The sequence below is a fragment of the Glycine soja genome, chromosome 11 (assembly GCF_004193775.1).
Source record: "Glycine soja cultivar W05 chromosome 11, ASM419377v2, whole genome shotgun sequence".
Classification (NCBI taxonomy): domain Eukaryota; kingdom Viridiplantae; phylum Streptophyta; class Magnoliopsida; order Fabales; family Fabaceae; genus Glycine; species Glycine soja.
The window spans coordinates 52,014,362-52,085,410 of NC_041012.1; the positions used below are offsets into that span (position 1 = coordinate 52,014,362).

Consider the following 71,049-nt stretch of genomic DNA (forward strand, 5'->3'; position numbering starts at 1 on the left):
ATATTTATAGTATTTTTTATCCCTTCAAAGTTCCTATCGTATTATTCATTGACTTTCTAATAATAGTAGACTAATTATTGAAAACAATAGTTTGAAAAGTAGTTAAGTCGGTTAATTTCAATTAATAATATTATAGATTTAATTTTGTTTCAGAAATACCCATAGAATTAAATAATTTAAGTGGTAGTTATATTTTATGACATTACTCATAAGATAATTTTCTCAACTAATGAATTAAAAGTATAAAATAAAATTATTAATTAATGCATTTAAAAATGATTATTGTTTTTATATTTAGGAAAAAAAAACGTTTTCGTTTGTTTCTTATATATAAGTTTGGATTTAATATTTCACTATAAATAGATTATGAAAACATTTTCAGATCATTGATAATTAATGTTTTAGATCAGGTAAAAATTAAAGACAACATGAAATAATTATTCACATTTCTAAAATGGAAAGATTAAAATTGTTTTTATTGTGAATATATAAGAATTGTTATAAGAAATTTTGTAAGACTAAATTGTTAAAAACATAGAAGGACTACTAAATTTTATAAAAATATTTTAAAATTTAAAAAACTACTAATTTTGCAACAATTTTTTATTTTTGTTTTCACACGTTATCTAACTTTTAACCTTTTATTTCTTTCTTTCGAGTTCACATGTTCTTCATTTCTCTAGACTTTTTTTTTGCCAATTGATTTCCAATTTTTCTGTATTCTCTTACACATTTTCTAAAAACATTAACTTGTTATAAAAAATTGTTAAAAATGTAAAAGGATTATTAATTTAGAAAAATATTTTCATACATATTTCTTATTTTATTTTAAATATTCATAAAATTGTATAAGAAATTTATTTTTTAAAAATTTGAAAAAACTAACTTATGAAAAATTTAAATATTTTGTAATTATTAAATGTGAAATGATAAAGTAATTCAATTATTTTATAACTACATTGAAAATAAAATAATAATTTTATAATCTTTATAGTTTATGAACAATATTTAGAGTAATTCAAAATGTAAAAATTAATTAAATTAAATGCACAAAATTGAAATAAAATATTAATTTTTATGGAAATACAGCATCAATTATTGTCCCGTCTTTGACCATTAGTTTTCCATTTTACAAGTCTCAAATATTAAATTACTAGATTTTAAACCATGGGATGCACCAGTTTGTTTAAAATATATATGTATATACATATAAATAAAATTATTAATTTTTAAAATATTTAATAAATTAAAAATATAATTACATTAAAATTGGGGAAGATGATTAATTATATTTTATTTAAGTAAATCGTATCTTAAAAATTCAAGGCTATTGAAATTTATTACGATTTGTTTTTTTTCAAATAATAATAGCAATACATTACCTATATGAAAAATATAATTTATATATATATATATATATAATAAATAGGAATGAATAATATATAATTATCCAAATTTGAATGTTATTTTTTCTATTGTTGACATTAGGTTAACATGTACTTAATTTTTGTATGTTTATAAATAATTATTTTAATATATTTTCTGTTAAAATTTAAATTATTTTAAACTTTCTTGTAAAAAAAAATTTCATCATGTCTACTACTAATGTCTTTTAGTTTGTTGTTATTAAAAATATTATTATTATTATTATTATTATGTTTTAATTAAAAAATTAATGGAATTATTTAACTATATTAAATTATTTTAAGTGTAATTATATATATATATATATATATATATATATATATATAAGAGAATCAATGAATGAGGATAAAGTTGTAACCATAATAGGTTTTTATAAACAAAAAATATTATAAGGTGAAGATATAAAGTATAGATTACATTATTTTTTTTTTTAATGAATATTATATATTAACATGTATTATTTTTTTTTACTCTTGTTGGTTCAACTATTTTTTTAAGACAAGATTATATTATTAATAATAAAACTAGTAAATAACATAATTTATGTCAATAAGCAAGCTAAAATTACAAGTACAAAATCAAAATCCTATTATATAAAATATACAACTCAATACTGGTGGTACAAAACTCTTTAGATACATATCAAATATTTCTATCTTCTCTTAAGATAATAAGAGGAATAATATATTATGACATTGATATTTTAAGAGGAATAATATAGGATGACATTGGTATTTTAATCCACCTTTCATGCAATAACAACAATAGTATCAACTTATAATACAACTCTTGAAAGATTGTCTCTTATGTCATTCTCCCTTATTATGTTTTTGGCTATCTACTAACAATTTTCATGGCTTGTTCCCCATTGACTATTATCTGACATAATAACAACTTTATCTCTGTTATGTTAAAAGATACAAAAACCTGCATTTGTTTGCTAGTCACTTTCATTTCTTTGTTCAACTATGAAATCAGACATAATATTATGACGTAGTTATAATATCAAATATTAATAGAAGATTGAATTACTTATTTGATTTCGTCCGTATAATTTCACGATTTTTATCTTTTTTTATTATTATAAAAAAGAGAATTTAGATATAAATTATAAGGACTAAAAAAATAGGTTTTAAACCTATAAAATTAAAAAAGAATTAAAATGTAAATTAGGGACTAAAAAAATCACTTTTAGGAACTAAAAATGTAAGAATCATTAAATTATAGGGATCAAATGAGTATTTTAACCTTAATAGAAATTAAAAATAAACAAAACTAAAATGTTAATCAAAAGAGAAATAGCAAGAAATCGTGATAAGAAATAAAAATGAAATCCAAAACCAACCAAATGAAAATAAAAGAGACTAAAATACTTACTCTTTTAGCACTTAGTTCAAGTTTATACAGAGAAGACAATCTACCAATTTAATGTCCAATGATATAAATAATAATATAATTACTATTTATATAAAATTAATAGATATAAATAGTATTAAATGTAGAAAAACTAAAAATCATACTACTGGTATCTGTAACTATTTTTTGTAATCAAATTACAGTTTATAAACGACAACCGTTACTTATAAATATAAGACATGAATTATAAGCTATTAATTGGAGAAATAAACTGAGAAAAATTAAAAGCAGTTATAAACAGATTTCTCCAAATTAAAAGACCATGGGTAGTGATAAATAAATGATAAAAAACTAAAAGACTAGTTGTAAGTTATAATAAGCTTTTAATTAAAAACAATTTTGAAAATAATCTTTATATATATGTAAAGTGATTATATATAGGGATAATGTTTTTTTATTTTAAGACATTATAAATTTATTTGACTATAATATATTTTTATTTTATTATTTTTTAATTATTCTATTTAACAAATATATAAAGAAACATAGTCATATTTAATTTCATTAAAAATTAATTATGAAGGATATAATTTAATATTTTTTAATTTAAATTTATTCAATTATCCAATGTTAAATTAAATATTAATTTTAATATTAAGTAGTAACATTTTATTTATTATATAATTTTTTTTACATTAATATTTTAGTATAGAAATTAAAAAAATATATTATTATGCATGTGTATATATATATATATATTTGTATAATCCATATTTAAAATTAATTGCCTTCATATATTATAAATAATAATAATAATGATAATTATTATTATTACTTTTATTATTATTATTTAAAAAATATAGCATGAAACCAACGGGAGTTGTAAGATTATAAAAAAATGTAATTGTTCTAAAATGTTTAAGTATTTTTTTTTTAAATTACATTGAAGCAAATCAATGTTTGTTGTTAAACTAATAAAAAAAATCTAATGATTCTAAAATTCTCAAGTGTTTAAATCAATGACTATAGAAAAATTAATAAAATAAATCTAATAGTTATAAAATGTTTAAAATATTTTTTATTTTTAAATTGATACTATATTATTTATTTAGTATTTTTTTTCTCTATTTCAATTTAATAAATATAAAAGATAATAATTATAATAATAGCAAATCATTTAAAAAAAATTAATAATCTTTCATTATTTTTATACCATATTAAATCATATCAACAATTGTTATGAAATTAAAGTTTTGATCTGACTGCTAAAAATATTAAAGTGAAGATTACTTAATTAAATAAAATCAATAATGATTGTTAAATTAAGTTTTGATTCCACGATTCTATAAATTTCAAGTAAAATTTACGTATTGATAGATATAAGACAACTAGAAAAGTTTCTCTTATAACATCTTTTGGCCCAAATCATTTTGTCTGCACAAATTGACATTATATGGTCCGTCTATCCAAGATCGATTACCCTTTGGAGTGATTATAATTTATAATGCTAAACCATCATACACAATAATTATCAGACTCCCAATACATACTTAGGCTAACATTTGAATATTGACTAGTGAGTAGTGTGACTAGGCAATAAACAAAGATTTTTTGACCCAACTAGAATCTAAAGATTTAGATGGTACAACCCTTATAACAGAGACGGAAAAATTGGTACATATAAATGTGAGCAACATCAATTAGCAGTTTAACACAGCGCGTAATACATAAAAATGGGTAACCACACAGCACATCCACTGTGGGAGTTCAGAGGCAGGCATAATACATGGTGCTGGCTCCTGGCTAGCCAACTATTATGACTCAAATTGGATTACCTTTTAACTCGTAAAGAGCTTCTTAATTAAGATAAATATTTAATTCATAACTTCAAAAAATAAATTTATAAAGAATTTAAAAGAGAAAGTTAATAAATAAAAATCAAGATGTGTAAATGAATTTTAACTGCGGTAGGTATTTATAAAAAATAAAAATAGCAATATCCAAAATGACTCTAAAAATAACCAAACCTAGAGGAACAGAACCTCTTTATTTAAGCTTCATTTGTTTACAGTTAGAATAAGTATTTTCCAAGAATTGATCTAACCTGATCTACGTACCACCATATAACTTGCTACTAATTGGAAGATTAAAATGCTAGGGATCAGGAAAACAAAATTATATATGATAGTACAAATGAAAAATGACCAAAAGAAGGCTTAATTCTGCTGCTGTCTTCACCGGACCTTACAAGCTCAGACAGCTTGAATTGCGTTGTCCTTGCCATTGTTTAAATCCGAAGTACCAACTGGAGCATTTGCATGGAATGCTGACTGCCTTGAGGGCTCTCCTAACAACTTTAAGGAAAGAGGGGAAGGCTCTCTATCACGTACCTTTGCTTCCCCAATGCTTAGATGAGACATTCCCACAAGTTCGTCAACATTAACAGGTTCCTTGGGAATGACTGGGATTGGCTTGTGGATCTGATGGTGGGATGTCTCTCCTCCCTTAACTTCTTCAAACGGGGGAGCCACAGTTGATGGCCACATGGGAAATGGAACAGGTAAATATGCAGGAAAGAATCCATGAGGAGCCATTGGTGTCAGTCCGATTGATCCCATCATAGTTTCATTGGTCTGTTGCGCATTTTCTTGAGAAGTAGTCTCCATGGGTTCAAATTCTGATTTGAGGGAGAGATTTAATGAAGGCTGTGATTTTCCATTGCAAGGTTGTGAGTTCTGGGAAGGTGGAAGCAACACTTGTTCTTCTGGCACAGAAGGTTGATCTGAAGACTGACATATAATCGAAAAAACAGTTAGCTAGAGAGAAAAGCTGAGAAAAAATACTGCGTTTACACAAGAACTCGTAGTCAATGTCCAGCTACAACAAGAATGATCCCATTTGCTTTCATTAGCAAATACAGATTTCTCTAAATGTGTCACAGTAATAGAAAAGTTTATCTAAAGCAACAACAACCAGTGTCAAAAAGACCAACACAGTCAAGGTGTCATCCTGTCATGATACTCAAGCAAAACAAACCAAAAAGGACATGACATGTAGTCAAAAAGGAACTTGAAGTGGGATGTAAATAACAAAAAACTTTTAAATTGCTTATAGATTGGTGCTGATGTACAAGCAAGGATGACACCAATTTCCTTTTTTATATTATTAGACAACATGTAGAAATAAGGATGTGAGCATGATTGCCCAATTAGATATGATGAATGAAGACCAACCATATCTGGAACCATGTCAAAAAGACTGGAACGTCTCTTTCTCCTGGTAGCATGACTCTGCCGGATAAAATACTTCTGGGCATGACTTGCTACTTGAGTAGGGGTCCTTGATACAACAAAATTGCGTGCTATCCCACGCCAGTCTCCTTTGCCTAGCTTCTGGAGACCAATTAAGAACAGCCGATGTTCTTCTTCAGTCCATGGAACACCTAAAAACAAACAAAAGTACGTACTGAATAAAGTAATCCAACCATCAGAGACAAAAGGGTTCTAGGTGTGCTTAATGAATCGGCTGTTCTCGAGAAAATGCAATAACCCAATAAATGCAACATAGAGTTGAGAAGCTGTGACATAAAAAGAGGCAAGTAGCAAGGTAGCAACAATTCTAGGTTGGTTAATAGGTATGACTTAATGGGATTAGAACTGGATATCCTTGTTGCAAGAGTCAAAGATTAAGATTTCATGTAACTGAAAATTTCCCTAGAAATGGTACCAAGTTAAACAAACTATGTTTTACAGAGTACAGAATATCAAAACTAATACACACGGCTCAGCCAAAAATTGCTATGCACCACCACCTTAGGATATATAGCAAATAATCAACAAATTGATGGCTTCAAATTGGGCAGAAAAATCTCAATAAATATTTGTCAACAAATTCCATCACTAGAAAACACATTGTCGAGAAATTCAATGCTTTACAACAATGACCATGAAAGAAATGATGCAGTCTTGTAGGTGAAACATGAAATTAAAAATTTCAAAAGAAAAATTATAAAAATAATGAACATTCATCATTTGATTGTAAGTTTGCTTTGAAAATATCTCAGGCCTTGCCCTGTATGATTTTTTTAGTAAACTAATAACGCATTAAGTATCACCCCTTTCAGAAGGGGATAATGACCATTAACCAAAAGTCATGATTATGTCTAACTTAAAAGACAAACATAATAACTAATTACAGCACCAACTCGGTGTTCAAGTTTCAGGCTGTTCATGATTAATACACACTACATAGTAACTAATTTTTTGCCACATATACAAAAAACATGAACAAGTATGCAACAGCGATACACACAATAGTACTTAAACTGGTTTTAGAACAAAACGGCAATTTGACTCAAGCATCAAACTCTTGAGTCTAGTTTCAATGGATTCCACATGACAGAAGAAAGGCCGGAAATTTTCAAATAAACATGTTTACTTCTTTGTTTTATAATTACTTGCCACTTAATGGGTGCCCCTAAATTAAATGAATGGTGTGAAGGAGTATACTAGTCAATGGAAGAAATCATTATTATGAAATGATTTAAAAATCCAAGTCCATGTATGTAAACATTCCCTTGCTGGGCACTATAAATTGAACCTGCTGTGAGCTCCCAGCCGTCTCAAAATATATCATGCATGCATAAAATAAATGGTTCAAATTCATCCAAATTACCCCATCCATGAAGCACAACATTAAATAATACCAAAAAGAGCAAAGTATGGTAAATGAATGCAAGAAACAAACAGAAGGCGAGGAAGAAAAACAAAACTAACACAGGAAACATAATGTCATGTCATGTGTAGCTAACCAAAAAAGAAAATCCCAATACCGAAGTTGAGACATACTGTATGACATGATTTAATAAAAAAATTTAAAAAAAAAGGTTAAGAAAAGGAGAAATGAAAAGAATGAGAACCTTTTTTTCTATCACCGCGGCGGTTAGCGAAGGTGGAGACATGGGCGGGGTCATCGGACAAGTAACCTTGGGGAGGGTCGGAGCATGGGGAGCTTGGATTGGGGGATGAGGGGGCGGCGGCGAGGTTGGAAGAAGAAGGAGATGAATGGAATTGGTGATGTGCGGCGGCGGAGGAGAGGTTTAGGTTGCCCATGCTGGCGCTCTTCTTAATGATTGATCCATCCGTCAGCCTGACCCCGAAAAGCTTCACACCTCCGCCCCCACGCGAAGGGCATGTCCGGGAATTGTGGCCGTTGTTGCTGCAGTGGGAGCAACGCCGAGTCATGGAATTATGGGTTCAAGAGAAAGAAGGATAGAGTGCATCACACACTTCACAGCCTTCGATTGGATGGGATTTCAGAATATCCTCCTCCAGCTTAAATCTCCGATTCTAATTTAACGGCTTTTATTTAATGCTTAGCGGAACGCGTTCTATCGCTTCTTTCGTTGCCTTTTCTTCCAATCTCTTCCAATCTATGCCACTTACTTTCCTTTTTTTATGCATTCATCTCAAATTAATTCATTCTTTTCTTTTTCTATAATTATTTCTATTTTTGCCTTTATATACTATTTATTTATTAAAAATAATAAATAGATATTTTCTATTCATTGTTGCTTTGAAAAAAAAAATACCTTACTCCATCAATTAATAAAAATTCATTGATAAATATATAATTTTTAACGTAATTATTAGAAAAATTAATAAATTTATCATGAATGATAATTTGTGATTGTACAATTTAAATGATAAGTAAAAAAATAATTACTTGGTTCGATTGTTTATAAAAAAAAAATCTCAAATTTAGTTTTAAGATTCTTTCATAAGTCCATAAATTCTCTTTTAGATTACAATTGTTCTTGATTATAAAAAATAATAATTTTATTGAAACGGCATGAGTGGACGGTGTTGTTCTGATGGCACAAACAAGTCCAAAGAGATGGTTTAGAGGGTGGGTAACGGATGGATCAATCAGAAAGAAAAGTGCAGGCATGGAGCCAATGCTTACTTTTCTTTCTTTCTTTTTTCAATTTTATTGTCAGCAATCACTATTTGGTGAAGAGTTTGTATTCTTTTATTTTCCAATATTATATGCATAGCGTTAAGAGTTTGCTTATACAAGACGCATTTATTTGGAACAGAACAATAACGAATAAGATATATATAACTAATAAGAAACAAGTTTTTAGAGATAAGAAAAACTTAAAATCTAAAATTAGAAGTTACTTTCTTGTGTTTTTGTGTTTTAGGTAATTGTTTTTAATTCTCCATAAATAATTGTTTAAAATAGCATTAAATATATGCATCAATTAGCGTCATGTTATTTTCAAATTTCTCGAATTCAAATTTTAAATAAGTAATTGTGTTAAATAATTGCAAAGTGTGAGTAGTTGATAGTGATCTAACTCAAAGGTGATTATTTCAAGAGAATGATACATATGAGCTAATAAAAAAAGATTTTAAATATAAATAACAAAGGCAACATGAATATTTGCAACTTTTTTATTATAGAAATTATTCATTTGTATAATTTTAAGGAAAAAAAATCTTAAAGTAAGTCTTTGTTGAACATCTCCAAACATAAGTATATTTTATATAATTAATTATAATAATAATTGATAATTAAAATTTTGATTTTTCACAACTAATCTAAACACTATTTAAACAATTTTTGCTATATATTTACACTATTTTGTTCATTCATAAAATATTTATTTTTATTTGTTTTAGCTTGATTATCAGTCAAAAATGATTGTAAGAGTAAATACGGATACAAACTTTATCAGTATATCCTCCTTTTTTTTTATTTTTTACAAAATCAGTATATCCTCCTACGGATGCATATCAACTAATTTTAAATGTTGTTAATAATTATTGTATAGTTTATCTTATTTTAAAATTTCTTATTTTAATGAAATGTTTTAATGAAATGTTATAGATAATTATTATGGACCGAGAATTAGTTTTATTATCAAGGACCAAAAGCTTATGAGAATATCTTAATGTACTAACAAGGAATTTAAGGTGTTAACTATGATGGTATCAAACAAAAAAAAACATATAAAAAGTTTCACTCTACTTTTTTTTTTTTTAAAGCTTGACTCTTTTAGTCATCACCCAAATGGTATCCGGCCATTTATCTATATATGAATAAGGGTTTATTAATAAAAAAAATGGATTAACATTTTTCTTACACAACCTTTATATGTAAGATTAACCAATTATTAATGGATGTTAATTGTTTAGTTTTGACTAGCGATATAAATATTTGTAGCATCAGTATTTAATCCTTTATCTATATCTATCTATCTATCTATCTATATATATATATATATATATATATATATATATATATCTTTTTTCTTACATCCTCTATCAATATATACTATTCAACTAATTTAAATGTTGTTAATAATTATTATATAGTTTATCTTATTTTAATAAAATGTTATAAATAATTATTATCGACGGAGAATTAGTTCTATTATCAGGGAATCAAAAGCTTATGAGAATATCTTAATATATTGTCAAAGAATTTAAGATCTTAATTATAGTGGTATCAAACAAAAAAAAAATTATAAAGTTCCACTCTATTTTTTTAAGCTTTGTTCTTTTAGTCATCTCTCAAATGATATTCGACAATTTATCTATATATGAATAAGGGTTTATTAATAAAAAAAATGGATAAGCATTTTTCTTACACAATCTTTATTTGTAAGATTAACCTATTATTAATGGATGTTAATGGTTTAATTTTGACTAGCGATAGAAGTATTTTAGCATCATTGTTTAATCCTTATATATATATATTCTTATATCGATACTATTCAACTAATTTTAAATGCTGTTAATATTTATTATATAGTTTATCTTATTTTAATAAAACGTTATATATAATTATTATCGACCGAGAATTAATTATATTATCAAGGACCAAAAGCTTATGAAAATATCTTAATATATTACTAAAGAATTTAAGTTCTTAATTACGATGGTATCAAACAAAAAAATTATAAAGTTCCACTCTATTTTTTTTAAGCTTGGCTCTTTTAGTCATCAACAAATGATATACAACAATTTATCTATATATGGATAAGGGTTTATTAATAAAAAAAATGAATAAGCATTTTTCTTACACAATCTTAAGTGAGATTAACCAATTATTAATGGATGTTAACTGTCTAATTTTGACTAGTTAGCATCATCATTTAATCCTTTATCAATATATATATAATATCTTTTTTTACATCCTCTATCAATATATATACTATTGAAAAACAAATTACCCGGCTTAATATGGTAATGAAAACTTTGAATAATACGATTACAAGTGTAAAAACGTTTATGAAAAAAATACGTTAAAATTAAATTATTTTGTGTATATTCAATTTTATTTATCAATTACCAATTTCAATAGTTTAATACAAAAGGGCGATTCCGCAATTATCGGGAATGGATGGTGGTGAGTGGTGTTTTGATTGTAGTGAAATGATTTGGAGGTGTTTGGATCAAATTAGAACTCTAGAAAAGGCCAATTAATGTCCTTATTTATGGATTAGTAATAAGACACGTGAAATAGATGGTGGGCCCCAGCTACTTTACGTGGGGTTGACGCTATTCAACTCACGTTGTTTTTTTTTTTCCACCTAATCCATTAGGAATGCTTCGTTTTTTTTTATTAGATAGGAATTTGAATCGATTTATTTTAATAAAAGAATTCAAATTTACAAAACTATTACTACAATCTTAACAAAACTGTTATTTTCACAAAGTCAAAACAGATTTTTTTATAGATAAGAAGTCTAAACAGATACAGAAGTAAGACAGGGATAAAAGAAAGTACTACCAGGTAAAGCATTGTTACAAATTAAATTTAAATAGTTTAATAGATATTTATGTGTACATTAATTATTTTTTGTTACTCATTTATTAATGGGATGGGTTAAGTTACAATGTAATGGTACATGTTGTACTCGCATATTGAAATTACTTGAATACACAAGGGAAATAAGGGACTAAAATAAAAAGTATTTTAATAAATATATGTTGATTATACTGAATATCCATATAGATTCATAGAATCCGTCAATAATTGAGTAAATATGGGATATATTTTCATGTGCACCATTAAATTATATTTACTTATTAGTCTTTATTAACACAATTTTATATTATTTTATAATATTGCTTACACAATTGATGTATAGTATCTTACCATCATCAGTATATTTTTTTAAAAATCATATGTCATCTGCATTGAAAATAATCATGTCCATAAGATTATTATGGACACTTAAATTTTATTTTTCAATATTTAATGTAATTATATATTAAGACCTTGAACTTAAAATCTCTAGTAAAATTGAAATAACCTAACATAAGTGGTAATACTCGTGCAATGCACGATAAATTTGAAGGGAGAATTTTATAAAAAAATTAGATATAAATTAACAATTTATTAATTTTTCTATTATTAAAAAAATATAAAATATATTCAAATGTTTACAAAACATAATTTATTATAATTTTAAAATGAAATTGATTAAATCTTAATTTAACTATTGTATTTCATTATTTCCCAGTACAAATAAAGCATTTATAATATTTTCTAAATTTTAAAATTTCATATAAGTATTCATAACCATTTTAAAACACTTAAAACTTATAAATTGGAATTAAAACAACATATTATAAAAAAATGGATTTAAATTGATTATAAATATTAATTATATTTTAAAATTTAAAGTTTCAAGAAAGAATTTATAAAAAAATAATAATTAAAATTAGTACATTAAAAAATATTTCTAAATGATCAAATAGTTATCTACTTTACTTTTATATTCAAAACAGAATTTATCACAATTTGAAAATGAAATTTATTAAATTTTAATTTAACTACTTTACTTCATTGTTTCCCAGTATCAATAAAGCATTTGTGATATTTTTTAAAATTTTAGATAAGTATTCATAGATATTTTCAAACAATTAATATTTATAAATTTGAATTTAATTTTATATTCTCAACTATCAAGCTTCAATAAAACATTTATAAAAAATTAAATAATTAAAATTAGTACATTCAAAAATACTTATTAATTTAATACTCTATTAATGCATTGAAGATAAAATTAGTGAATGATGAAAAAAATATAAATTTAAGAATATGTATTTTTTTAAAAAATAAAATGTATTTAAATGCTTGAATGTTAGTATATTTTGTATCAAATATCTTGTTAATTAGTGTTGAATTTAATATGATGTGGTGGATCGATATATTCAGTGCATGCGATGTTTTCTAACATTGGAAAGACAGTATATTTAATTTTTCAAATAAAATTTAAATATTTCCCATTTTAATTATGATTGAATTAGTAGTTATTTAAAAAATGTTTGACTTTTTTATATATTAAATAAATATAACTAAATTTATAAAATTATTATCTACTTTACTTTTAAAAGATAAAGTCAATTAAAAACTGAGCCCATTTAATTGTAACAAATTCACAACAATTATATAAATATTAATAAAAATTCAAATTCAAATAAGCTATAAGTATTATCATTTATTTATATTAATAAAATTTATATAAAAACTTATTTGTCTGATATCATTCATTAAAATATATCAATAAAATTTTATATATTTTTTGTGTGGTAAAATATAACAAACTATTATATTTCCTTTTTTACTCATGTACATCAATATATCAATATGTAATAATAAAATATTATATTTTCTTTTTTAGTCACGTACACCAATATATCAATATATAATAATAATGAAATATTACATTTCTTCCTTTTTTTGTCAATTTCCTTTTTTTCAATTATCGCATATAATATGTAAGTTTTTTTTCCTGCTATATACTATTTTTCAGCTATATACTATCCAAGATAAACCATTAAAAATTGATAATACAATGATTTATTCTTATGAACATGTTTATTTATTTTCACTGAATAACACATTAATAAATTTTGAATATTTTATTTCAATTTACAATAATAATGAAAAAGGAGTACAACATGATACTATGATTAAGAATAAAAGCACTAAAAGTTACAACCAAATAATAATGAAAACAGAATTAGCGATATTGAGAACAAAGGTAATTGGAAATACAAAAAAGTTTATATACAAAATTTGCTAAGATAACCGATAGCAGAATACGAAGATGGTAGTTAAATTAGGCATTTTAACGAAAAAAAATATTGATATAATATATTTTTAACTTTATTTTGATTGATTTAAAAAAAATTGATTTATTATAATGGAAAATAATATTTAATTACGTGAAATGTAACTATACCCGTGGTTACACAGTCAATAGTGTTTTATATAATATATTGATATTAATTGATTGTTAAATGTTAAAAGGATAAGTAAAATACTAAGCAAAAAGTTTATAAGAAAAATATAAAGCAAAATATTAAGATTAGGATAGTTCATGATTCAGTTTAGTTTAATTTTTTAAATGTAAAGTTACTCAATTTAGTTTTAAACATAAAAATAATATGTAATTCAATTTAGTTTGACTTGATTACAGTATCAAATAACTAAATTATTAGGCGTAGTTTGATCGAGAATTATCATCGTATTGTAACATAGATTTGGTAAGGGTAAAAATTTAAACAAAATGTTTAATGAATTCAAATATATATTATTTATTTTGTAATGAGTATAATCTATATAGTACCATAAAAAACTTTGCTTATACTTTATAGGTACACGGACAAACTCTTTGCTAAAATTTTAGATTTTATTTTTTATAAAAAAAAACTACTAAGCAAAATGGATAACATATCTTTCATCTTATCTTTTTTTTTTTTTTTTTTTTTTTGTGGGCAGGCCCCAGGGCCACTATGTTCTTTCATCCTATCTCAACTATATATTTTAAGCCATTTTAAAGTAAAACCTTAATATATGTTTAGATTTGTTTAAATGAGAAGAAAGAAAGCAAAAATAACAATGTATTTTTAATAATAAAAAAAGAAGTTAATTTTTAGAAATAAAAACTCAAAATTTCATATCTTTCTAGTTTTCTTCATTGTAAAATTTATTTATTTTTTCTCTTTTACTCATTCCTCTAAATTAGATATAGGATAAGGTCCATTTAGTAAAGAAAATATTTTTTTTTTCTATTTTCACTTTCCTGTTTTTAAGAGTATGTATAATAAACAGTAAAAAATTATTATTGTTATCATTATTTTGAAAATATTAAATGAAATAAAAAATTAAAACAAAATACATTTTGTTAAATTAAATAAAATCTTATTATCCTCTCGTTAGCTAACAGTTTCCACTTAAACTAAAATAAAACGACGTGGTAGTATTTTTTGAATAGAAAAAGTTGCTTTTGCTAATAATTAAAGTTGCAGATAATTATTAACTTTCAAAATTGAAGGTAAGTAAACATAAAATATGGCGTTAAGCTAGGCTTGTCCTTCAACTTATAGTTGAGATTCATTGACTGGACAAAACTTAGGAGTGTTAGCCATATGATCCAAATAATTGTGTTGAAAAATATTTAGTCATAAGTAAACAATATTATCCACCAAGATAAAGATCCCATATGATTTGTACGGACACGTGAAGATTTTACAATTGCCAAACGGCAGCAGAGAGAGAATACTAAAGATTGGGAAAGGGAAAGTGAATGTGCAAAGTCAAGGGTCAAACTTTTCAGACTTTAGCAGTCTTATATTATTACATATTCATATGACCTTCAGGATATTAATATTAATATTAGAACACAATATATTACATCTTTTCATATAAAATAGGTTATCTTGAGTACTTCCAACAATTTCTGAGACTGGCTTAATTTATCACAGAAATTAATAAATTTTAAATACTTCATCCGTCTCGTATTATTTTTAAAATAAAATATATATTAAAAATATGAAGACAAAAATAAAATAACTATGTTTATTAAAAGTTAAAATATAATTATAAAATCATTAAATGAAATATTAATAAATGAGGATAAAATTAAAAAAATGTTATTGTTTTTTATTTTATAAATTAACTTTTACGTAATTAAGAAGTATAGAAAAATATTCTTAAAAAAAAAGAAGTATATAAAATATAAATAATAATTTTTGGCATAATTAATTATATGAGAGTCTGATCATTGTCTTCATTATACTATTAGTATTCTTCAGTATCAAGTTCTCGTCCCCGCATTTAAATAAGTATAGACTTGTTAAAGTAATCATTATGTCCAGTCTTTAAATCAGTGTTGGTTTGTTGGAGTGTAAAAGGGAAAAGAGAATTAATTTTGACAGTAATTAGTAGAATATATTAATACAAATGTGTTTCCAACTGACTCAGGGTTAGTGGAATCATTCCGTAAATAAATACTAGTGAAAAACCGTGAAATCATGCATGTGGTAGAAAACAATACCAAGGTATATTATTAGGCATGTAACACGTATATTTTACGTGGCTGCCATACATATTTATTTAATAGCATGAATCCTTTATATTTTTAAAATAAAAATTTGATTTAAATTTGCATGTTAATATAAAAATTGTTCATATACATAAAAAACAAATTATTAAATGTAATCAATTAATCAAAATAATAAATTTTAAATTCATAAACAGTAAAGCAAGTTTTTTGTTGAAAAACCACCCGTTAGATACCCCCAACAAAGACAAACAATGCAATCCTTTTGAATAATGTCTTAATTTTTTTACCTCCTCGCAATCCTACAACCCCTTGAGCCTTGACAGTACTCAGAGATGTTGTTGTTAAAAAAAATTCCTGTCATGTTAATTTTGGCTTAATCAGGCAACCCACTTAAAGCTTGTGAAAACGTACACTCCAAATTTTAATAAAAATGTCTAAAAAAAGTGTTTGAAAATGTATTGATAGCACTTTTCAAATCCAATACTAAAACCAGAACATACTTGGTCTTAAATGCATATTGTATTGTTTGGTAAGACGTTAGCTAAGAGTGAAGAGTTGAAAGAATGGAGAAAGTGACGGAAGGAGGAACGCGGGGTTGACCCCAAATATTGGTTCAAGTACAATTTCTCTAACGCAAAAATCAACATTCTTTGTTTCAAAAAATAAATAAAAAAATCAACAGTCTTTAACACACTGCAATTTGCTTTGTTAAAGGCTTATTTATTTATAAATATTTTTAAGATTTTCATTTTATGTCATAGACAATCCACATAACCAAATTAACTACTATTGTTTCTTCCGGTTGGGGAGAGCTGGAACATTGCAGAAAATTAACCAAAGCTTAGCAATGGAACAAAAAACACGCGTTCAAAGCTTTGACTTTACCGGCAAGCTATTGGACTGATCATTACTGTTTTGTCAATTTTCTGTAATTCTAACATATAATTATCGTGTGATTTGAATTTGTTCTTTTGGCTTTGATGTGATTTGATTTCTTTCACAACCTTATGGGTTTGGATATGGTTGAGTAAGACAATTTTTTTAAAATACAATTCTTATCCTTCTACTTTACTTTGAATACAATTTTATTTTATATGCTTTAAAAGTTTATTTTTATATCTTTATAACTTTACAAATACAGGTAATAATCCTTATATTTTTAATTAATTTAACTTTCAGGCTTTTTAATGTATTAAGTATTATTCCTAATGATTACACTTTATAAGACATATTTTGACTTGTTGGAAGAAGGACGGTTCAAAACTAATTTTTTTAAGATTTTGAGACCGAAGAACAAAACAATTTATTTTAAATTAAATTAAACCTCTTAAGTGGATATCAGTATCTTGAGACTTTAATTTTTTTTTTCTTTTTAAAACATAATTTTTTTTTAAAAATACCACAAAATGATATGAATCGATTCTTACATGATCTAATAGAATTTGCTAATACATATCCACTTGTTTATGAAAATGAATATTTTAACCAGTTACATCTAGGATGTGTTTCATGAAAATTGAAGTTATAGGTTAAGAAAATATCTCTTCTAAAAAAACAAGTGGATGCGTATTAATAAATCTCATGCATTTACTAAAATAACATTAATTTTTTTTATAAAAAGTATTTTAATAAGTTACATCTTATGTATAAGCTAAAAAGTTGAAATTGTCACTTATTAAATACATCTTCTAAAAGTTAAGTGAGTGTATGTTAATAAATTTCTTATTTATTTTATTTGGTTGGATATGTAATGCTATTTTCCTATCATAAACTTCAAAATTTAAATACATCATGAGAATATCCTTTACTAGAATAAGAGGATTATGAACCACAAAACTTATATTCTGAATATTGAAAATAATTACATACCTAAAACTCAAATTTAAAATCACTAATAAACTAAAATAAGTCCACATCAATTTATCTACACATTCGCTGGTGAGGACAGAGGTTTATAGTCTGATTCTTATATACAAGTCTTTGAGGTTTATGTTCTTATATACAAGTCTTTAGGTTGAGGACAGAGGTTTCTTTTCTTGTAATTTATCAAACAAATTAAAGACTGGTTTTAAATAGCTACTGTACATATTTATGTTGTTGTTGATATATTCTCCATCTTTAATGTTGGATAGTGGGTTTGGATCATTTCATGTATGACTACATATAATGGAGTACAAGGAGACAAAAACTGCGACTATATATATATATATATATTGCAAGATACTTGTCTCTCGTTAAATACAAGGGAGAGAAATGACTTGAGGAGTGGATATGACAAATAATATCTGTATGAAGCTAAAGCATATCTAGGATGGCATCTGCAATGTTTTGTTTGACTGAGAAAGAGAAAGGTTAGATTAATACTGAGAGCTCTATCCACATTTTTAGCACCCAATCAACCATGACAATGTGAAACCGACCCATTTTCTACTTTGCTTATCCCAAATCCCAATCTCATGATCTCTTCATCAATAAAAAAAGAGTAGTCATACAGGTTTTCATAAAAAAAATCAGAGCTTTTGTCCCTCGATTTTTTTATTAACAATTATAAAATTTTCACCATATTTTTATTTTTTTTAAAAGATATACAAATATAAAAATGTTTTCTATTTTTATCACTTTTATGTACAAATATTTTAAATTATAAAAGCAAAATACAAAAAGTGTAATAACTAATAACTTTTAATTATGAACAAAAAATAGAAGTAGAAACAAACATCAAATTTTTAAAGCATATATTTAAAACTATAAAACAGAATAAAAACAATATAATAAACTTTAGTTTGTTAGTAAAAAAAAAAGTAACAATTCGAATATAAAACACTTCTTCAAACTAGAAACGTCTAACTTTAAATTTAGGAGAAATGTTGATTAATATATCATTTATTATTAAATAAATTTCAAATGAACTTTACCAAAAAAGAAAAAATTCAAGTGATTCTTACGAGAGTAAAGTCATATATGATTTGATAGATCCCTCTTTTCTTTTTCTTTTTGTTTTGAGAGGATGATAGATCTCACATAATAGCCTAATAATAATGCTATAAATATTATAAAAAAATGTATAAATAAGAGAGTTTCATAAGAAAAAAAAAATCTAAAACTTCAGCAGGCTGACCATAATTGTTTGAGCCCAAATATTAGGATATGATCAGACTTTTGAGAAGGAGAAAAAACTTAAGGTGGCCCAATTTCAGATGGGATGGGTGGTAGTTGGCAACATAGGTTGCTGCTTCGCAAGAATACACTCTTGTTTTCTTCAAAGCGTTTGATTTGGTTAAAATAATTGTTTTATGCTATGGCTCTTTAAAGTTTAAACACGCCCATCATCAATCCAGAATTTATGTATGCGGACTTTAGAAATGCTTCCTTTTCTAATTTAGATTACTGTCACAACATTTATAGCGAAACACAAATTTTCAAGCTACCTTTTGGTCCAAGTACCACTTCACTACCACCACCGTCCTAACCTACTAACCCACCCAATACAAATAACTTACAAAAAACATAACAGGAACATAAAGAAGGTAAAAAATTAAAAAATTGACAATGAAATGATATCATGATAAATGAAAAAGAAAAAAGCGCCTATTTATTATTATCACTTTTCATCGGTAGCTTCTGTAGGCTGGGGTATACATACAGCTCTCTGCAAACTTCACTAAATCTTTAGGTTGAGGAAGGCGAGTGGCCAAGCCTGACAAAAACACAAACTCACTTTTATAAGATTTTCTTTTAATATTTAAAATTTTGAAGAAAAAAAAAAAAAAAGTGCAACCATAGAACCTCCCATTAAACCAAGAGCTTACCAAGTTCATAAGCCTTAGCAGCAACATTGGCAGCTATGTGTGCTGAAATCTTTCTGATGTTGGTGAATGGTGGGTATATGAGTCCCTTATCAAAGTTCTCTTGGCTCACTTGTGCAGCCAAAGCCTCAGCTGTTCCATCAAAATCAAATAATATGACATTGTATTAATTCCAAATGTATATTTCATTCCTACCATGATCCTATTTTCACCTGTCCCAAACATAAGTTTGAAATTAATGTTCGCAAGTGTCTTGAGCACTTACAGGCAGCCAGAAGCAGGTCATCATGCACTCGAATGGTCCCAGACATTATTAAACCGAGACCAAATCCAGGGAATATGTATGCATTATTGGCCTGATGAACAAACAAGCAAAATCTTCAAATTAAGACCTTATTTGAGAGGTAAATTTTTTAATGTTTAGTTAAAGTCTCAATGTCTTGTATTATAGACCTGGCCAGGCACAAACACTTTGCCCTCGTACTCAACAGGGGGAAATGGACTCCCACTTGCAAAAATGGCACGTCCCTGATGGTGATACACAAGAATAAGGGAACAAAATAAAACATTTAGTATCGGTCAATTACAAACACCTATAAGAATAAACAAAAACTGACTCTGTTAGCAGTAGAATATTGAAAGCTTATATTCTAATGCAAAAATAAAAAGTTGCGTGTATTAACCTGGCTCCACTTGTAAGCTTCTTCAGCAGTGCATTCTGACTGTGACGTAGGGTTGGAAAGAGAAAGAATAATAGGTCTCTGCAAGCATTATCATATAATAAATTGCTTAGCCTATGTTAACATGAAATCAATCCATGGTAGGTACACTAGGTAGATAAAATAGGTTGAAATAGTACCTTGTTAATAGAAGCCATTGCCTCAATCACTTCTTTAGTAAAAGTTCTTCCTTGTCCCGATGTTCCAATCAACACTGTTGGCTTAATTTTCTGAGAAGATAACATTGACCATTTAAGAACATTGAAACTTCTGCTATGCGTGTGGTGTAATGAACAGAAAGATAAAAAAAATCATACATTAACAGCATCTAGAAGATTTTTAACAGGTTCATGCTCATGAGCCCAGGGCTTCTTAAAATGTTGGAGCGAATCTTTGCGAGAACTGACAATCAATCCCTGTAAAAGAATGAATAACAGATTAATCAGATGGAAGATTAGAATTGGGTTCATACATACAGGTAGAGCTAAATTGGGTTTACACAAACCTTTGAGTCCACCAACCAAATATTCTTGCGCACTTCCTCCAGTGGAGCATTTGTCTGCATCAACAAATGCAGTTTCTCAATAACTAAAATACTCATGCATGCTTCACATCACAACATTCTACACTAAAAACAACGAAAAATACAACAGCACTAAAAGTAGCTAAAAACCTGTTTTGATGTTTCAAGTGCTATGAGTTCTGCTATGCCAGTGCCAGCCTGCAACCGCCCAACAATACAATTAAGCCAGAATGATAAAAACAACCTCTTCTTTCTCTAACAAACAACGAATGACACATGATCCCAGAATTATATAGACTCACCTCTCCAGCACCAAGGAATAAGAATCTGTGATCAGCTAAGTTACCCCCAACCAACTTCAGAGATGCAACTAGTCCAGCAAGAACCACGGATGCTGTTCCCTGGAACAAGAGGTAGATACAATATTAGGGCTAGTTAAAAGTATAGCTAACAAAGTACCTGAATTCGTTATAGAAGACAGCAATTTCTTACCTGAATATCATCATTAAAGACCAGATGTGTAGATCTATATTTCTCAAGCAGATTAAAAGCATTGTGGTTTGCAAAGTCTTCAAACTAAACACATGGCATAACAGATGTAGAAAACGGGAAAGTGAAATTAGCAAATTGCCAAAGACTGCAGTCCAATAAGCCAAGAAATATTATTGTCTCTTAACACTGCTTAATACCTGAATTAGGACCTTTTCCCCATAAGTTTGCTTGACTGCTGTCATAAATTCGTGCATAAGTTCAGCATATTCCTGGAATCAGAGAAGTTGGAACAATGTAAATACTGTGGCATATTAGGAAATCGGGATGCCTGAAACTAAAAAAAATTAATTCCACACGATTCAGCAAGGCAAACAAATCATGAACCTGCCCAGTTGCTCGTCTTTGCTTTAGCCCAATATATAATTCATCATTCAGCAGCTTCTCATTGTTTGTGCCCACATCAATTGTAATGGGTAAACACTGAAATAGATAACATTATAGGAGTAATAAGAAATGGAAGTTACAATATGCACGACCAATACTTAATATCTGCAAATAAAATTTCAGTAACATCTTAAAACCAAGCAACAGTATGGGCCAAATATACTTACAGCTGAAGGGCGGACTCCTCCAAGTGCTGTATATAAAGAAAGTTTTCCCACTGGTATTCCCATCCCCTGAGAATACGGCAAAGGTTAACAAAGAAGAAATTACAACATTAGATCTCGTGATTCAATATAACTATCATAAATAATAATATATTTCAACAAGCATAATAGAAATAGAAATTACCTGACAACCAAGATCCCCAAGACCCAGGATCCGTTCTCCATCAGTTACAACTATGACTTGAATGTTCTTCTCAGGCCAATTCCTTAGTACTTCACGGATCTTTCCCCTTTAAGTTTAAGTCCCATCCAAGAGACAAAGGAACAATAAAATATCAATACAAACAGTGACCGCCTACAAAGCATTCCAGGACCATAAAGAGAAATCAAAGCCAAACTCACTTCTCTTTCAAACTTATATAAAGACCCTGAGGATGCATAAAGATGCTGCCATATTTCTGGCAAGCTTCACCAACAGTTGGAGTATATACAACTGGAAGTAACTCTTCAACATGATCAATAAGAAGTTTGTAAAATAACCGTTCATTTCTCTCCTGCAGCACACAAAATAATAATGTGAAAGCATTAGTCCAATTCAGTAATTTACCAATCAAACCATGTGAAGAAACTTCCCTCAAGATATTTTACATTAAAGATGAACATTAAATCAAAATGATAAAAAAATCAAGAGCAGAAAGCAAAGACCACAAGAATTTTGGCACTATTCATAAAGTGTCTGTGCAAACAACAGATGGGAGAACAGAAAATCCTTCAGAGGTAGATGCAAAAATGTGTGGATTCATCATCCACATGCAATTTTTTCAAAATGCATTATTTAATATTTTCTTAAAAAATAATTGTACAAAAGGCCACACCTGAAGATCCATCATTGCCATGTACTTCTGCAAAGGAACTTGATACTGGCGTACGTGCTGGATCATTTTCTTCACCTGCCCAATAAAGTGGCAATAACTTATAAATTGATGTTGTGTGTAAGCACACGCACAATCTAATAGCTTTGGAAAATAAAAATAAAAAAATTAAAGTACTCAGAATAGTTTCTGGTCAGATAATTAACCTGAGTTTCTTGAGGAATAACTGATGGGGGAAGAAGACCACGCAAGTAGTGGGCATCCCTCTCATCTTCAGTGAAGGCCAACCCTTTGTTGAAATGGGGATCTCGCAATAGTGTATAACCACTAAAAAGCATAACAAGTAAGAATACGCATAATAGCTAAATAGTCTCTGGCTATAGTACAGAAAGCAGCACACAAACATTAGAAGTATCGCCTTTTTCTCCATTTAAAAAATAGAATTGCACTATCAAGGGCATCGCATTCAACCATCACAACAGCAACAAACAAACACAATGGTTCAGAAGAGAAAAAGGTGAAGGAAATGCAAACAGTTAAGATGATTAAGTACAAATTTCCATGCAACCCCCAATTTTTTTTATATATATAAAAAGAAAGAGATATGACTGGATTTCGAAAGTCTAGTTGCCACTGGTGTAAAAAATTTAGAAAGATGACATATTATATTCAGAACTCGTGATATTTATAGTAATTAATCATCACATCATAAGTTGATCCTGGAGATGTTATCTCCTTCTTCTCTTGTAGTACCTCTGGTACTATTATTTGATTAATATATATATTATATCTTTGCAGTCCAAAAAAATCATAAGTGATTCAATCTGTCAAAAAAATAAACAAGGCTGCATCAGTAAAATTTGTTTGTTTATAATCAAATCAAAAGACAATAATGAACAAATAGCTGCAAGATACACAAAGATGCATAAATCACGCAAATTAACCAGCAGCATTCCAAGGATATAAAGCTGAAACGGAACCAAATTTTTTTACCACATAAATTAACCAAACCGCAGTCACTTATTTGAGATCTCTCTTTATGCGACATAAAAAGAAAATGATGCTTCATCCATAACAAAACACCAAAACTTGTTCGATCAGTTCTCAAGTATCCCCAATTCAGGGACTGACAAACAAACATCCAATTTGAATCTAAAATCAAAAGAAAATGAAGGCTGAAAAACATAAGAAAATGATCATGAAAATCAAAATCAAGAGTGTCACCTGGCAACAGAAACACTCCAAGGGGTAACAAAGTGATCCTCCGTAGCCCTATCCTCGCCGTAGACATCTTGAGGGCCGCCGGCGGAGATGGCGTTATCGTCCACGTCAGCCACCGTGGATTCCTTTTTCAATTCTTTCAACGGCGTCTCCATCACAACGCTGCCGTTTCTATCACCGGACCTGCTGCTGCTGCTGCTGCTTGGGGTCATACTCACCACCCTCAAACGAGTTGAACGCTTTTTCTGCGCAGCATCACACAAGCTGCTGCACCCACCTAATCCCGAGTTGCTCTGTGCAAAAAAAAAAAAAAATCACAAAAAAGGGGAAAAGGAAGAGAACTTATCAGCACCCAGATCAACAAATCAGCTAATCTCACGAAATTCGGAAGAAAAATCAGATTTTTTTTTATTTATTTAGCTAAACAAACAAACCAGAAATTTAGCGAATTTTAACAGACACTGAGATTGTTGTCATAATAATAATAAATCGTGAACCAAAAAAGAACAACAGGGAAATGGTGCAAATCTGAGATAAAATTACCAGGAAAGCGCATCTGGTTGAGGAGAACATGATGGCGGCGAGAAAGAGAGAGAATGGTGCGGTGGCTGTGTTACAGGGAGAGAGAAAGAAATGAGAGACAAATTCTAAGAAGAGAGAGAGAGAGAGAGTCTTAAGGGAAGGTTCCCTTGTTTGTTTTTTAATTTCTCTTTCTCTCTGTTCCTCCCTCTCCCTCTTTTACCTCACTCAGTTTGCCGCAAGACGCAACACACCAAACAGATCACAGAAGCAAGCAAAGTAACTTGAGCAAAACTCCTCTCTACAGCTTAACCTTAAAAAGGGTGTGTCATGCGTGCAAGTGCATGAACAGAACAGAACAGAACACCGTTTTTCATGATATTACGTAACTACCCTGGACTTGTTCAAAAACTATTTTTCTTGTGTTTATTTATTTACAATAAAAGTTCTATTCAAACCTGTGGGGCTTGCCTGTAGAAACGCCCCGTTTTACAGAACTGCGCTATTTATTTATTTTTTTTACTGCTTTTTCCTTATATTTTAATAAATTTTACTAGTAGTAAAAACTTAAGTCCTTTGTTTCGAGGTTAATTAATTAACAGATATGGTTAATTAATATTTGTAGAGTATTAGTCAAAAAATCAAAAGAAGAAAAAATATTTGTTATAAGATCATAAAAAATAAAAATTTATGTATTTCAATTCTTTAATCAATAAGCATTTGTCTTAATTAAAATGTTTTTTTTTACATTAATTGAAAGAAATATTTTTATTAAAATACACAAAAGTATATTATCGAAAAGTTTTTTATGTTATTTTATAATCTTTATAATGATACCTAAAGACTCATTAATTAATGTATGGGTTGTGGAATGAGCGGTGGCAATAGTGGTGTTTGTGAGGAGTGGCAGCGTGGAATGTGGGTGTGATTATTATATTGACATGTGGCCAATGAAAGAGACTTAAAAGGTTCACTACCACGAAAAGAGGAGGGTGGTGAGATGCATCAAGTAGTTTCAAGCCGTAAGATCATTCATTCCTTTGAGATTTACATAAAGTGATGTCTGTTAGTGTTTTCACAAAACTTCATTCACGTGAGATTCAATCAAAAAATTCTTGCACCTGTCGGTATGTTGTTTGGGTTTAGACGCCCTTCCGCTTAACAACAAAACTACCTTATGTATTCTCTTACATCATACTCTTGTACTCTTCTGGTGTAGTATCCCGTAGTATTGTATACAGATACATAAAAATGACATCAAAATACTTAAATACATTGTTAATGTTATATACTATATTAAACAATAAATTACCATAAAATTATAAAAAAAATAAATCAATTCAAGATTAATATAAAAATTACCATATTGCAAGTTTAATCAGATAGAAGAATATATAACACTAAGTTATAGAAAATATCGTTAACATATCAATAGAAAAAAAAATATTTATAAATTACACGAGTCTGATAAAAAAAAAGGTTAAAAACATAAATTATAAGCCAGTTAAAATAATTTTTTTTTGTTTCACCTAGAATATTTCTTAATTGATACTAGTTGGAGACTAACAGACGAAGATGCTATTTTCTATATGTACATACTCAAGAATTCGGTTTCTCACAACATACTTAAAGAAACTTATTTATCTATTGTGTTAGAGGTTCTTGATATTAGTTAAAATAGCTTATAGAAAAATTAAAAATTGTTAAAATATCTTTTTTATTGCAATTAAATAAGTTCAAAATCATTAAAATAAATTTATGTACTAAATAAGGTTATTTTAGTCAAATCAATAAAATTAACTTATAAGTTACTAAAATATTAACTTGATAATTCAAAATATCAGTTTAATAATATAACACTTCGTTGTGTTTACGTGAATAGAAATAATCTATTTAATAAAATAATCTGAATTCGATTTTTATCGTATGTAAAATTCTTTTTCGAGTTACCGATAATCATATATTATAAACATAATTAATTTTTGACCCAATAGGTTAAAAGATGATCATGTTTTATAACCTAAGAAAAAAAAATAATAACTCGTCGCGCATTCCCTAAAGGATGGAGCATAAACGTCGTAAATGTTCTTCAGGCCTCTGGGAAACAGAAAAAAAAAGGGGGGGAAACAACATGCAACGGTACCAGTTATGCAGATGACAAGCAGCATATTCGTTTTGGTGACAAATATTTCCTGTGAACATTCAGTGGTGTTTTTGTTTTGTATGATGGTTGCTTGAACTGTGACTTTGTATAACACTTTATTGGGAAAATAAAATTGTCCCTTTATTTTTAGTATGAATCGTCTTTAAGTTTATTTTTTTATATGATAAATTTGGATATTTGTCAAGAAAACGAATAATTGGATTTATTTGGATATTTTATGATAATTTTTACTTAAATGATATATAATGGAAGAATAATGATATTTATACAACTCAGAAAAAAATAATGATATTTATACATAAATTTTGTATAATAAATTTTACAATTAAAAGAGAGAGATAAAGAAAAAAGAATACAGAAATGTATTGAGGTGATATGACGAAAAAAGATGAAATAAAAAGAATGTATTAATGAATTATACAAAAATGTTGTTAAAAAAATAATTAAGTGGTCACTGTTGAATTAAGCAGGAAATGAATGGAGAAAATAAGTTCTTATACTTTTAGAATTAGATGTTTAATAATTGATGAATGTATTTTTTTTTATTTGACTAGTGAAAAAGAACGGAAATATAAAATGAAAATAATTATAAATTTGTTATTTTTAAATTACGTACCATTATCTTAAATAACTGGAGTTTAACATGAGCCATTCCATAAATCATTTAAACTCTTATCCTCTTTTCGCCCTATTTTGAAAAAGAAAAGAGAGAAAAAAAATGTAGTTAAATGAATTTTTTATCCGTTTAATTTTTAAAACATCTAAATAATTAATTTCATTTTCTTGCATTTTCATATTTTGCCAACAATAAAAGACAAAGAGAAATCTCAATGGCTGAAAAATAGAGGTTCCCTTTGGTACAGCGGAGTTGCATTGGATCATGTGGGTGATAACAATGCACGGTAGTTGAAAGTAGGCCACCTTATTTAAAGATTGTGTATAATCCTAAATGTTCCAAGTCTTAGTACAAAATCATCATGATTCTGTCTATATTTCGAATTCAATTTAGTTTAAAAGTAATTTATGATGGAGTGCGGCTACGACAGACAATTCTTCATAAAAATATTACATGTTTATAATAATTATACAATATCTTATAGTATAGTTATAGACGATTCTTTTTTTAAGAGAAGCAAAGTTATATATGGAATTTAACTCATTCAAAATCACAGAATCAATATATATATAAGTAGGACTAGTGTTAAAAACTTGGATACAAACATAAAATCTTGAAGTCTCTACAAGAGTATGAACAATATGATCGGTTTGTCTTCTTAAAAAAAACTCACTTTAAAGTTTGAGAAAGATGAGATATTGGTTCTACACTTAGCTAATATAACATTGAGATCAATGCTATCGACAGTCAGATTCAAAGATTACTTGTTGAAAGCTAAGAGTTGCATGCGATCCATTCAGTTGCCTCTGCTTCTGCTGGAGTAGGGATTCCATTGAGAGTGATAGTTTTTGCTTTCAAGATCCGCAAATGACAATTCCAACAATCAAATAAATAGTTATCTTTAAAAATTATAGACAATTCTGTTAATTATTATCTCCTTGTTACTTAATTATAATTATTTTTTGTTTTATTTTCTTAAATCTGGTAGTAGGATTTTAAGTGTATAGATTTTAGAAAATGATACATTTACATATATAGTATCATTTTCTAAAATCTGGGAGTCGCATTTAGGTATATTATTTGTGTAAATGCTTTATTTTTTATTTTCTAAAACTGGTCGTAGTAGCCTTTATTTAGAAATTAATTTATTATGTCTCTATTTATTTTATGAATTAGTAACCTTTATTTTAAATGCATTTACGTGTATCAGTTTTTAGAAAATGAAAAATGCATTTAACATAAAAATAATAAATTAAGTAATGATGAGAGAGAGATGAGTACTTTTTTTGGTGAGAAGTGAGAGATAGTAAGGAAGTTAGTCCATGAAATAAATAGGAGAAAAATAGTTATTTTTTTTTCTTCTAAAAATTATTATTAATCAGCTAATTAAAAATGGTTTTTAGTGGATAATTTATTAAGGTTTAAGCTTAGAAAAAATGATTTAATAATATGGTAGTCAAATCTTTCAATTGTGGAAAAAGTGGTGGCGGCAACTAGGGCTTGTGTTAACCACACAGGTTTTAGGCAGACTTGTAGGGCATTTAATAGATGGTGCCATTATCTGGTTGCTATTAATGATGGATTTTCGTTTCAACGTCCAACTAAAACCTCAAGCCATTCACACCACACGTGCATCAAGCCATGACGACAACGTCTTTACCAACCCTCTTGGCTCTTGCTTAAAGTAATGCGATAATACCAAGGACACACACCAAAATATTTTTATAGTACAAGTACATTTCACTTTCTTGTGTCACTGCTTAATAAAAGATGCATCTGGTGGAGGTTTCTTCCTTAGAGAGGACATGGCTAAAAAGAAAGAAAGAAAAGGATTGTATCAATACATTTAATAACTTTAAGAATAATTCAATGTAGTATTTTTATAATTATTACGAATAATTTATCATCTAGTAACTTTAAGCATTAAAATGTCTGTCAGTTTGATAATTTTATAAAATAGGTTATAGAGTAATTTTTACTCCCTCTAATATCAAAGAAAAAAAATTCTTATTTCTTGATTTCAAATATAAAAAATTTAACTAATTTTATCTATAAAATATTTTTCATTTATTTAAGGTACTAGTTTCAATAATTTTTTTTTTATATTAAGTTTCAATAAGAATAAATTAGAAAAAAAAAAGTTTTTAATTAAAATTAATGTATTTAAATGTAATTATATTTGAGAGCAGAGGAGAGTATAGTTTTAAAAATTAAGCTATAAAAAGCTCACAATTTCATAAATTGTAAGAGGATGGAAATTACTACGATTTGTAGAATTGAATGTGGCATCGTGTCTGGGATTTCTTGAACTACAGCTAGCGGAATTCCGTTTCACGTGTCGACGTTTAAAAAAGTTGGTGCCTTCGTAGTTGCTACTTGGCACTAACTGAGGAGGCTGTGGTAGGTGGAAAATGGGACAAACAGAAAAATTATCATTCAAAGATGAAAATATGTCTTTTTTGGGGGGTATATAGGAGGAAAGTTGATGATCTCTTCTTGCCCCTAGTATTTAACAGTATCAAAAGGTTATCACTTAAATAAGAGCGGATTAATGGTGAGTGAGATATAAAACAAATTTTTGCCTTCTCATTATTCTTCCCTTTGGATGTCTTCACCAATTTTGTGTTTCTTTTTTGGGTTCAAATTAACCCGTATGAGATGCACACATAGCAAATAGTAGTAGAAATCAACTAAATGAGTAAAGTCAAAGATATTTATTTATTTATTGTTTCAAATAAGTGAAGAAAAATGTTTCATTTTTTTAATCCGTCAAAGATATTTTCCGACAGTTAAAAATGAATTCATTTAAAGTATAGAAATTATTGAGCTTAAAAAAAGAGTATAAAAATAATATTAGACTCAAGAGATGATATTAGAATCAGAAATATCAAATGGCAAATGGTGATCTTGATGGCGCTAAGAGAAAAGAGAAAAGAGGCGCTAATTAATTGATTTGATTTCATGCCCTTGTAACTCACTCAATTACTTGTTGCTTCCTCATCTCTTGGATATGATATATTTCTACACCTCATCTTATTTCTTTCTAGTAATTTCGTTTTTTTACTCAACCCCTTTGTATACAAAACAAATAAAACGTTGAAGTGAATTTTATCTTAATATTTTTTTTCTTCGTATATGTAACTAAAAATCGAAGTTAAGTTAACCTATTTTTAAAGCTTAACTATTGTAATCAATAAATTATTGATTTGAAGAATACTAGATTTTAAATTCTTAAATAAAATCTTCAGTTTAAGCGTATAAGTTTAGAAAGGAAGGAAACGTGAAAAAAATACTCAACTATTACAAGATTTTGTTAGTATTTTTGTTCTTATTTTTCATTCATAAATTGATACATATTTATATTCTATTTTTTCTTTATTTTATTTCTCTTTCTTTCCCTCTCTGTATAATTGATTATCATATATAATAAAATTATTTATTTTCATAATAATTATTTTAAAGTTAAAATGTAAATTAATTGATAATATATAAGTTACCATGTGAATTTATCAAAAGTTTTAACATTTAAAAGTATTGCTATTATATCAGTAATTTTAAATTGTTAAAATACGTACTGTAGTTTTTAGTTTTGTGTACTATACTAAAAAAAAAAAAAGCTTTCAGTTTTGTGGGCAGGGATAAACCACGTTCAGATCGCCGCGTCCTTTAATACCACGTCAGAAAGGTGGGCCATCAACCTGCCAAATGCACCCCACACGCTTTTGCAAAATCAACGCACTTCCTCAGTGCTGGTTTGGAAAAAAATTTGGACCACGGTGACTAAAACTACGTTCAAGGGGGGTAATTTTGGATTTTGACTTATCGTATTTGATAATTTGGTACAAAATTAACTATCTTAATACTTTTATGGAGAAAAAAACTAAATTATATATACTGATTAATTTATTTTATAATTTAATATTATAATATCATTTTTAGAGGTTTTAGATATTTTATAATTATAAATTTAAAATTAATTTTATCAATATATAAAAACTAATAACTTTTTTATATTAAAATCACTTTCTCTCAAACTTGTTTTTAATTAGAACAAATTACATAAAAAAGCATCATCTAAAATCAATTTTGTAAAAATTCGTCTAAATGCAAACTAAGGCCGCCTCCAATTCAAGAGTATGTACAATGAGTATTATAAAGGGGGGAAAATGTAAAATAGACACAAACAGTCGGATTTGAATTCAGTATCTTCCAATTTGTACCTTACATTTTATATTTTATGTATATGGATGAAAATAGTCATTTTATCATAAATTTCCATTTTAGAAGGTAAAAATTATCTTTCGAAATAATTATTTCATAATAGTTTTATAACACTTATTTTATTTTGAAATGATTATTCTATAATAATTTTGGAACACTTATTTTTATTCTAGAATAATCATTTCGGAAGGAAACTTATATCTTTCAGAATGATCATTTCATAATAGAAATAAGTACTCCAAAATTATTATGGAATGACTATTTTTATAATAGAAAAAATCTCATTAATAGTTTTTTCTGAAAATAATTTTTTCTATTCCATAATAGTTGTTCTAAAAATGTATATATATTCCAAAAGGTTGGGTTGTGACACTTTGCATCCCATCAATGTTGCACTTTAATGTTCACTAGAGAGTCATACTAGGTTTGAAATTGATCTGTTGTCATTTTCAACGATTTAGGGACAAAGATTTTAGTTAAACCACATTAGGTGTTGTTTTGATTTTGATGTGTATTTTGAATCATGAGTTTCTATTTTACATTCTTAGGTTCTAAATGTTGATTTTGTTCACAACATGATGTTGGATTCAAGGTGCCAAAAGATATAACGATTTTCATTGTAGCATATGTAGAGAATGAAGATAAGTTTGAGTTGTTTGTTTCTAAAGAAAGTGAGCATGATCAGGGAGATTGAGTTCAACTGTGTCGTTGCGGTTGAGATCATGACCAGATCATCCATAGTGGGGGACTCAATAGATGACGCATAGATCTTTGTCGATGTCGCACTTATGTGGTGAGGCTTGGCGTTTCGACGATGCGCAAATGAAAAAGGGGGAAGGAGGTGTTAGGATTGGGGAAGGGAGGTATCAAGACTTGGTGTGTCGTAAGTCATTAAGAATATTTTTACTCGCACAAATAAAATGAGAAATGTAGGATACAAAATGGGAAGTGTTGGATACAAATGCAATGTACCATCCTCTTGGTCTAACCCAAGTTCATCAGAGTCCAAGTTTTCGGCCTTTGCTTCCTGCACCTCATATTTTACTTACTGCACCCCCATTAAACTAAAATGGACAAAAATACCCTTTGTTATTCTTTAACACCGGCCACCCACTCCCAACCGAAAACCCAAACTATTCTGATCCATTATCCGCCTCGGTACAATTCAGAGGTCACAACATGAAAAGTGCACTAATAATGATTTTTGAAATGGGTTTTGAACTAAGTTTAATGGAAAGGTAGTTTTACATCAATGGGTTCGATGTCGCGTTTTTACTCGGAATCGGATTTGGATAGCAAATTGGAAGTTAGTTTCCAGCGATCGGAGATTGGGACTTGCCGGAGGAGGTTGGAGACTTTTCACGAAAACAATTATGCATTTCCGGATAGTAGTAAAACAAAAAATGAGTACTTTTGGATTGTTCATTTCGGAATCATGCATACATAATTCAGAAACAAGCCAGCACAAATATAGTAGTTGTAAATGCAACTTATTATAATTATTAATAATATTATTATTATTTCTTTAATTGCCCACTAAACTATAGAATATTAAAAAAGGCTCATATAATGGCCCTGTTTCTAATCTTTGTTCATCTAGGGCCTAACAAAATTTGCTTCAAAATAATGTTCTACCTTAACAGAAATACATATTTGTTAATTGGTAGAGAAAAAAATGTGAGAAAAAATAATCTTAATACTGCACTGATTAGCTACATTCAAAGTAATATTAAGAATGTAAAAAAATTAAGTGGGGAAAATTGTTGCAAAAAGTTGACCACATAAAATGACTTACTTCTTCTACGTAGATAAGCAAATCAATAGTATATTACACAACATAATTTATATTTACTAAACGACCTTAAAAAATTATCATGATTATTTCTAAATTCGAGTATAAATTTTGCTATCTTTAAACATACACAAGGTACATTCACTAGTAAAACTTGCAAAAACATAACTTCCTTTTTTCACTAATTTATTCCTTTTTATCTCGTTTGGAAGTTTAGTGTTTTGATTGCGAAGGCAAATACAAAGGCAAAGAAGACTGGAAAAGCGACCAAAACAGCGGCAACTGGTCCCATGAAGTCTGGTTTAAACCCATAATGTTCTTCAATATAATGCTTGATAGTTTGGTTATTCGCACTAGGCACACTAATCTCTATCTCTACATCTCCATATTGTGAGACAATTAACCCATACACAGTCCACGCTACTGGGCAAATCCAATAATACCAAACCCACCATTTAGGAATTTTCTGAAATGTCAAAGTTGATAGAGGAATTATGTTAGAGAAAATGACAAGAATAATTCTTTTATTGCTAAATAAGCTATTTCTTTTTATCAATTTAGTCATTTATTTTTTTGGTTTAATTTAATCATTTTTTTTTGTTGAATTTTATCCTTCAGTTTATTTTAGATTGACGTCGTTAAAAATTTAAAAATATATATTTTTTGGTTCATTTTTGTCCCATTGTCCTCCATTTCATTTTTAACAAAAAAAATCATTTTTAATTAACTAATGATATCAATCTAAAATGGACCAAAAGATCAAAGTGAATAAAAAAAGATAAACAACCAAAATAAAATTTTTTAAAGATAAAAAAGATTAAATTAAACCAAAAAAATAAGATAAAAAATCAAATTAAACCTTTTAAAAGATGAATGATTAAACTGAATAAAAAATAAGGTAAATAATCAAATACTTTATTTGTTTGTTCTTCTTCTATTGATGCATAATAACAAACTAGAATGATACTTACTGGTCTTGGGATAAAAAAACCAGAAAATAGATTGAAGATTCCGTAGAATGCTGCTCCAAGGATTGATGCAACTTGGTGGTTTGGTGTAATGGAAACAGTCATCATCCCATAGTATGTGAAGTACATGAAGGAAAAGAAACTTACAAAGAAAAACCAAAGGACCTTGGCTACTTTCCATTCAAAGCTCACCATAGCATACACTATGAATGAGAAACATATAGTTTGAACAAATAGATATGGTATTTCAGAAATAACCTGCAAATGAAACAAAAATGCTAGCATAATAAGCAACAAATACAACATGTAATAAGTTTTATAGTTGTCTAAAAAATAAATCCATCCTTTAACCTGTGCAATGGCATAAGGCAAAGCAGAATACATCCCAGCAGCTCTTTCTCGATAAAATACCGTTCTTTCAACGGCTACTACTGGTTGAACAGTTTGGCAATTGTTAACACCTACAAAAAAAACTGAACCATACAATGCTCCTATAATAGTAGTCAGATCGCCTGAGTTACCCCTGTAAAAATATGACAAAAAAAAAACAATAGTTTTTAATGTAGAACAAAATGCTTAGACCATAAGGTTAGATATCTATTCAACTAAGGTAGCTACGAATTTAAACCTGTTTTTGCCAACCCTCCAAAATACCGTCCCCACCAAGAAAGCTGCAGCTAAAGTGAAGAAAAACCTGACAAGGTTATAATCTGGACTCCTCCAGTAAGTCAACCGTTGTTTCCATAAACAAGATTTGAACTGTTCCCAAGTGGATTGAGAATATTGAGTGGGGAAGTACAAATCTTTTACTCCTGGAGGACTAGTACTTAACTCCCTTATTAGAGCTTTGTTTCGCCTAGTCATAAGCATATATGTATGTTAGCTTAACCCAACTAGTAAATGCAAACTCACTTGACAACAATAGTATCCTAGACGTTAGACTTACTGATACAAAGATGATGATTTGTAGTGCTCAGCAAAATCCATTCGAAGTCGAACTTCAGCTGCTATAGAGCTAACCTCTAACATCCATGTAGCTGGGTTGTACTTATCCTTAATTTTTGGGACCCCTGGGATTGCCTTTGACCACAAATGAACATGAAATTAGATGTTGATTTGAACATATATACTTGAACTCCCCGTTACATGATTTGATAAAATTAAAAAAATATATACATAATTGTTTTGTTGTAATACCTCAAAATATTCTATAATCCTAAGTGAATTCCTTCCTAATGGTCCTGAGTAGATCACTTGTCCTCCTCTCTTCATCAACAACAACTGGTGCACAAGAAATGTTTATCTACCAAAGAGCAATGGAGATAAAGAGAAGAAACATATAACACATACAAATTATGAGTTTGTTGATACCTCGTCAAAGGCTTCAAAGATATCGATACTAGGTTGGTGAATTGTGCATACAACTGTTCTTCCAGTGTCAACAGTATTTCTCACAGTCCTCATTACAATGGCTGCTGCTCTTGCATCGAGACCTGAAGTTGGTTCATCCATGAAAATGATTGACGGATTAGCGACGAGTTCAACAGCAATTGTTAGCCTTTTTCTTTGTTCGGTTGACAACCCTGTAACACCTGGAAGCCCAACTATAGCATCCTTGAGATTATTTAGCTCAACCAACTCCATTACTTCGTCAACAAATTTCTATAAAGAGTAAGAATAAGGAATTTAAGTTTCACTCTTTTATTTTATGTAACTTTATTATCAAGGACAAAATTAAAAAAAAAAAAACACATAATGCTTAGTGCTAACCATTTTTTCCTCATTATTGACCTCTATAGGCAATCGAAGGAAAGCAGAATAGATCAAAGATTCTCGAACAGTAACTTGGGGTGAATGGATATCAGTTTGCTCACAATAACCAGAAATTCGTGCAAATGTTTCTTGGTTCTTGGGGAAGCCAGATATTCTAACATCTCCTTCAATGTAGCCACCTGTCTTTCTCCCTGCTAAAACATCCATCAAAGTTGTCTTTCCAGCTCCACTAACTCCCATTAAAGCAGTTAAAACTCCAGGCCTAAAGGCACCAGTAACTTCCCTAAGTAATTGTAGCCTATCATCTGTCACTCCTTGCCCTTTCATTTCCTGTTAAAAGTTAACACTTCCTTTATATTTACCACTAATTATGAATGGTAGTATGAAGTTATATTGGAAAAAAGTGATAGGGTTCTTACAGCAGGCATGTCCACATAATAATTAACACTATCAAAAGACATTGCAAGTGGTTGAAAAGGTAGAACCATTCCTCTCTTAGGGGCAACTCCAGTGGCTGATTCATGCATTGAATCAACACTTCTTATTCCACTAGGATTACCTCGGTTACTCATTTGTTGCATTGCCACTTCTCCTGAAATTATTCATGTACAAGACAAGATAGTTAACTATAAGTAACATCAACAAAATGTACACTTTTAGCTAAATCATTCAATTCAATGTCAAAGTTATCTATGTAGCTTGATATTTACGTGTGTTGTTCCCATCAGTAGAAGATAATGATTGAAGGGCTATCTCTCTGTTGGGCTCTGGCTTTAAAAGTCTAGGATCTTTTCTAAAGTCTCCTTCAGCTTCCATTTCACTTGCTTCTTCTTCAGATACAATTGCTTGTTTTTTTCCAATAGCTAGTGAATCAAATTATACAAAATACAATAAAAACATTATTAACATCAAACAACTAGTGAAAGAAGTAATTCATTGAAATGTATAATTAGAATATTAGTTCTTACGATTAAGGTACATAAGTGCAAAGGTGAAGAGAACATTGTACAAGATAATGAAACCCAAAAGAGTAGCTGCACCTATCCAGTACCATCGTTTCTCAGTAAAAACATCGAAGTTATTTAATGTAGCTATACCGATCGGGGTTCTACCATCTGAAGACTACAAAATAAGAAAGTTGAAGACAAAAATAAGTTTCATTTTAAGCCACTGAATAACACTTCATCTACTACTGAAAACTCATTCTACTTACCAAATTGCTCCACCTTGGAGCAAATAATTCATTCACAGTAAAAGCATTGAATCCATATGTTAGTGGTGATATCCAGTAGCCCCATATCCACCAATTTGGAATGGAACCTATTAACATTGAAAAGGTTTAAACATCTAGATGAGCATATTCTTTGAAAAAAATTACGTGACACATTATTTATTTTGGTGAAGACTTTCAATAACATCTAATTAAAGTTTAATTAGTCACTCACTTTTAGGAAGGATGAAACCTCCAAGTAAAAAAACAAGGAGGAGCATGAGGGATCCACCAGTGTTAGCAATAATCATTGTCCTAGAAACTCCAGATATGAACCTAAACATCCCAGCTGCCATTTGCTGGACAAGAAAAACTAGCAACAAGTGCTTGAAGAACCTGAAAGTTGGATAATTGAGGCCCCAATACAACTTATTATTACAATCATGGAATTTATTTTTTGTTGCCAAGAATGTAATCATAGTTTGCTAAATTTTATAATTAAATTGGTATTGTTGTTAGCAGTAAAAAAACATATAAACAAGTTTAAATGCAAATTTGAGGGGAAAAAGGTTACCTGCTAGCTTCAGGTGCTAATCCTATTGTGTAGTATGTGATAAGTACCCAAACAATAGCCTCAAACATAGTAATGGGGATCCGTAGGATGAAATTAGGGAGAGTGTAAGTCCAAGGAGGATGGAAAAGGTGGTCTCTGTGCTTGTAGAATATAGGAAGTCTTGCAATCGTGAGTGGTAACTCAGCAAAACCATTGAACATGTTCATGATCATGGTAAACAAAATTGAGCCTATGTAAACTGCGGCATCAGCCTCATTCCTTTGATGCATATTGGTCCTAAAGAACACAGTTGCAGCTATGATACCAATAATGACTATTTGACCTGTCTTAAATACATAGACAAAAGCATTCCTCTTTATTAGTAGCCATTCCTTGTCCCAACATGCTTTAAGAAGTCCCATTGTGGGCACTGTATATTTCTTGAAAACAAGAGCCGCTCTATGTCCCCTTGATTTATCAAATGGCACAGAAAGCTCATTCTCAAGCTTTATTCCAACATGAAATTGCTTGAATCTATTTGCAAACTCGCTCACTGTGACATAACGGTATGATAAGCTTCTATTTGCCCAATATTGTTCTTGATCTTTCCTTGAAGTAACCTATACAAAATTAACAACTGCCATTTACATTCTTCTTTTTGATTTTTTTGAAAAATATGCCCTTATGCAGTAATTTATCACAAAATTAATACTCCCGTTAATCTAATCTAGTGCATACTTATTCCAAATATTTATGATATTTGTTTTATAAGCACTTACTGGATGAGTACAGTAAAGTAACCCAATTTGAATTAACATCAATTTTATAAGAAATTCTCAAAATCCATGCTAAATTTTGTGAAGTTTATAATTATTTATGAAAAGTTAGTGGGTAATAAACTTCTTAAACAAAGTTAAAATACATAAATTTATTTTAATTTATGAAAAAAATTGGTTTATTTTATTTTATTGATTCATTTTTTTTCTTCTCATATAAATTATTGTTGAGAATTTTATCCAAATTGAGTTAATGCCTATAAACACAACTAATATTTAAAAAAAACAATAAAATAAGTTTTTAAGGAAAACATTCAAATAAATCTAGTACAAACTTTTTGTCATTATATTAAAATGTTATTATATTTTAAGCTTTTAATTCATTGTGTTCATTTGAAACAACTAAGTTTATGTAAAAAAATGCTTTTGGTTTATTAAATCAAACTAAGTTAAATTTCAAGTACCGTCAATTGTTATTATTATAATTATTTAGTATTATTAATTTTTTAAATATCCTTGTCCTGTTTAAAAAAAGTAAGGAGTAAAAATTTATCTCATCACTCTACTCCTATATTATAAATTAGAATAAGAGAGTAAGTGAGCCACACTTTCCACTCTCTCAATTTAATATTTTTAATCATTGTAACTAGCTAAAAAAGAGATCTAAACCCACAAGAAATCTGATCATACCTCCTGTAAGAAATCTGCTGTTCCCTTTCTTTCAGGACATTTAAAGCCACAAGATTCAAAGAACTCAACGATGTGCTCACGTGGGCCCTGATAAACAATCTGACCCTCCGATATTAAGATGATATCATCAAAGAGATCGAACGTCTCTGGAGCAGGTTGGAGTAGGGACATGAATATGGTTGCTTCAGTGAGGTGTACAATTTGTTGGAAGCATTTCACAATTTGATATGTTGTGGAGCTATCAAGTCCCGTTGATATTTCATCCATGAACAATGTTTTTGTGGGCCCAACGATCATTTCCCCTGTAGCAAACAAAAGTCAAAACCCTTGTCGTGCCAAGCAAAAAACTGAAATGAATAAGAACATGATATCACTGAAAGAAACTATTATGATTCATTGTAGTATTGTATATCACTGTCAATTTGTAAACGATTGGTAACGTGGCTTTAGTTACATGAGTGGTTGAATTTGAACCTTGGCTTGCTATGATATTAATTTAATTGCATCACCCTTCTTGAATTTCATCTATATATGTATTTATTAATTTATCTGAAAGGATAATGACATTTTATGGATTGAACATGTCAGATCATTATTTGTATATTCAAAATTAGCAAAGTTTAGGTAATGAAAGTTATGTATGTAATAAGCAAGCAAAGTACTATTATTTTTATAAATAAAAAAACAGTGTATAGAGGGTAAAATATAAGGACCAAGTCCAAGAAAACAAAATAGTAATATTATTTATATCACAATTTTTTTTATAACACTTTCTATTATATTATTTTTTCTTTCTTAATCACATCATTTATTTATTTAATATTTTTTTATCTCTAAATATTATAACAAAATTGTAATAATTTATCATATAAAAATAATTGATTTCTCAAAAGCATCTTAGTGAGCCAAAGTACATGCAACCATATCTTAAACTTACAGGAAGATTTGATTGCATAGGCAAGTCTCTGTCACCTTTATTCAAACATAAAGATAATATACGGACTCAAAATTTAATAGGGGGAAAAAGTAATACTATCCATAGTTATTACTTTGACTTTAGTTATTAAATAAAATTGGATTAAATGTTTGAATATGGATTTTGACTTTAGTTATTACCTGTGGTTACACGCTTCTTTTGGCCACCAGATACACCTCTCTGCATTTCATCACCCACAATGGTATCTTTGCAAATATCAAGCCCCAATATCTATTCATACAACAAACAGTGAATAGGTGTTTTTTTTATAACATAATCAAACCATTAGTCCGGAAATTAGAAATAATTATGTAGTCTATCACGCCAAATTAATTTAATATATTAAAATTATTTACAATAAAACAATTATTAATTCTTTGAAAAAATATCTAAGAACAAGAGGTCCTGTTCTCTCCCTAACCTCAAACATAATGTTGAGTAAGAAAAGTCACTTACTTTGAGTGTATAGGCAGTAATGAGACTGCTTTCTGTTCCTTCCATTGCAGTAGCCTAAAAATGTTGAAAGTGTGAGAATTATTCAACAAAGTTGAGAAAAAAAATCGGTTGTTTAGTCTTTGGGACATAATAATAACATAATAATTAGTACCTTCATGAAAAGGTCAAGTTCTGCCTCTGGAAATATTCCAGCTTCCTTTTCCCTTCGAGCTAGCTCGGCTAATAGGTCTACAATAACATATTTGTCAAATAAGTTTCAACCAGATATAAATACTTGCATTTAAATATTAGTTAAGGTATAAGAGAGGGAAAGACAAAATTTGCGAGTAATTTTTTTTTCTTCTCAAAATTTGTATTGTATTATGTATTATAGATATAAGAATGTAGATCCAAACTATTTTTTAAATAGCCTGTTATTTGCTATACCAGCAAGCAATGGAAAAATTGAAGTTGAACAGGATTTCTACAGGAAATTGTTGATTAAATTACCATATCTCGTTCCAACTCCTTGGCATCTAGCTGAGAAATCAAGGGTTTCTTTTACGGTCATTTCTCCTATATGCACATCATTTTGGCTAATGTAGGCTGAAGTCTTTCTAGGGACAAACTCGTTAGGCTTGTGCCCGTTGTAGGAGATTTCTCCATTAACCTGTTTCATTCAAACCCAAACACCTACAGCTCTTATGCGTCACCAATGTTATTCAACTCCACTTGATAGAAAATTAGAAATTAGAAAGAGCAATTAATTTCATTTTCTTTTCTAACACAGTTCAGTCAAGAAAATGAAATGTGGTGGGTTAAGAAAGAAATAAAGGAAAAAAAATATCCTAAGTTGGATCTCTCTTACTAATAAAAACTAACAAACTAATAATTAACATTTATCAATAAAAAAAAATTAAATGACTGAAGTCTACCCTCAAATCATTGTCCAATTTTCCAGCCAAGGCCAGCAAAAGGGTTGTTTTCCCTGAAGAAGGGGGACCAAGCAAAAGGGCCATCCTAAAAAAACAAAAAAATAAGAATGGTTACACCAACCTAGGTAAGGTGAACTAGTAAGATAGGTCCAATTTTCCAAACAAATTAATGATGATGAAAACTTCGGGGTGGTTGATACCTTGAAGGCTTAATAATGCCGGAGACATTTTTAAGAATTGTGAGCTTTGTCCTCTTTGCGGTACTAATCCCACATAATCCAAGAGCTGATTCAGCAATGTTCAATGCAACGTTTGGTAAGGTTGGCAGAGCTCTGCTGCCAATGTAGCAATCAGCCTCTACAGTCAAATTTTGATACCTCACTTCTACTGTTGGGAGTCGGATACCAACCCTGCAATTGAAAAACAAGTGGATATATTATTTGTTCTATATTAAGTATGAGGTGTGAGAACAATATGTTAGACAACAGTTAATTGCATAAGATTCTCTTACCATTAATTATTATCCACTGCAATTTCACCTCACTTCATACATTAAAGCATCATCTTGATTTACAGAATTTCAAATTTAATCCTTGTTTTACAAAGGTAAAAAGAAATATAGCTATTTAAACTTTTTAAGATATTTAATCAGTTGACATTGCATTTGTAAATTGGAATAATATCGCATGCATGAAATGGAAGAGGGGTAACCTTATGTTAGTTCTAATTCCCCTCCCCTGCACACAATCAAAATGATTTTATTTTAACTTGTGACTGTATATATCAAACTTTAAGTAAAAAAGCGAACATGAAAGTACAAGGGGGAAAAAAGTCAACAAGCCGAAGGATCTCTAAAAGAAACGAATATTGGGCCAAGATTGTTCTAAGTCTACACTGTATTCACCTGTACGTGGATCTCTATAAAAGGGACATTTTCTACTTCTACACCACAAGATAACGTATATTTTCATATGCTGACACTCTACTTGTTCATGTATTGATTTAGGCCTTAGAATGCAAGTATCCTTCACATTCTTTACCCCTCCATTACCATAAATGATCTGATCTACTGAAATAATAAACAATCTTAGAAGCATGAAGGAAAAACCAAAAACTTTCAATCACATGAATTAGTACTTTATTAATCCCTTTGCTGACTATTGTTCACTTGGACAAGATTCATTTCCCCCCTCTCTCTTCAATAATGCAATTGGAATATTTTTGCTTGTGGGTTACTAAACCCATCTCCTTAAAATCCGACTCTTCAATATTGAATTTGATATTTTTATCATTTTCTTTATGTTCGTTTTGAGTAAATGACAAAGACACAACATTTAATATGAGAAATCAAGAGTTACGTCATGTGCACACTTAAATAAGAAACATTTGTTGTAACTTGCTTGCCCTAAACAAAGTCAAAGCCGTATGATAAACTAATCCTTCATATTTGTTTCTTTTAAGACATGTACAAGAATTCAAAACTAAATTACATGGGAAAACAAAATGTCCACTTAATCAAAATTGAGTAAGTCAGAAGTAAGCAGAAGAGAGCAAGGTCATCCATAAAGAGTTCATTAAATTTAAAAACTTGAGGATAAAAGTTGAATTATATATAATTTTAATGATAGTATAAGGTAACCCTGAAACTAATGGACTATTTTCATTTGAGAAAAAATCATATAATAAATCGTGTAAATATTTTTTTTTTATTTTCTGTTTTTTCATATTTTTTAATATAAACTTTAAATATAACAAATAAAGTAAAAAGAAAATTTTACCATGAAAAAGAAAAGAAAATTGTCAAACAAAAAAAGACCCGTGATCTATCTTATCTTAGATTTTGGTGCAGAAGAGCATATACAAAAGATGGAAATGGAACTCACTTATCAAGTCTGTTTCTGAATTTGCGCAAGTACTTTTCATTGTCTTCTTCAGCTACCTTGAAGATTCTGTCAATAAACTCTTGCCTTTCATTGACATCCAACTTTCGAACATCAACTTCCCTGTGTTGCAATGTGCTTGGACGAGCATCAGCATGATCATGACCAGCCTCCACAAATGTTTGGAGGATACTTGTTCTTAGCCTGTCATAGGTTGGCAATCTCTCTATGGCAGCCCACTTGAGAGCCTCTTCATCCTCATCAACATTTGAAGTCCTTCGAGAATATCTCCCACTTGCAAACACACCCTCCATTCTCCAACTTGACCTGCTTAAGCTCCTACTTATGCTTCTGGTTAAATTCCCACTCTCCATTTTATATCTCTCTCCTTCTGCAACTGTGGATTTCAAACATGGATTTTTATATACAGTACTGCCAAGTGCAAACAGCACTCACTTGATTGTGTTGGATGACTTTTTTGGATTATAGAACAGCACAAGGTCCAGAAGAAAATTCTCTGCTTAACAAAGGAAAGGGTTGAAATTAACTAGAAAGTTACCTTTCGCCTTTTCAACTTTTTAGTTTACTATCCTCTGCATATCTTCCCCTCATCTTTTCTTTCTCTCCTTTTCTTGTTTTTCACTCATGAGAGAAGATTTGGAAATTGATAGACCACTGATCTGAGCCGACTTTCTGCTTTGAACAAAGTGTTATATATATTCTAATGTATACTGAATTATGCATGCATTTAATAATTATAATGATAATGAGTGAGAGAATGAGAGAGATTGTTTTGGTAACAGAATTGTGGTTAGTCTTAATCCTTTATTTAAATGAACATCTCGATGACTAACTAATGAATCAAATATATTTTTATGTCACTTCATGGTATTTGAGGACCAGATCAAATGCAAGTAAGAGAAGCATGGGCCAAACACCGAAGATTTTCTATAAACTGAGTAACTCAATATATAAACTATGATACTGAAATTATCCGCTCTCTTATATATCTTATTATGTCACTAAACATTTTTTTATGTAATAGAAAATTATTATCACAATGAATTTTGACTTTATCTTCATGGAACCTAAAGTTTGACTAAGTTATTATATCTTTCTCGAATTTTCACCCCCACCTCAAAATAAAAGGAAGAAATCGTTGAAATCAAAGTTAAGCACTGAAATGATATTTTAGGTATATAATTAGTTACCTTTTAGCTGTTTGAGATTATTTTAACTATTGATTTGGTTAAGAAAAACATGAATTTGCGGATAAAAATATACTAATTAATGTTTTTTGTATAGACATTGTTTTTTTTTACACTATTCTGTCATTTTGCTCAAATAATCGTAAATATAAAATACATTTCAATTTATTCGTTGTTGTATATTTTTTTTTCATGAACAGCATTTTAAAAATGATACGAAAGAACCATTTTTCACGGAAATAAGATGCCGGTACGTAATTAAGATACTCATGTTTATTATTTGTAAAACAAGATTTTCTAATGAGAGGTCGAGAACTCCGGTTAAATTTAAGGAAGTTGACCTGGTTTTTCTTCCCCCTCCTTAGATCGTGTCAATCAAAAGCAAACATTGGTTGTGTAATTTATATTTCAATGTTTCGGGTTTTTTTTTTTTGACAGGTTCAATGTTTCGTGTTATTACACATGTTTGCTTGCTATTGGAATTTGGAGGACCTCCTTAAGAAAATCGAAATATAACAATGCCCGAACGAACAAGCATTACTATGTGCTTTGTTACTCATAAGGCAACTCTAGCTCATGATTCATGAAGGGGTTTTCTAACAAGCTTCATCATGCGCTTTCATCTGTCTCTTACGGCCATATACACGAAGACGCGCGGTAAATTTGTTTCCATGAAAAAATGACAAGAAATGATAAAAAAAAATACAGAACTACTCTACTAATAATCGATTTTGCACAATATCATACTATTAGTTGATATTTATTTATATCTTGTCATGTCAAATGAACTTACAATCTATGTATCTCTTATTTTTATGAAATTTCCATCATTTTGTAAAACCACACCCACCCTCCTCATTAATTGACTTGATATTTGATATTATTTTATATCTATTACTATTAAATTAAATCCTTCTAATTTCACTCTTTCTCGCTCAATGTCATTTGTAATCTGGGGTGTAATATGATATGAGATCAGAAAAAGTAAATTGTTAATAAATTTCTTTAACTGTGGAAATCATTTGACATAAATGCTTATATATTGAAATGATGGAGGACGTAAGCGAGCATGGTTTTTCCATCTTATGACCATGAATATTCAACTTCGGCATTCCATTTCATAATTCTCGACAACATTTAATCAACAGTTCTACATTTTCCCCCCTCCAAAATCAAGTTGGTGCTTTCGGCTAGTTGTCTGCTTGATATCTTATGTTTTTGCATGTGATATATCTAAATAATATAATCAAAAGTGACTAAAGATAAATGATAAATATACTAAAATTAAGATTGAATTATTCGGATATTATTATATTTGAATTCGGTAATCTTCATATTGGGTGGTTAAATAAGTTGGCTACTCAAATCTTGAATGTGTAGAAGATTTAAATAAGATAAGAAAAAAACTTATTCCTCAATCATAAGATAAATATATAATTATAATATTAAAAAATATCTTTTATTAGAAGAAAAAATAAGATAATTATCTTATCTTTTCCTATTTATATCATCTGAAAGGAGAAAATTGAAATTAAATAATTCAATCTCTTCCTATATAAGAGACCATTCTGATAATATAAATAGGTAAAACATTTTGATTCCAACTCACACACAATTGATATTTGCTTATCTCTATGCCTCTAAGCATTTATTGTCAAATTTGATAAGAACATGTATTAGCACAACGCTTTTATATAAGCCAATTATGTTATAAAATAAACAATATTGTTATACATAACACTAAAATTTCTAATGTATATTTAATGTGTATGTAAATTTAAATAATAAATTTTGTGACAATTAATTTTGATATAACCCATATAAATTATTTAATCTGTATATTTTTTATAAATAAAAAATATTTACTATTAAAAAATTTAATATATTAATAAATTAAAAAAACATATTTTTGAAAAAAAAAATACTTGTGGATATAGTGATATTATTTATTTTATACCATAATGACCTATTAGTTCAGTTAGTTAGAGTGTTGTGCTAATAACCTAAAAATCACATATTTGATTCTTACTTGGTCATTATTTTTAAATTAATTCCTAATACATATTTTTGAGAAAAAAAAAACTTTCAGAATGAGCCACGGAATAATTGATCCGTATGAGTGATAACTGCTAAATAATTGTGAATTTATAGGAGTTAAATAGTCAAATTTTGGCTTAAAATTAATTATTTAGCAGTTATTTGTAATTAAAAGTGAGAAAATTAATTTAAATTGAATTTCTGGCTGCAGATACGAAAAATAAGGTTGCATTTAGCAAAAGTGGCATAGAAAGGAAGAAAAAAAAGAAGAAATTCTGAAGCAGGCCCAGTCCAATAGGGGCGCTCAGCGCGCATCAGGCGCTAAGCGAGCAACTAACTGGAGGCGCTGGGCGTGGCGGAAACCGTTACGCGCGCTAAGCCAGCTAGGCGCCCAGCGCCCGATCCAACAGACGCACAGGCGCCCAGCGCCCGATCCAACAGAAGCACCGGCCCAGCGTGCATGGCGCGCCCAGCGCGCGATCTGAACGCGCTAAGCGCGAGGTGTGGCGCTGAGCGCAACTACGAAGGCCCATAAGCCCACTTCAGCCACTATAAATAGAGAGGCAGTCCCAAGGAAATATCATCCCATCTCAGAGCATCACTCTCAGTACCTCAAGCCTGAGTTTTCTTCCCTCTCTATATTCTTTGTTTTGTTTTGTTAGCCTAGCCTTTCTTTCATCCCCAGTTGTAAGCCCTCAATGGCCATGAGTGGCTAAACCCCTAGCTAGGGCCTGGCAGGCCTAAAAAGCCAACGATGTACACTGAGCTTCAAGAGTTATCAATGCAAAAGAATTTATTCCAGGTTTTTCTGTTCTATTTCTTTTCTTTTATTCTTGCATTCATTCTTAAATCTCTTTTTGGGTTTTAATCGCTCGGGAGAGGGTAATTCTCAATAATATTTAAGATTCAATGCATGCATCAGTTTTAGGGGTTAATCGCTTGGGAAAGGGTAACACCTAATAGAACATCTAAAGAAAAGAATCATTGGGTTAGCATTGCTAGGCATAGAATGATAACTCACTGCCCATGCATTTAAGCAACATCTAGAACTTAATCTTAATGCATTTTAATTATTGAATCTTCACAAAGGCATTTGGGAGATAGGTAGTTAAAATAGGCTTGCCAACGTGAGGCATCAGGGGCAAGTAGTCAACAGATGTGGGTAGAACTAGCACCATTTCATTGATAATGAATATCATACTTACATGCATCGTAGGCCAATTGGGTTTGTCTGGTCTTGGCATTTCTATCAATTGTTCTCCCTTTCATTCATTTATTTTAGTAATAGCACTCTTTACTATTCCTACTTTCATTTCTACTTTACTACTTTACTCCCACTTACAAATTGAGAGGTATTGAAAAGTGCAACAAAATCCCTGTGGACACGATACTCGGACTTCCGAGCTTTACTACTTGTCACGATTTGGTGCACTTGCCAAAGTCTTAACAAGTTTTTGGCGCCGTTGCCGGGGATTTTGTTTTCGCACTTAATACTATATCAGTTTGTAAGCTTAATTTTTCTTTTCTTGGCTTACTTTATCAGTATTTTCTCTTTACTTCTATTCTTTCTTTCTTTCCTCTATAATTGCACGGGTAGTGCCTTCTTGTTTTTATGCGACTTAGGACTGCATCTGGAGACGTGGTCCCTATCAACTTGGAAATCGAAGCCACTTGTCGGCGTAACAACGCTGCACGAAGAAGAAGGGAACAGGACACCGAAGGAAGCAGTCACACATCACCTCTCTCTCCACATCACACTGAAATGGACGGGGAACAGGCACGAAGAGTCACCTTAGAAGACTTTTCCAACACAGCCACTCCTCCGTTCTTCACAAGTATAGCAAGACCGGAGGTGCAAGCCGCAAATATCTCCTACCCGCATTCCCTTATCCAGCTTATTCAAGGGAATCTCTTCCATGGTCTTCCAAGCGAAGATCCTTATGCTCACCTTGCCTCATATATTGAAATATGCAACACTGTAAAGATCGCTGGAGTTCCAGAAGATGCGGTACGCCTTAACCTCTTCTCTTTTTCTCTAGCAGGAGAGGCAAAACGATGGTTGCACTCCTTCAAAGGCAACAGCTTAAGAACCTGGGAAGAAGTAGTAGAAAAGTTTTTAAAGAAATACTTCCCAGAGTCGAAGACCGCCGAAGGGAAAATGGAGATTTCCTCCTTCCACCAATTTCCGGATGAGTCTCTCAGCGAAGCACTAGACCGTTTTCACGGGCTGTTACGAAAGACACCGACACACGGATACAGCGAGCCGGTACAACTAAATATATTCATCGATGGCTTGCGACCCCACTCGAAACAGCTACTAGACGCGTCCGCAGGGGGAAAAATCAAGTTGAAGACTCCGGAGGAAGCAATGAAGACTAAGCAAGTGTTTTTCCGTACACTCAGAGGTAAGCTTGAACGTCTGCATTTTTTTTTTTTTTTTTTTTTTTTTTTTTGTGTGTGGTTTTGAACAGGGACTAACGCGCTAAGCTAAGCAAGAAAACAAAGGCAGGAGATGGAAGTATGGCTCACACGCTGAGCGCTCCCGTTGATACAGCAGAGGATACGGAGCACGCGCTTGGCGGGCTCTTCTGCGCCAAGCGCGCTCATCTATTGGGAAGCACGCGCTAAGCGCGCTCTTGTGGCGCTAAGCGCGTGACAGCAGCAGCGCCCAGGGTGGCGCCAAGCGCGGGGCTGGGCCTCGGGGTCCAACAGCCTTCTGCTTTGCTTTTCACACCCCCCTTCCTTCTAACTTCACCCCCCTTCTGCTTGCTTTCTGCACCCCCATTCTTTATAACTTCACCCCCCTTCTTCTTGCTTTCTGCACCCCCATTCTTTATAACTGCACCCCCTTTTTCTTTACTTTTTGCACTCCCTGGTTTACTAATTGCAATCTGTTTTGTTGTTTTGCTGTTTTTTGTTGTTTTCAGATGGCTTCTCGCAAGCGCCGTGCCGTGCCCACACCAAGGGAAGCGTCCAACTGGGACACCTCCCGCTTCACATCTGAGATAGCTTGGCACAGGTACCAAGACAACATTCAGCTCCGGAACATCCTTCCGGAGAGGAATGTTGAACTGGGACCAGGGATGTTTGACGAGTTCCTCCAGGAACTCAGGAGGCGCAGATGGGACCAGGTGCTGACTCACCTTCCGGAGAAGCGGATTGACGTGGCTCTGGTGAAAGAGTTCTATTCGAACCTTTATGATCCAGAGGACCACAGTCCACGATTCTGCAGGGTGCGAGGACAGGTCGTTCGTTTTGATGCTGACACCATTAACGACTTCCTCGACACCCCGGTTATTTTAGAGGATGGGGAGGAGTATACAGCATACACCAGATACCTCAGCACTCACCCCGATCCTGACACCATCGCGGCCACACTGTGCACTCCAGGGGGGCGCTTTGTCCTTAATGCTGATGGTCTCCCGTGGAAGCTCCTGAGGAAGGACATGACGACACTTGCTCAGGCATGGAGTGTCCTTTCTTATTACGATCTTGCGCCCACTTCTCACACTTCTGATGTTAATCTTGACAGGGCCCGCTTGATCTACGGTTTGGTGAGCCGCATGGACATGGATGTGGGCAGCTTTATATCACAGCAGATCAGCCAGATTGCCCAGTCCAGTACCTCGAGGCTCGGGTTCCCAGCGTTGATTACAGCGCTGTGTGACATTCAGGGGGTGGTTTCTGATACCCTGATCTTTGAGTCACTCAGCCCTGCGATCAACCTAGCATATGTGAAGAAGAACTGCTGGAACCCCGCCGACCCATCGATCACTTTCCCTGGGCCTCGCCGCACACGTACCAGAGCTTCAGCATCAGCTCCCGAGGCTCCTCTTCCTACCCAGTCCCAGTCTCAGCCATCCCAGCGACCGCGACATCCACCTGCTTCCACCTCAGCATCCATGGACATGCATGGGCAGATGCTGAGATCCCTTCATGTTGGACAGCAGCTCATCATGGAGAATATGCACAGGCTGTCCCTACACCTACAGATGGACCCCCCGCTCACCACTCCAGAGGCTTATCGTCAGCGAGTCGCCTGGCCAGGAGACCAGCCCTCCACTGACAGGGGGGAAGAGCCTTCTGGAGCCGCTGAGGATCCTGCAGTCGATGAGGACCTCATTGCTGACTTAGCCACCGCTGACTGGGGCCCATGGGCGGACTTGGGCGGAGGCAGTTGATTTTTCTTGATGTTTTCTCTTTTATGTTTTATGTTTTGTTTTGTGTTTTGTTCTTATGGTCTGTTTAGGTATTAAAAAGAAGTAGTAGTAATAATATGAGAGATTTAGCATTTGTTTTCTGAATAATAATTGCATGATAACTTGAGCGGTCATAATTTTTGAGCTTGTTCTGAAAGGTTGAAACACTTGAGATGCCACTAGTCCTTGGAAACATTGGTTCTGGAAGCACGAGTCAGGTCAGGAAGTGGAACATGAATAGCACAAGGTGAGAAGGATAGTCTGATGGAACAAGGTCATAACTGGTATGCCGTATACTTGCTTTAATTCCGGTGAGAGTGTGAACTTAATTGTGAGAGAAAACGCCTGTTTTTAAGTTCCTGGTTTTGCATCACTCTTGGATTGTTAGAATAGTTACTTAAGGTGGAAATGATCAAGGCCATGTTTGTCATATCTAGCTACTTAGCCAAAAAGCCAACCCGACATCATTTTTCCCTTGCACCCATGATTGAGTCTATATATCATATTATTCTGAATTAACCCTTAAGCCAATAAAATGATAAGTCCTACCCTTTAGGATGATAAGAGAGCAAAAATGGGTTATAAAGGTCTTAATTTGGGGGATTTTGGAAAATAGGTAGCTAAGACAATGGTACAGCATGTAGTAAGACACCTCTTATAAACTAGAAGCCCGAAAAAAAAAAAAAAAATCATCATGAGTAAAATAAAGGGCAGAAACAAGAGAGGTGTCAAAAGAAAAGTGTTGCGGGGAAATAAGAAGGTTAAGAAGAAGGCATCAGAAGAATTAGAAATTTTTGCTCTCTTAATCCTACAGTCAATCTTCAAGAAAAACCATGATTTTTTGAGCCAAGCCCCAATACAAGCCAATAAAGTCCTTAGTGATCCACCTGAAGGTAACTAAAAGTAACTAAATTGAGAGGAAATGCAAAACTTTGGAATCTTACTTGCAGGTTGTTAGAAAATTGCAGACACTAAACCATACACTTGTGAGCAGAGGAAAACACCAGCCTTGTGAGGAAAGTAAGGCAAGCCAGATTTGATCAAGATTCCAAAGGACTGACTAACCACTTGTGTGTTTTATGCTTTCATTTTGAGATGTTGACAGATGCGGAAAGGACCACTGGAAGAAGGAAGAACTAAGGCCATTGACAGTGTTGAAACACTCAGAACTTGTTTGAAAATTATTTCTAATTGTGGTTTGCTTGGGGACAAGCAAAGTTTAATTTGGGGGATTTTGATAACTGCTAAATAATTGTGAATTTATAGGAGTTAAATAGTCAAATTTTGGCTTAAAATTAATTATTTAGCAGTTATTTGTAATTAAAAGTGAGAAAATTAATTTAAATTGAATTTCTGGCTGCAGATACGAAAAATAAGGTTGCATTTAGCAAAAGTGGCATAGAAAGGAAGAAAAAAAAGAAGAAATTCTGAAGCAGGCCCAGTCCAATAGGGGCGCTCAGCGCGCATCAGGCGCTAAGCGAGCAACTAACTGGAGGCGCTGGGCGTGGCGGAAACCGTTACGCGCGCTAAGCCAGCTAGGCGCCCAGCGCCCGATCCAACAGACGCACAGGCGCCCAGCGCCCGATCCAACAGAAGCACCGGCCCAGCGTGCATGGCGCGCCCAGCGCGCGATCTGAACGCGCTAAGCGCGAGGTGTGGCGCTGAGCGCAACTACGAAGGCCCATAAGCCCACTTCAGCCACTATAAATAGAGAGGCAGTCCCAAGGAAATATCATCCCATCTCAGAGCATCACTCTCAGTACCTCAAGCCTGAGTTTTCTTCCCTCTCTATATTCTTTGTTTTGTTTTGTTAGCCTAGCCTTTCTTTCATCCCCAGTTGTAAGCCCTCAATGGCCATGAGTGGCTAAACCCCTAGCTAGGGCCTGGCAGGCCTAAAAAGCCAACGATGTACACTGAGCTTCAAGAGTTATCAATGCAAAAGAATTTATTCCAGGTTTTTCTGTTCTATTTCTTTTCTTTTATTCTTGCATTCATTCTTAAATCTCTTTTTGGGTTTTAATCGCTCGGGAGAGGGTAATTCTCAATAATATTTAAGATTCAATGCATGCATCAGTTTTAGGGGTTAATCGCTTGGGAAAGGGTAACACCTAATAGAACATCTAAAGAAAAGAATCATTGGGTTAGCATTGCTAGGCATAGAATGATAACTCACTGCCCATGCATTTAAGCAACATCTAGAACTTAATCTTAATGCATTTTAATTATTGAATCTTCACAAAGGCATTTGGGAGATAGGTAGTTAAAATAGGCTTGCCAACGTGAGGCATCAGGGGCAAGTAGTCAACAGATGTGGGTAGAACTAGCACCATTTCATTGATAATGAATATCATACTTACATGCATCGTAGGCCAATTGGGTTTGTCTGGTCTTGGCATTTCTATCAATTGTTCTCCCTTTCATTCATTTATTTTAGTAATAGCACTCTTTACTATTCCTACTTTCATTTCTACTTTACTACTTTACTCCCACTTACAAATTGAGAGGTATTGAAAAGTGCAACAAAATCCCTGTGGACACGATACTCGGACTTCCGAGCTTTACTACTTGTCACGATTTGGTGCACTTGCCAAAGTCTTAACAATGAGATTTACGGATCAGCTGATTCGTATCCTTTTACGAAATGACAAAATGGAAAAATTATAAAATTATTAGGTGTATCAGCAATTTTGCTGGCTACACTAGCAGTGCCCCAAACAATAACATGTTGTCAGCACGTTTTATTGGGCTATTTAGCTTCTACAATACAATGCTGACTGGAACCGCGACGACCACCTTTTCCGCCAATTCTTTGAGACCGCTCCGTCTCCCAAACAGCCACCAACAAACTCTGCTTCCCAAGGTTGTTGACTTTGGCAACTTTGGGATGCTTTCAGCTGCTCAACCACGGGATTCCACTCCACGTGATCGTATGTGTCGCCGGCGGAATCTTCCGTTGGAATCTTCCAGGTGCTGCCGGAGAAGAATGAGTTCGTGTGGAGCAGATCAGATTTTAGGGATGCGTTGCTTGCAGGAGGCAATTTTAGAGACCCACCAAAACTAATGAAACAATTTACCTTATATATATATATATATATATATATATATATATATATATATATATATATATATATATGCCCATTTTATTTTAAAGATCTATGTTGAATTAAAAAGATTTTCTAGTCTCTGTTATAATTACTTTAATAATTTGATCATGTATGAAAATGTGATTGCAGCTACTATATTTTTGTAGTTGGTTGGATTTTATTAGTCTAACAACAATAGGAAAAGATTAATGTGCATGCTTGTTTGGATATGAATTGGAAAAACTCAAATGGACTTTTATTCTCAAAACAACAATCGTTACTTTCCGAAATCAACTTTCCATACAGTAATGGAAAGTGCAGCAAACAACAGGCTCCTAAAGTCCCACGTAAATATTGTTGGATGGTCCATGATATTGACAAACTTTTTTTCTTTTAATCTTCCCAACCCCTACTATTTTTTTAATTTTTGACAAAAAAATTTATCAACCGAAAAAAACTTTGTTAAGATATATTCAACTGAAACTTGTTACCCTGCAAGATGCAACGAGAGTGCAAAACCTCACAAACACAACAAAGGACGAGGATTGAAGGAAGAACGATATTTTTAGAAGAGAAAGTAAAAGAATAAATAAAGATGAGGAGGAACACGGACGAGGGGGAGAGAGTTGTGAAAACAGAGAGGTAAAATAAGAATTTCATAAAAAGAAAAAAAAGGTGGGAAGATTAAAAAAAAAATAGGAGTGGCAATATCATGGGCCTTGTTCAGTGGATGGGCTATGGACACAGTTCTGCAAAGGCCCCGAAGCTTATCATCCCCTCCCTCCCCAAGTCCTCCCACGCCTTGCGTTTTAAAAAAAATAATCCGATTATAAAAGTAATGCTTTACAGTTCATCACAAAGAGCATATCAGAACATATATTACGATTATAAAATGTTGATTATTGAGGGTATGCCGAAGAAATTCCCAAAAAAGAGAAAAATGGAAAAGTCAAGTTACTTACTTAGCTATACTTTTTTGTTGTAAATGTGTGAGCAAATTATAAATAAACAAGTTGACAAGAGTGAGTTGAGGATTATTGTTGCCAGAACAATCACTAGTCATAAAGGAGGATTGCAATTATAACACTAGATAGCAAAATAAAGCAACGGAATATGCAGCTTTTTCCCAATTTTCAGATAGAAGGGTGGATGATTGTTGGGTTGATTTGGATATAGCTGATTTTTCTATGATCAATTATCATGTGTTTGCCACTAACCTAGGGAGACATTCTTAACGAAGAGTTAATCAAGATTCTGTAGACAATTATAATCATCATTCTATGATAAGAAAAGCGAATATGAGAGAAATGTATTTAGCAAAACAGATAAGGGTAAATTTTATCCATTCCTTTATCTTTGCATTGTCAGGTGACCTATTACCTATGGATGCTCGGTCACGTCTCAAAAAGCAACATATGCTATATCATAACCATTTTAAGGGCAACTTTAGCTGTGAGTTGCTTAATAAGTATCTTAAGTGGATTTTAATGAGTTTCATATGCCATCGCAGTAGTTAAGGATTCAAGTTAGATTTCCCTTCTTAAATGAAGTGCTTATTCTTATTTTATAATAAAATCATTTATAAAGTAATCTTTTCATTATTTTTTTTTCTCTCACTCTCTCAAATACTCTTTAAGGAACCGTTTCTTCTGCAAGCAACGAAGCTTGATGTTAAGGAATGCTCCCCTGCCAGCTAGACAACTCCAATGGAAAAATAGATGTAACCGGTTGTGTATATCTAAGAAACTCATAAGAAACTATCGTTAGAGATGACCTAAGATTCAAATTAAACTTTAGTTCAGTCACAATTCAACCCTAATCGAACCAAATAGTATAAATACTAGTGTCTTCACTAATTTTGTAACTAGTTAAATATAATTTTTTTTAATTGACTAGTCTAATCTTTAAAAATTTGATACACACGTATGAAAGAAGATTAATTAACATGAAATGTCGAATTTGGTAATATATAATATTAAATTATTATTTATAAATATTAAATTTTATCCATTTAACTCTAACAAAATAGATTAAGTTTAAGTTATACAATTTTAAAAATCAATTGATTTTTCAATACAACGCTTTTATTTTAACATATAATGTGATATTTAAAATATAGGTAAATTTCTATTTTTAGATTATATATGTATGAGTATCTAAATTATTTAAAATTTGAGATAAACCATCTTTAAGATAATATCCCACGATTTAATAATTAAATTGATAAAATTTATTTTCTTATAAAAAATATTCAAAGTATTGTTTTATTAAATCTAATATCTAGTGTCGTTCTTATAAGAATGTATGTATACACGCGTGACACAGAATTTGTCTCGATTTAATAAACAAAAGAAGCTAGCAGAGCAAAATACTTTTGAAAAGTTGGATAATTCTAAAAGCAAAAGGATGGAACATATTTAGTTGAAACTGAATTTGGAAATAATGATACAGTTTCGTGTTGGGGGCATAGATTGGAATACGGAAGCTTGGTTGGAATTTGCCATCTTCAACTCCAGCAGGCTTCCTTAGTTTTCTTAGTCTGATAGTCTTCATTCTTTAATTCAGCATTAGTTTTTGTGGCAACTATTCTTTGCAACCACCTTTATTTTGTTCAGTAAACAATTAGAAGTGGCCAAAAGGAAGAACTCAAAGCTCATTTGATTTGTATTATATTTTTTGTTTTAATCTTCCCATTCATTAGAGATTTTTTTTATTAATCTAAAATTTGATCAAAAAATAAATAAAATTTAATTATTTTTGTCAAAAATTAAACTCACATGATACTGAAATGATATTTGTATGGGGACTTTATTTATTTATTTTCTTAAAAAATTACTCACAGAGAAATGAGAATTGAGCAAACCTTCCTTTCTTAATAAAATCAAGTAAATCTAGGCTAATTGCGCTTGATTTTACCTGATATAATTTATAAAGGTAACAGGCACACATTTGTTTTAAATTTGATAATGTTACACGTGTAATAAAACCTACTCTTTTTTTTTTGGGAATTATAAAACCTTCTTTTGATGTTACTTGTCTAAGTTTTCTATCATTAAGTCGTTATATATATTTCCATGCTATCCAAGCGTCACAAATCAAATGGTTTGAAGGCATCAATTTTTATAACTTAAAAAGTTAGCTTTGCGTAACATGCATTATACTAGCCAAACAAATCTAAAGTGGCCCACTAAACCTAAATAAAATAACGGGTGTTATAAACGTTGTTGCCGTAATGGAGAAAAAAGAAAGGGCTATATACATGCGTGGGAAGAAAAACTACTAGAGCAGAACTGAAGATTTCCACTTCAATAATTGTGCACTGATAAGTTGCCGCCGTCTAGCTGTTCTTCCTTTATTGTTATTGAACGTTATTTATTTTTATTAGTTTTTACAAAATTATCTTAAAAATTATTAATTTGATTTTAACTGAAGAAATTTCTTTTTAAAGTTGTCTCATGACTTTAAAACGATGTTGTTTTGAGAGTTATATTAATATTTAATTGTCTTAAAACGACATTAGGAACAGTTTAAAAAAACAATAAAAAAGTCAAGTTCATAATTAAAATAATTATAAATTATTTTTTACACAGATCATTAAACACCTAATTTTTCTTCTCTGTTAACCCCAACTCAAAGTTCTCTCCAATCACTGTCTCACCTCTTCACCCATGCATCAATCCACCCCCACTTATATCCTTGTCTCTGTTACCGGCAACCTTACTCTTCTTTTCTCTCCCTCACATCACATCAACCTCCACTCCATTTCCCTTGTATGTATGTATACACATTAGTATAGTAGTAATTTGTTTTTCTTCTAACGGTGAGGAGGTTTGAATAATAATTTACATGAGTCTTCTATCCTCCATTATATACTAAAGAAAAAAGAGAGTACAAAATAAGATAAATAATGTAATACAAAATATTAATAAAAATGTTAAGTAAATTTTTATACATATCTATATATTTGATGTGCATTTTGTTGAATATTTGACGTGCAATTTGATTGCAACATTTCAACCATGCTTAAATGGGGCTTTGGCACCACCACCTGAATGGACAGGTGATTAAGGAGTAGTACTGTGTAGAGCGCCTAGCAAACATGTCGAATTTGAAACGTTGGGGTTTTGGAAAGGCTTAATTGATAAAAGAGATTTTTTATTTTTCCCATTTCACTAAATTGATTTTTTTATTTTTTTATTTATTATCAGAGTTTTTCTATTTTTTAAAATTTACTATCTCCCAAGATTTGAGTTAGTGTTGCTTATTCACTATCTAACTCCCTCAAAGAATAATAATTTTTCGTTTTACAATTGTTAGTTTCTTAATGATTGATGAGGATAAATTGAAAATAATGAATAATTAATCATTTTAATTATCAATAATGATATTTTTTAAACACATAAATACATGTTAAAAGATTAATTATATGTGAACATATGACTATTAATATTCTAAGTTAATAATAATGTTAATTTTTTTCTTGAGACTCAAATAGTAAATCTTAAAAAATAAGAGGACTTTGATATTGAATTAAAAAATAGAAGAATGGATTTAGTAAAATGATAAAAATAAAAAAGACACTTTGGGAATTAAGCCTTTTGGAAATTGTTACTGCAAGAGCAAGAGCGTGTTCTTTTGTTAGTGGACGAATAGGAGAAAGCTTAACATGAAAGAAAATGAGCTTTTTTCCAACACCCACGCCCCACTTCTTTTCCTAACCCCACTTTTGGTTGGGCCTTGCCCATAGATTCTGAAAGCAAAGCGCCCGCTTTATTCATGTTTTTTTTTAATTAACTTCTCCCTGATAGTACTATACATTAAGTATACTTCAATTTTGGCTTCTCTTCATATTTATCAAATTTAAAAACTTGAGGATAAAAGTTGAATTATATATAATTTTAATGATAGTATAAGGTAACCCTGAAACTAATGGACTATTTTCATTTGAGAAAAAATCATATAATAAATCGTGTAAATATTTTTTTTTATTTTCTATTTTCAGTTTTGTAACATTTTCTTCTTGTCCCCCACCCTTTTCTTGATTTAATATTTTAGCTTTTCCCAAAATCTATACCAAAAGTCAAAAGATAAGTTAAATTCGAGCATAGTTTCAAGGATACAAGTTCCACGTAGAAGTAAAAGTCCATTAGGCCAGCAGGTGCACATCTTTTCATTTGTGTTAGATCTTTGTGACAAATTATCACTGTACAACAAATTAAATCATATTGTTTTTTTTAACAGTAATTAAATCATCTTGTTTTAAAATAAAGAAAGAAATCAGAGAAAAAAAATGCAAAATAAGATAATTAATGTAACAGAAGGAAGTACAAATTTATATAAAACGTCATACAAATGTTTTATAGATAATATAAGTCCAACTTTATTAGCCGCGCGTCTTCTAATTAACTTTTCAATATTACACCACATTGCTTTAAAATTGACTCGAAGAAAAGCAATTCAAACACTTCAGCACACAGCTGGTAACTAACTGAATTAATCCTCTCATTGTTGCAGTGCAAGGGAAGTTTAAATAAATAAACACATGTGATTTTTCTTCTTACTCTTTTATTTTTTTTTTTTACCGAAGTTATGGCTTTTGTTCATTACTGAATTAATCCTCTCATTGACTTTTTTACTATTGAGTGTGTAAATTGACATAAAGTTATTCTAACTTAACAATTAGTATTGTGTTTTAATTATGGATATATAGTAAAGTTAAATACTCAAAGAACAAAAGTTAAATCTTTATAATAATCTTACCTCACTTGAGTTTGATGATTACTTGCGTAAAAGATATCTTATGGTCTATACTAAAAAACATAACTTCTTAATTTATATTTTTTTTTTCTTAGGATTGGGGTGGGCACGGGGTTGCAAACTTTTTGGCATCTCTAAATAACTGAAGATCCCAAACTACGTACATTGCATTTTTTGTAAGGAATTAAACTACATTGCAGTTAGATACTTGTCCAGGTTAAAAAAAATCTAATGTGATCTGCAACATTCTTCCATTAACAATTAAATCAAATCCATGGTATATTTTTTCCTACTTTAAATTTCGGATTTACAATTGATTGATTAATCTATAAACAAAAAAATATAGTCATAATTTTTGGACATTACCTCGGGGATCACTCAAAGAAGTGGAACAAGGATTTGTCTCAAAGTTCGGTGTACAAAATGACAGGGTTACAATCTTAAGTCATAGATTTTAATACGTTCACTTCAACATCATTCTGGTTAATCAATTAAAAATTCCATGAAGGCTAAATCATGAATATTGTGGTTGCTCCATGATCCATGTCCGTATGCATTATAATGATTTCGACTTATCAACTACTTCCAATCATAGAAGACAAAACAATGTAAAAACAAACATTCCATTACAAAAAGGACGTGAATGTATTTATTTTACTTTCAAAGTGTTAGGTGGGAAAATAGAGTAGAATAATACACTTGAAGTCCGACAATTGAATTGTAATCAGTTGCTAGATTCATTGTGAACTAAATATCTTCTACAAGAACCTCACAAATATTAAAAAAAAGTCGTCATTTAAAGGACTAATTAATGTATTTGAAATTAATTGCTATAAACGTGGATGAAATTAAGCCACATATACCCATTTTAAGGACTAATTAATGTATTTGAATTTTTATTCTTTCTTATTCATCTGAATAAATTAAGAACGTACCTATAAACAATAATTTTTGTTTCGAGAGCCCCAAGACTCCAACTCCAAGTGTTAGAAACAATGTTGTATACATTTAAGCCTTTAACCAAAGGTCGTAGAAAAGAAAAGAGTGCACATATATACATAGCATATATATTAATATCACGGCATGCATTATCAGTCGTGGCTACATCGATTTTCGTCATGTGGAATTTGAGTCGGGGTCAACCTGTGAAACTTTAACTCCATTATCTATCTCATTCATGCTTTTCCATGGTGCTAAATAAAGGGAGCTATTATGAACCAAAAAGCAGGGGGGCTCACGTTTAAAACGGTAAAACCAGAGAAATTAATGTACAGTTTCGTGCTCAACACATTGCTGGTAGACAGCTAAAAAGTAGAAAACTATATATACGGTTAATTGGTTATTAATTGATGCACGTAAAGGAATAGAAGCACAATATATTATTAAAAAACTTCAATTTCCATATTTTGTTTTAATTAACCTTTTCTAATTATATTGTTTTTTTCTCTTTACCATTCTAATATATAGCAATAAATATTAAATAATGCAAATACAAAAGATTATGATACCATGTAAATTAATTACACGTGAAACATGTAAAATAAAATAAAAGACAGAGGTAGTAGTTCTAAGAAGTACACGTGTCTCACAATGAATCTATTACATATCCTTAAATTTAGTAGTTTCTGCACACACTTCACCTAAACTTTTGGCTTTATGCACTGCCACCTTTCATTGTGATTTGAAAAAGCTAAAAAAAAATTACTAGCGCTTGTTTTGAGTGTTCCATCTTTGTCTGCAAGAAACAACAAATTAATCAAATCAGTCACCTCACTTTATTTGTATTACAAATTATTGAAATATGAGATGAAATGCCAGGGGTTAAGTTATCCATACTAAATCAATCAAAATATTAATCTAAAAAACTCTAATGCTATAATTCTATGTTTTCTGATTATCCTATATCTTTAAGTACGTACGTGGTAATGGGAACATCAAAAGGATTATTTGTTAAACAATTCCAATTTAGTCGTCCTATACTCCTATTCTTTATGTGTGGGCCATCTTCCTCTATGGAGGCGAGAACACTTTCTTTCATAACCAGTAACCAGCTTAAGCAACAAAAACATTGGTATTTTAGAAAACTTAGAATAACTCGATAATGCATGTAATTGTAAAAAGAGGAAATTAGAGGAAGAGAGAGACAGAAAAAGGAAGAGAGAGACAGAAAAAGGAAAAGTTGAGAAAGACAACAATATTTTGGAGGGACCAGGTATAATTAATAGTTTAACTTGGACATGTTAGTGGAATCATATTAAGACACTAGGACAACGAAGTGGGAGTGGCTGTAAAAGCCAATTTAACTTCAAACCAAACCAGGGATCACCAATCACACCAAATGCTATAGGTCAAAGTCTTTCAAAATTTTGGAACAAAAATGTAATGCAATAATTTGTTACCAAATAACGTCTATATATATACGTACTCCGGAGCTTACAGATATATAGAGAGATATGACAGGCAAATTCCATTTAAAATATGTAATAATATTAATTATTAGAAAGCAAGCAGGAATTATTACTTTAATTTGTCTAAGAATAATTATGAGGTCTCAATAAATCTCTATATTGTATTACATGCATGTTATTAACTTTTTTTTTTTTGTAAAACAAATGATAATATGTCGTGTAAGGATTATCAAAACTACATGATCTCAAATCATATAATAACTTAGTGAAAGAAGAGAAAATCAAGCGTGATTATTGATAAATAACAAATCAGGACAAGAATGAGAGAAAACCAAGCCTGATTTCAGCCCAAACTTCGGCAAGTAGGATAGTGCTCACTCATATTTAATTCTAAATCCATAGATTCAATTTATTCTTTTTTAGTACAAAAAGGAGTACGAAGGATACCCAAGACAGATTCTAATAATTGTTTCCATTTTTTGTAAGAAATCAGAATATATAATATCAAAATTCGGACATTCACTCGTATATTTTATAAGTTCAATTAAAAATGCGATCGAGAATCTTATCCTTTAACCTTCCCAACACAAAAAAATTTCTCAAAACTTTTTCTAAAAAAAAAATAAAATCTGCATGCTGTTTCTATTTTTTGACCACATTATTGGTTTTACCTTACACTTACCTTCAATTATTCTGCTTTTCATAAAGGACGTTTAGATGAGCATGCACGGCTATCGACAACTCCTTACTCCCTTGAGGCCTTAGACAAAGAAAAAGTGATAGTTGGGTAATTGCTGATTAAGAAAGAAAACGATATGGATCACTCATCTAAACATATACTCTGTACTTTCCTCTTTTATTGTATGTAAGAAATAATTAAACACAACACATGCATAATCCCATCTTAAATCAGAAGTGGGACAACAACAAAAACATGGAAATATCCAAAAATGATGGTGAACTAACGTTGGTAAATCAACAATATAATCACACTTGTTATTAACAAAGGGAGAATATGGAACGTAGAGATGGACAATTAAACAAGGTAGATAGGCATAGGCTTAATTAATTAAATAAATAATTAATCCTGCTTCTTCAAGTCCTTGTAAAACCTCTTTATGAACTCTTCCGCCGCCTTATCGACCTGGTGGTCGTTGTCATGGTCGGAGTCTCGCAGAGGGAATGGGGAGTCCGTAACCCTAAGCTGCCTCACAATAGGGCTCCGTCCAAACCCTGGCAGCGCAGGGGACGCCTCAACCTTAACGACGTCGTTGTTGTTGAGCATCTCCAACACTGCCTTCATTGCGTTCACCGTCACGACGTCGTCGTCCTGCGTGGGAGGCGCGTGGACGCAGGCGAAGAAGTGGCGGTGGCGCTTCCCTGCTGTGGGGAACAACAAGTTGTGGGGAGTGTTGCTGCAGCTGAACTCGTACTCCCTTGGAGCAGAGAACCGAAGTTGCGACTTGTGGGACCCACGGTGGTTGTGGTTGTGGGACATTAGATTGGCAATGGCTTTGCCGGCGAGCTTGCCGCGGCGTTTGAGCATCATGTTGAGATCCATCATTAGCTTCCCCTTTGATATGCCTTTTCGAAGCATGAACAACAGCACACGTACCATGCTCCACACTTTCTCTGCTAGTACTGGTGCGTTACTTTCCATTTCTATTGCGATTTGAGAGAGAGGTGAAGAGGGGAAGAGGGGGTGGTCTTATTATATAGTGGGGGAGGGAAGAAGGAAAACGTGTTGAATTAGAATGACCGCTGGGTGCATGCATATTCTGTGTTACTTTATTATATTTTGACCCTAACATTATTGGAGGCGCTGTTTTTGCTTTATGAGAGGACGAAAGGAGTACTATGTATGAACTGAAGTGGAACCTTTATTTAGGTAGCCAAAGTGCCAGACTCTGCAGCCTCCGATGCATACTAGACCACTCCTCACGTTTCAGATTTCGTGCTGCAATCTTTTTTTTTTTGGACCATAAATATCTTTCATGAAACCACGACTTTAATATTAACTGGGAAATATTTACATGCATGTTATATATGGAGGCATTAGTTTTATCAATTGAGTTTTCTTTTTCATATTTTGTGGTGCAACCTAACACAATTTCCTTCAAAAGTTCTTTGAAAAAATTAATCATAAAATATATATTTTAAAAAAATGATAATTGAATATAAAAAAAAACAGTCAGCTTTAGTCCTTTTTGTTTAAGCTAAAAAGAGATTTTAAAAAACTATATCATAAGAAATTTTTAGGGTTAACCAAAGGCACAGCCACTCTAAGTTAATTGCTATTAACTTCAATCATAGACTTTTAATTATGTAATTGAAATGATTGAAAATGACGTTGACACGGACCATTATGCCCAAAATAAAATTTTCACCTCCTAAAGTCAAATTTATTGACTTAAATTGTGACGCATATGGGTTTGATTAGTCTTCCTCATTTCCGTATTTTTCTTTTCTCCCTTCGTATAAGGTTAATTATGAAGTTCCTTTTGAAAGGAAAAAAAAAGTCTTAAATAAAGGAAAATAAAAAAACTTTTACATAGCTCCCTAAACCACAAACTACCATTTCAAATTCTACTTAAAAGACGGTATCTTGCATACTCTTACCCATAAACCATACATTATCGAAAATTACTTTTTAGTGGTTACCCTTCCTATATTGAGTACAGACCCTTACCTACCCTACTACATAATTAATAAATGAGCTACATTCACTGTAACCGCCATTTTATTGCATAAACCAACTGAATTTTGCTTGAAATTCTTGTTGCATGAAAACAACCAGAATTTTGCTTGAAATTCACTAAAGCCACCTACCATTTTGCTTGAATTCAGCCACATTACCACCTACCAAAATTGTCTTTAATTGAATGAAACCATCAATATATGTCAATCTAACTTACTGCTTCATATAAGAAACCTTTATACACTCCATATATAGATTGTTGTACCAGTTCATAAATGGATATATAAATTATGTACACCTTGAATTAGCCAAGACCAAGACCTTAAATTGATTAACTTCATTAACTTTGAATGTGATATATTGAAAATTTCAAATGTTATTTTATTTTTGCTAACCATACTGACTATAAAGTTGCAAACCTCTGCCTCTTGATCCCAGTAAAACAGAGAATTGCAGGAAGTGAGAATTTGAGCAGTTTCAATAATGTTGCATCAATTGCACACCAAGAAATGCAATCCATCCATGCTTTTTGCAAAAATGTTGCATTAAAAGAAAATGCGTTAACTCTGAACTTTCACAAAGACTATATCAGACCGATGCAAAACTCTCCTTCTTCTAAGTATAGATGTTGCTTTTGCGCGATGGTCTAAAGTTACCTTATGTCCAAACAATTTAATTTTGGGAGGTACATATATACCTAGTATAAGTGCTAGTTTGGATTGCCGGTGAGACAACTCCAACCTCCGTTTGCAGAGCATGTTCTTTGTTACTTTTACGGTAAAGGTGCCTCAGGCTTCGTGCTGCCACACTTTCACTGAATTATTTTTAACCCTGTATGATCCCTTTGAATTCCCTCTCCAACACTAAACGTCAGAGCAATTATTTTTATATTATAGACATATGCCGAAATCTCTTCCATCATTTTTTTTTTCTTTCAAAACGAACAAATCTTGTCTCATTCCCACCTCCAACTTCAACACCTATCTAACCATTCTCCTCTCTCAGATACCTTGTAATCTTTCTTATTTACTATGGTATATAACTGTTAAATCTAGGACTTTAGATGCTCACTCCCTATTTGTTTTGACATTGTCCACTATTGCAATCAAAATCCCATCAAGTATCTTTTCTCTACAAATGCTAATTGGTACTCCGGAAATGATACTTTACAACACCTTTCTTAATCTTCGTCACGAGTATTTTGATGAGACCTTGTACATAGAGATAGAGCCTATGAGCAAGTTAGTGAACGGAAGAAGTAACCGTTCTGCTTTTTTAAATCATTTTCATTTGTTCACGTTTATTATTTCCCTTTTTCATATGGCCGCAATTTAGATTGTATCCTTTTGAATCGTGTATATTCTAGCCTTCAAGATATGTGTTATTGTGTGGCATAAAGATTATTGGTTAGGCAATTTTTCAATAGCCCTAGAGTGTAGTACTATTATAATTTGTTTGTGTTGATAACTAATTCGATTTCATTTTAAAATTATACATATTATTTATACAAACAAATCATGACCGATATCGTTCTTCGTTTATGTTTCCTATCAATAATTGCCTGGATACCCAATTCTGTATTTCGTAAACATCAAATACAAAATACCCAAATGTAATTGTGCTACAGCGAAATAAAAGAATAATAACATACATATTTATTTAAGTAGTGTATATTACAATTTTAGTATAAATTAAATTTAGTGTATATATTATGTGTGTAAATGATTTTAGTTTAAAATACATATTATGTATTTATTCCTTTTATATCTGAATCGTTCTTCAAGTTTTTAGACAAACTGGTGAGTTATTCTTTTTCTTTTTAACAAAATGTCTCGCTTACTTTCCAAGCCACAGAATTTCTCTTGGCCAGGTTTCTGAAACGGGAGGCAAAGCTATAGCGCGTGTTTGGACACACCTCGAAAACATAAAATCACGCAAAAGTTACAAAATGTAACTTCTGTTTAAACACACTTAACATCTAACACGGCACAGAATCAAACAAGCTACTTATAAATTAATGCATCAAGTAAATTTTATTCCAGAATGAGATTGAAAATACTAGAATACATTATTACATTGAATAACTCAAACAAGAAAAGCCACTGACCAAAAACAAACCATAACCCTCCCAATAGAAAAAAAAAAAAAAAAACTTAGACAAGAAGTCGAGTCAGATGGACCAACAACTTCCAAAAACAAGAATGTGGTGAGAGACCCCCAAAAAACCTTGGACTCATGAGAAGGTAACTTGGGTCTCAATTCTTTCCATGAACATAGGGCCATGTTCATCCCCTAAAACTTGGAGCAGTCACTAGTCAGTAGTAAAAAAAGTAATTATGGGAACAGGTAAATAATTAATTAAAGATACAAAACCATGTCCCCTTCACATAGGAATTAATTAATTAATAGGTTATAGTAATAAGAACTTAATTGGCGAATGTGAGACCATTCATCTCTCTTGTAATTGCTGGAATGCAGCTTGAACTCCTTGCAATCCCTCCTTTGTAGTATCCTCCTTTGTCCCTTGGGTTGAAGGACTTGGCCCTTCTCCCTTCCATTTTGTTCTTTTTGAGCATCTCTTTCATGGCCTCAGCTTGGAACAGAACTGGGAAAGCCCTTCCATATTTGTTGAACCTAACACATGCACTCATGTGTGAACTCAATGCCTCTTCCTTCTTCCCACCATTTTTCTCCAACTCTTCCTTCACTGCCTCAGCACACAACCCACACACCCACTTCCCCAAGAACTTGTCACGCACACGCTCTATGTATTCGGGCGTGCACTCCTCACTCATCCCACAGCACTCACACTTGGCATCCACAACCTCAGTTATTGGTGGAAGCGTCAAATCAATCCCTTCCTTGGTTAGCTCAAACGACATGTCTGAGATTGTTCTTTGAATGTGATGATCAGATGAGAGCCTTGGAGGTTTCGACATGCTAACGCTGTTGTTGTTGTTGCACTTAGAGAATGAGCTAGGCAAAGACTTTCCATGGGGTGGTGCCATATTGCTAGTTATAATTACTGGTGTAATTTGCTGAATGATCTAAGAAAGATATTTGAACTCGATCGATCGATTCTTCTAAATGGAGTTTAAGAAGAATTGATACTGATATACATACACATGTACCACAATTGTTCAACAAGTTAGAAGGAACAGTCCTATTTATAGTAGCTCTTCTTGTTTCCGAGAATCTGACATTGTAAACATGTGTGGATCTTAGAAACGCAAATGTCAGTTTCAGTGTCCGTGAACTTGCTAGATTTTTTCGAGAAAGATCTAAATCATTTAATGACAAATGCAATCAAGTAATTATTGCATGTATATCAATGTGATAGATGTGTGCCATTTTTTCTCTCGCACATATTTTACTTTCAAGTGAACTTCCACGCTTGGTAGTTGAGGCTGCTAGAATATATGGTATGGTATTGAAATTCTGCAAGGTTCACGTGCACCATTTCTGTCTTTAGCTGAAAATATACCCTTTATTGTCATATATTTTTCCTTTCTCAATTGTCTTAATAAATAAGATAATGTGCAGGAAAGATAAGAGTATAAATGTACAAGACATATACTTACAAAAATAGGAAACATTAAAAAATAAACTACACATTCTATATCCAGTTTGCTATCTACTTAACTACGTTGTTTTTCACTTTTTCTATCCAACCGTAGAATGATAGCCAAAATGAATCTTGATAGGAAAAAAAGAAGAAGAAAAACTCACCCCCCCTTTTGGTATCTATATATATAACCATGCAATAAAAAAGTTGGTTGCCGTTAATAAAAAGTTGTTGCTTTTAGCAAAACGATTGGATGTCATCAAATAAAGTAGAGGTAAGCGCCAGTACAGCTTGTGGGGCGGTATTCACATGCTGGCATGGTAAATCCTCACATATTTGCCTAAACTTTCTGCTTTTGTGTTAAAAAATTACATGAAGGAGGAAAGAGACTAGTTTCTGCTTTTGTGTTAAAAAATCACACGAGTCTTATTCCACAAACATTGACTTTTTATTTCACGAGGAGCTTAAGGAAAACCATAGAAATCGGTTCGATTAAGATATCAACTAAATAAAGTTGCAGTCAGTGTCTGATAAATAGGGTCTGGCTGTAAATTAAAGGTACTGAATTGGTTCATGCGCCTCAAACATAAATATGACAGATATTAAATGCAAATGCAACAACGCATAAATGTAGTTGCGGTAATTAAAAAAATTAAGGAAATTAACCACTGATTATCAGTTCCTAATGAGTAACGAGGATATTCGTTAAGAAATAAAAAAGTGAATTATTTATTAAAAATATAACATTTAATTTTACTGATACAGTTACAGTAATTAGTTAAAATCTCGTTAAGCCTTAACTAGGTCAAAAACATAAAATTCTGCCGGTCACAAGTCAAATTAATCATCTATTTCTCTTTTCTTTTTTTTTTTTTATTTCTCTCAAGATATAGACACTTAAAGATACATTCAAGAATCATTTTCCTGTATATAATTATGTGAATGATAATTAAGTATACATGTATGTGATCATTATTATTTATTTATTACTTTTTTCAAAACCTCTCCTAATTAACAAATATTTTTTCATACAGAAAGACTGGCTAAGATCAACCGCGATTACATAATTAAAATTATTTGGGAACTATTTCATACCATATTGATATTTTCTTCTTGTTTTCAAAACTGAACATCAGAGCATTAATTTCATTTGTTAGCTAAACGGCATAGCATTTTCACCTTAACCACTTTGTTGAATAAGCTGCATCGAAGCAACCAAAATGAGGGGCAAGTTTTTCATTTTGATAAAAAATATTTCTCCTTGCAAAATCCTCAATATCTTATAGCAGAAATTATTGCGTCAGTTGGTGAGAACCAAGTTTGTTTCATAATTATAAATTGTGTCCCAAATATGTAGATTAGCCCAAGGCTTCTTCCATGTTTTTAAGAAAGGGATACATTCTTTCTAACTATCGTGTATTAAAAATAAATTTTATTTAATAAATAATATTTTTATAACCTAGGATTATATTTATAATAATATTTTTATTTTAAAATATATATTATAAATACATTAATTTCAATTTTTTATTTTTTTTACATATTAACTATACATAATGCTAATATATATATATATATATATATATATATATATATATATATATATATATATATTAACAAATCAAATTAAGCTCATCTTATCTATAGTATATTTCGAGTTGAGATTGGATTTGACTCCGTCAAAATTGAGTTGGATTGTTGGAGATATAACAGATAAACTCATTCCATTCATCTCTTGTTCAGTTGTTCACCCTTACCACGTACATCACACATAAAACGAAGCTGAATAAGGAAATAAGCGATATTAGTCGTCTTTACATGCAATCCAGCAAAACACCAAGCAACAAAGAGGTCTCATTATTCATCTCTAACAACATTTTGAATCCTATACGTCAAACAAAAGACTAGTTCATAAACATAAAGCAAATACAATGAGCATTCTCTTCTCTTCATTCAACACTTTCCAAGCCACTACTCTTTCATACGAGATCTTGTCAAAAATAGAATGAAAATAATTAGAAAGGACAATATATATAAAAAGCTTGAGAATGATGCTATCTCTACTTTCGGCATACTCCCAATGCAGGAGGAAAGGAACTATTTCATGGGGATTAACAGGAGAGTGAAGCATAATTATATAAGAGAAAAAAAATGTGCATGTTTAATTTGTATACCTGTTGAATCATTTGGGG

General features: G+C 31.1%; 5 protein-coding genes across 7 annotated transcripts; all 5 read right to left on the bottom strand.

The window, feature by feature from the left end:
- Positions 1 to 4,733: 4,733 nt before the first annotated feature.
- On the bottom strand, positions 4,734 to 8,216 carry LOC114376905 (transcription factor MYBS3-like). The gene is made up of 3 exons (XM_028335226.1): positions 7,700 to 8,216; positions 6,015 to 6,223; positions 4,734 to 5,570 (listed from the first exon to the last, which is right to left on the bottom strand). The coding sequence occupies exons 1-3, from the start codon at positions 8,022 to 8,024 to the stop codon at positions 5,034 to 5,036; spliced, it is 1,071 nt and encodes a 356-aa protein (XP_028191027.1). The 5' UTR covers positions 8,025 to 8,216; the 3' UTR covers positions 4,734 to 5,033.
- Positions 8,217 to 19,493: 11,277 nt separating this feature from the next.
- Positions 19,494 to 25,208, bottom strand: LOC114376102 (NADP-dependent malic enzyme-like). The gene is made up of 20 exons (XM_028334022.1): positions 24,938 to 25,208; positions 24,398 to 24,687; positions 23,380 to 23,500; positions 23,177 to 23,251; positions 22,704 to 22,855; positions 22,486 to 22,591; positions 22,305 to 22,370; positions 22,078 to 22,173; positions 21,891 to 21,962; positions 21,694 to 21,777; positions 21,504 to 21,602; positions 21,352 to 21,399; positions 21,184 to 21,237; positions 20,996 to 21,094; positions 20,819 to 20,908; positions 20,643 to 20,720; positions 20,413 to 20,487; positions 20,225 to 20,315; positions 19,963 to 20,091; positions 19,494 to 19,850 (listed from the first exon to the last, which is right to left on the bottom strand). Exons 1-20 carry the CDS (start codon positions 24,965 to 24,967, stop codon positions 19,762 to 19,764), a joined length of 1,944 nt encoding a protein of 647 aa, XP_028189823.1. The 5' UTR covers positions 24,968 to 25,208; the 3' UTR covers positions 19,494 to 19,761.
- Positions 25,209 to 33,687: 8,479 nt separating this feature from the next.
- LOC114377303 (ABC transporter G family member 36-like) lies at positions 33,688 to 44,744 on the bottom strand. Of its 3 annotated transcripts, XM_028335750.1 has the most exons (23): positions 44,462 to 44,744; positions 43,906 to 44,299; positions 42,223 to 42,432; positions 42,023 to 42,107; positions 41,598 to 41,757; positions 41,260 to 41,336; positions 41,109 to 41,162; positions 40,793 to 40,883; positions 39,677 to 39,978; positions 38,232 to 38,830; positions 37,893 to 38,053; positions 37,661 to 37,767; positions 37,416 to 37,569; positions 37,158 to 37,310; positions 36,867 to 37,039; positions 36,445 to 36,777; positions 36,046 to 36,336; positions 35,872 to 35,955; positions 35,621 to 35,754; positions 35,303 to 35,530; positions 35,026 to 35,197; positions 34,678 to 34,932; positions 33,688 to 34,172 (listed from the first exon to the last, which is right to left on the bottom strand). In XM_028335750.1, the coding sequence occupies exons 2-23, from the start codon at positions 44,274 to 44,276 to the stop codon at positions 33,903 to 33,905; spliced, it is 4,464 nt and encodes a 1,487-aa protein (XP_028191551.1). In that variant the 5' UTR covers positions 44,277 to 44,299; positions 44,462 to 44,744; the 3' UTR covers positions 33,688 to 33,902. The 3 variants fall into 3 exon arrangements, with proteins under 3 accessions (XP_028191551.1, XP_028191550.1, XP_028191552.1); XM_028335749.1 differs by having other exon boundaries at positions 43,906 to 44,744; XM_028335751.1 differs by lacking the exons at positions 43,906 to 44,299; positions 44,462 to 44,744 and adding an exon at positions 42,927 to 43,083.
- Positions 44,745 to 63,423: 18,679 nt separating this feature from the next.
- Positions 63,424 to 64,294, bottom strand: LOC114374740. The gene has a single exon (XM_028332409.1). It carries the CDS (start codon positions 64,252 to 64,254, stop codon positions 63,676 to 63,678), a length of 579 nt encoding a protein of 192 aa, XP_028188210.1. The 5' UTR covers positions 64,255 to 64,294; the 3' UTR covers positions 63,424 to 63,675.
- A 3,005-nt stretch (positions 64,295 to 67,299) lies between these two features.
- LOC114375483 lies at positions 67,300 to 68,416 on the bottom strand. Its single transcript, XM_028333269.1, has one exon. It carries the CDS (start codon positions 68,298 to 68,300, stop codon positions 67,719 to 67,721), a length of 582 nt encoding a protein of 193 aa, XP_028189070.1. The 5' UTR covers positions 68,301 to 68,416; the 3' UTR covers positions 67,300 to 67,718.
- Positions 68,417 to 71,049: the final 2,633 nt, after the last annotated feature.

Coding starts and splice junctions, on each gene's coding strand:
- LOC114376102 (XM_028334022.1), bottom strand. CDS start 24,967: ATGTTCTCCTCAACCAGATGCGCTTTCCTG. Junction 21,778..21,890: donor GGGAAAAGGTCCTAATTCAG/GTATTAAGCAGT, acceptor CCATGTGTTTAG/TTTGAAGACTTTGCAAACCA. Junction 21,400..21,503: donor TATTCCTTGGTGCTGGAGAG/GTGAGTCTATAT, acceptor GGGCGGTTGCAG/GCTGGCACTGGCATAGCAGA.
- LOC114377303 (XM_028335750.1), bottom strand. CDS start 44,276: ATGGAGAGTGGGAATTTAACCAGAAGCATAAGTAGGAGCTTAAGCAGG. Junction 41,758..42,022: donor AATTGGACAATGATTTGAGG/GTAGACTTCAGT, acceptor TGAATGAAACAG/GTTAATGGAGAAATCTCCTA. Junction 37,768..37,892: donor AGGTTTCATCCTTCCTAAAA/GTGAGTGACTAA, acceptor CAATGTTAATAG/GTTCCATTCCAAATTGGTGG.
- LOC114374740 (XM_028332409.1), bottom strand. CDS start 64,254: ATGGAAAGTAACGCACCAGTACTAGCAGAGAAAGTGTGGAGCATGGTA.
- LOC114376905 (XM_028335226.1), bottom strand. CDS start 8,024: ATGACTCGGCGTTGCTCCCACTGCAGCAACAACGGCCACAATTCCCGG. Junction 6,224..7,699: donor CCGCGGTGATAGAAAAAAAG/GTTCTCATTCTT, acceptor GTTTGTTTTTAG/GTGTTCCATGGACTGAAGAA. Junction 5,571..6,014: donor TTGACATGGTTCCAGATATG/GTTGGTCTTCAT, acceptor ATTATATGTCAG/TCTTCAGATCAACCTTCTGT.
- LOC114375483 (XM_028333269.1), bottom strand. CDS start 68,300: ATGGCACCACCCCATGGAAAGTCTTTGCCTAGCTCATTCTCTAAGTGC.